The sequence below is a fragment of the Populus trichocarpa genome, chromosome 11 (assembly GCF_000002775.5).
Source record: "Populus trichocarpa isolate Nisqually-1 chromosome 11, P.trichocarpa_v4.1, whole genome shotgun sequence".
Taxonomy (NCBI): Eukaryota; Viridiplantae; Streptophyta; class Magnoliopsida; order Malpighiales; family Salicaceae; genus Populus; species Populus trichocarpa.
Window position 1 is genome coordinate 10,647,195 of NC_037295.2, and position 72,089 is coordinate 10,719,283.

General features: G+C 34.5%; 1 protein-coding gene across 1 annotated transcript; it reads right to left on the reverse strand.

Annotated features, from left to right (window-relative positions):
- Positions 1-32,399: 32,399 nt before the first annotated feature.
- Positions 32,400-43,472, reverse strand: LOC7483611 (fimbrin-1). Its single transcript, XM_002317287.4, has 15 exons — positions 43,286-43,472; positions 42,520-42,841; positions 42,223-42,393; positions 41,795-42,033; positions 41,524-41,695; positions 41,401-41,439; positions 41,015-41,083; positions 40,782-40,898; positions 40,131-40,342; positions 38,997-39,152; positions 38,583-38,782; positions 37,637-37,794; positions 37,454-37,550; positions 37,232-37,323; positions 32,400-32,927 (listed from the first exon to the last, which is right to left on the reverse strand). The coding sequence occupies exons 2-15, from the start codon at positions 42,604-42,606 to the stop codon at positions 32,661-32,663; spliced, it is 2,076 nt and encodes a 691-aa protein (XP_002317323.3). The 5' UTR covers positions 42,607-42,841; positions 43,286-43,472; the 3' UTR covers positions 32,400-32,660.
- Positions 43,473-72,089: the final 28,617 nt, after the last annotated feature.

Consider the following 72,089-nt stretch of genomic DNA (forward strand, 5'->3'; position numbering starts at 1 on the left):
CCCCCAATACACAGAATATGAAGTTTCAATTGATTCTAAGATGGGTTGCATATGGTTCACTAAGAGTAGTGTTTCTGCGACAGAATTGAACCTCAAATTAAAATCTCATGCAAATGATATCAAAATAAGCCTAAATTTTATATCTATGGCGATGTCATTCCCAATAGACAGAATATGAAGTTGAAATTGATTTTTAGGTGATTTGCTTATAGTTAACCAAGAGTTGTGTTTCTACGATAAAATTGAACCTCAAGTTAAAACCTCATGGAAACGATATCAAAATAAGCCCAAATTTTATATATGTTGCGATCTCACCCCCAACAGACAAAATATGAAGTTGCAATTGCTGCTGAGGTGATTTGCTTATAGTTCACTAAGAGTTGTTTTTCTACGGTAGAATTGAACTTCGAATTAAAACCTCAAGCTAATGATATCATAACAATACCAGGCTTTATATATGATAGAATTTAGTATATATAATTCAGATACCAAGAAAACAACAAATCTCAGTTTATATAGGTCGTTCTATTATATCTAGGTACGCAAACCCCTTGTGTGATAAGTTTGCGGCAGAATTGAACCTCCAATTAAAATCTCAAGAAACCGATATCGAAATAAGCCCCAATTTAATATATGGTGCGATCTCACCCCCAATACACAGAATATGAAGTTTCAATTGATTCTAAGATGGGTTGCATATGGTTCACTAAGAGTAGTGTTTCTGCGACAGAATTGAACCTCAAATTAAAATCTCATGCAAATGATATCAAAATAAGCCTAAATTTTATATCTATGGCGATGTCATTCCCAATAGACAGAATATGAAGTTGAAATTGATTTTTAGGTGATTTGCTTATAGTTAACCAAGAGTTGTGTTTCTACGATAAAATTGAACCTCAAGTTAAAACCTCATGGAAACGATATCAAAATAAGCCCAAATTTTATATATGTTGCGATCTCACCCCCAACAGACAAAATATGAAGTTGCAATTGCTGCTGAGGTGATTTGCTTATAGTTCACTAAGAGTTGTTTTTCTACGGTGGAATTGAACCTCGAATTAAAACCTCAACGAAACGATATCATAACAAGACCAGGCTTTATATACGATAGAATTTAATATATATAATTCAGATATCAAGAAAACATCAAATCTCAGTTTATATAGGTCGTTCTATTATATCTAGGTACGCAAACCCCTTGTATGATCAGTTTGCGGCAGAATTGAACCTCCAATTAAAACCTCGAGAAACAGATATCTAAATAAGCCCAAATTTAATATATGGTGTGATCTCACCCCCAATACTAGCTCCTCCACTTGATGTGTTTGAAGATGGCTGCGAATTTTGGAAATCCACCCTAGTTGGTCATTTTGTGGGGCAGAAATTACCGTATCCCGTGGTTAATTCTATTGCCAAAAGAATATGGAGCTCCTACGGTCTATCAGAAGTTTTGTCTTCGGATAATGGTTTCTTCATCTTGAATTTTGATTATGTCGATCATGCCACTAATGTGCTGGAAAGAGCCCCATGACACATGGCAAATAGGCCTTTGGTGCTTAAACGTTGGCAACCGAACATGCAATTTTTGAAAGATGATTTGGCCAGAGTTCCGATATGAGTTCGGCTGTATAATGTCCCTCTCGAGTATTGGACTGTTAAGGGGTTCAGCTGTGTAGTGAGTGCTATTGGAGTCCCCCTTCATGCGGATCATACGACGTTGTTGCGTAAAAAGCTTTGTTACGCAAGAGTCTGCGTTGAGATAGATGCTTCGAAGACGTTGGTTAAGGAATATGATCTTCGCTGTCCAAATGGGTTATTCATAACAATTTCAGCTGAGTACGAATGGATACCGTCGAAGTGCAGTAATTGCAATGTCTTTGGACACACCACAGCGCTATGTGCTACTAATAACATTGATAATCTTAAAGTGGTGGCAGAGGGTAAGAGGAATCTAGGAGCTATGAACTCTAAATCTGCGGATAACAAGCAGAATCAGTTTCAGTGGCAGGTAGTTGGTAAACAAAACAAGGGTTCTGTGAGTGGGGAGAATGCTCCCTTGACGTCTAAAGTGGGTAATTGTAATGAGAATGGTTGTTCAACATCTGGTATACATATGTCTGAGTGTAATATGATTGATCATGCGGCATCAGATGTGCGCAATGCTGCTTGTCATGAAGATGAAAATCCTTCCTCTCCTCTTGTCTTGAAGAGTTTTCGAGAAGACATGAAACAGGAGCAAGGGGCTGCAAGTACTGCTTTAGATCAAGATATGGACGCAATGGGAGGTGATACAGATGGGGAACAAATTGATAAGGAGTTAACGTCAACGATCCTGACAACCCCTCAAACCCTGAATTCCACCGAAAGGGAAACTGTTAATCAGTTAGCTATTAAGGCTAGAGACTCTCTAGAGAAAAAGAAAAAGGGTTCAAAAGCCTCTTCAAAGAAGAATAAGAAATCTGGCTCTTCTCCAGGAGGCACGTCAAGGTAATCTTTGTGTTGTTGTTTGTACTCCTCTCTATTTTCCTATGATTATTGGATGTTGGAATATTAGAGGTTTGAATGATCCTATAAAGCATTCAGAATTGCGTCGGCTCATCCATCAAGAGAGGATAACTCCTTTTGGTCTGGTTGAAACTCGAGTTAAAGACAAGAATAAAAATAATGTTTCTCAACTTCTTCTGCGTTCTTGGTCCTTCTTGTATAATTATGATTTCTCTTGTCGTGGGCGTATTTGGGTTTGTTGGAATGCTGATACGGTGAAGGTGGATGTTTTTGGAATGTCAGACCAGGCTATTCATGTTTCTGTCACTATATTAGCTACCAATATCAGTTTCAATACTTCAATTATTTTTGGAGACAATAATGCTTCCTTACGTGAGGCATTATGGTCTGATATAGTGAGTCGTAGTGATGGATGGGAGTCAACCCCGTGGATTCTTATGGGTGACTTTAATGCTATCCGCAACCAGTCGGACAGGTTAGGAGGGTCTACTACGTGGGCTGGTACTATGGACAGATTGGATACATGTATTCCAAAAGCGAAAGTAGATGATCTTCGGTATTCAGGTATGCATTATACTTGGTCGAACCAATGTCCTGAGAATCTGATTATGCGGAAACTAGATAGAGTGCTTGTCAATGAGAAGTGGAATCTGAACTTCCCATTATCGGAAGCGAGATTTTTGCCTTCGGGTATGTCAGACCATTCTCCTATGGTGGTAAAGGTTATTGGCAATGATCAGAACATAAAGAAACCATTCAGATTCTTCGATATGTGGATGGATTATGACGAGTTCATGCCCTTGGTGAAGAAGGTATGGGATCAGAATTCGGGGGGTTGTCCAATGTATCAGCTGTGTTGCAAACTAAGAAAGCTAAAGGAGGAATTGAAACTTTTCAATATGGCTCACTTCTCCAACATTTCAGATAGAGTTAAAGATGCAAAAAACGAAATGGATAAGGCTCAACAGGCTCTGCATACAGAGCATGAGAATCCAACTTTGTGCATGCAAGAAAGGGATGCTGTTCATAAATACGCTTCTACCATCAGGGCTGAAGAGAGTTTTTTCAAACAGAAGGCAAGGATACAATGGCTTAGCTTGGGGGATCAGAATACTAGCTACTTTCACAAATCAGTAAATGGAAGACAGAATAGAAATAAGCTTCTATCACTTACAAGGGAGGATGGAGAGGTTGTTGAAGGATACGAGGCAGTCAAATCAGAAGTAATTGCATACTTCCATCGTGTGTTAGGAGTGGATCAGATGCCTAGGGTTCTGAACGAGGAAGTGATGGAATCGGCAATTAACTTGAAACTGTCGTCAACGCAACAGCATGTACTCGCACAAGATGTAACAAGGGAGGAGATTAAGCATGCTATGTTTAGTTTGAAGAACAACAAAGCCCCTGGTCCGGATGGCTTTAACGCAGATTTCTTCAAAAGAATGTGGCACATAGTTGGGGAAGATGTAATCAACGCTGTTAGATCCTTCTTTCAGACTCGTAGAATGCTTAAAGAAATGAATGCTACATCCATTTCCCTTATTCCTATAGTTGCTAATCCTACAAGGTTGACAGATTTTCGTCCTATATCTTGCTGCAATACAGTGTACAAATGCATCGCTAAGATTCTAGCTGGGAGAATCAAAGTTGTTTTGCCATCCTTAGTTGGTCCATATCAGACTGCTTTTATCTCAGGACGGAGAATCAGTGATAACATTCTTTTGTCTCAGGAACTAATGAAAGGCTATCATAAATCTACGGGACCTGCTCGTTGTGCTATGAAAGTTGATCTGATGAAGGCTTATGACTCGGTGCGGTGGGATTTCGTTGACGCTATGTTAATAAAAATGGGATTCCCTAGAACAGTCATTGATTGGATCATGGTTTGTGTTACATCATGTCAATTCTCTATCAACGTCAATGGTGAGCTTGCAGGTTACTTTCAAGGGGGAAGAGGGCTGAGACAAGGGGATCCATTGTCCCCATATTTGTTTGTCCTATGTATGGAAATCCTTTCGGGGCTATTCTGCAAGATGAGTGCCAACCAAGAATTCAAGTTCCACTGGAGATGCAAGAAGGACAAAATTTCTCATCTTTGTTTTGCTGATGACTTGATGATTTTTAGCAACGGGGATGTAAACTCAATTCGTATGATCAGAACTGTGCTCACAAAGTTTCAAGATCTATCAGGTCTGTATCCAAATCCAAACAAAAGTGACATCTTCTTGAGCGGTGTGTTAAATGCTGAGAGGGAACAAATTATTCATATTCTTGGGTTTAGAGAGGGGGAGCTCCCTATGAAATATTTAGGAGTACCTCTTCTCTCGTCCAGACTAAAGGCTATTTATTGTAAGGGCCTCGTGGATCGAATCACCTCTAAAGTTCGACATTGGACTTGTAGAACACTCTCGTATGCAGGACGGGTACAACATATTAATTCAGTCTTATTTTCCATACAGGTCTATTGGGCATCTCTCTTTCTCTTACCTGGGCAAGTAATTAAAAATGTGGAGCAAATTATGAAATCCTTTCTTTGGTCAGGTTCAGATATGAGAACTACTGGGGCTAAAGTGGCTTGGGATCAGGTATGTCTTCCAAAAAAGGAGGGGGGGCTAGGAATAAAAAGGATAACAGAATGGAACAAGATTGCTTTGTTGAAACACATTTGGAACCTGTGCAATGACTCAGATGGCTCAATATGGTCTATTTGGATCATATCCAATCTGTTGCGAGGTAGGAATTTCTGGACAATCAAGACGCCACAGAATTGCTCTTGGGCTTGGGGAAAGATTCTAAAGCTCAGATCCTTAGCATGGCCGAAGATGAAGTACATCATAGGAGATGGAATGACAACCTCTCTATGGTTTGATAATTGGCATCCTCACAGCCCACTCGCGGATTCTTACGGGGAAAGATTCATCTATGATTCAGGTATGGCCAAGAACGCGAAGGTGAATGTGCTAATTCAGAACTCAGAATGGAAAACTCCTACTACCCAAGCTATTGGCTGGCACCCCATTATAGAAGCTATTCCTTCCAATTCTAATCCTAAGATGGGGCAAAAGGATGAGATAGTTTGGTTGGATTCGCCAAATCACGGATTCTCGGTCAAAGTAGCTTGGGAACAACTAAGACGTCATCGTCAGATGGTTGAATGACATGACATTGTGTGGTTCAAGAATGCTGTTCCAAGACATTCATTTCTTCTATGGATGGCTGTCCAACAGAAACTCACAACTCAAGATAAACTTCATCGGTTTGGTATACATGGTCCCAATAGATGCTCACTCTGTCTCCGCAACAATGAGGATCACAACCACTTGTTCTTTGAATGCTCCTATACTAAAGCGATCTGGTGGGATGTTTGTGACAGATGCGACATTCCAAGAATGACAAAAGGCTGGGATGAATGGATTCGATGGGCCACTGTATCTTGGCATGGCAAGAGTTTCGTCAATTTTTCTCGTAAACTGAGTTTCGCAGCTACAGTGTATCATATATGGCAAGAACGAAATGCAAGGATCTTTGCTGGACTGTCTAGAACTTCGAATTTGGTCTTTAATCAAATCGAATGTATCATTCGTGATAAGCTTGATTTGATGAGGAATGTCGTACCAACAAATGAAAACAAAAGGATCCAACGAGCTTGGAGCGTGAATACCATAGATTCTTAATTTGTTAGTTAGCTGGTTGTATTGGTTTCCCTAACGAATCTAGTGAGGTTTCGGTTTTATGGTCGGTGGCTAGCCTGTAGCCATCTGTTGTTTTATGTTTCTATTATCATTGTAAATCTGGGGTATGCCCCTTATAATGTTTGTATCTTCTTCTTTTAATACATACATCAACTTACCAAAAAAAAAAATACACAGAATATGAAGTTTCAATTGATTCTAAGATGGTTTGCATATGGTTCACTAAGAGTAGTGTTTCTACGACAGAATTGAACCTCAAATTAAAACCTCATGCAAACGATATCAAAATAAGCCCAAATTTTATATCTATTGCTATGTCATTCCCAATAGACAGAATATGAAGTTGCAATTGATTTTGAGGTGATTTTCTTATAGTTAACCAAGAGTTGTGTTTCTACGATACAATTGAACCTCAAGTTAAAACCTCATGGAAACGATATCAAAATAAGCCCAAATTTTATATATGCTGCGATCTCACCCCCAACAGACAGAATATGAAGTTGCAATTGCTGCTGAGGTGATTTGCTTATAGTTCACTAAGAGTTGTTTTTCTACGGTAGAATTGAACCTCGAATTAAAACCTCAAGCAAACGATATCATAACAAGACCAGGCTTTATATATGATAGAATTTAATATATATAATTCAGATACCAAGAAAACATCAAATCTCAGTTTATATAGGTCGTTCTATTATATCTAGGTACCAAAACCCCTTGTATGATCAGTTTGCAGCAGAATTGAACCTCAAATTAATACCTCATGCAAACGATATCAAAATAAGCCTAAAGTTTATATCTATGGCGATGTCATTCCCAATAGACAGAATATGAAGTTGAAATTGATTTTTAGGTGATTTGCTTATAGTTAACCAAGAGTTGTGTTTCTACGATAAAATTGAACCTCAAATTAAAACCTCATGCTAACCACATTAAAATAAGCCAAAATTTTATATATGTTGCGATCTCACCCCTAACAGACAAAATATGAAGTTGCAATTGCTGCTAAGTTGATTTGCTTATAGTTCACTAAGAGTTGTTTTTCTACGGTAGAATTGAACTTCGAATTAAAACCTTAAGCTAATGATATCATAACAAGACCAGGCTTTATATATGATAGAATTTAGTATATATAATTCAGATACCAAGAAAACATCAAATCTCAGTTTATATAGGTCGTTCTATTATATCTAGGTACGCAAACCCCTTGTATCATTAGTTTGCGGCAGAATTGAACCTCCAATTAAAACCTCAAGAAACAGATATCTAAATAAGTCCAAATTTAATATATGATGTGATCTCACCCCCAATACATATAATATGAAGTTTCAATTGATTCTAAGATGGTTTGCATATGTTTCACTAAGAGTAGTGTTTCTGCGACAGAATTGAACCTCAAATTAAAACCTCTTGCAAACGATATTAAAATAAGCCCAAATTTTATATCTATTGCTATGTCATTCCCAATAGACAGAATATGAAGTTGAAATTGATTTTGAGGTGATTTGCTTATAGTTAACCAATAGTTGTGTTTCTACGATACAATTGAACCTCAAGTTAAAACGTCATGGAAACGATATCGAAATAAGCCCAAATTTTATATATGTTGCGATCTCACCCCCAACAGACAGAATATGAAGTTGCAATTGCTGCTGAGGTGATTTGCTTATAATTCACTAAGAGTTGTTTTTCTACGGTAGAATTGAATCTCGAATTAAAACCTCAAGCAAACGATATCATAACAAGACCAGGCTTTATATATGATAGAATTTAATATATATATATAATTCAGAAATCAAGAAAACATCAAATCTCAGTTTATATAGGTCGTCCTATTATATCTAGGTACCAAAACCCCTTGTATGATCAGTTTGCGGCAGAATTGAACCTCAAATTAAAACCTCATGCAAACGATATCAAAAATAAGCCCAAATTTTATATCTATAGCGATGTCATTCCCAATAGACAGAATATGAAGTTGAAATTGATTTTTAGGTGATTTGCTTATAGTTAACCAAGAGTTGTGTTTCTACGATAAAATTGAACCTCAAATTAAAACCTCATGCAAACCACATCAAAATAAGCCTAAATTTTATATATGTGGCGATCTCACCCCCAATAGACAGAATATGAAGTTGCAATTGCTGCTGAGGTGATTTGCTTATAGTTCACTAAGAGTTGTTTTTCTACGGTAGAATTGAACCTCGAATTAAAACCTCAAGCAAACGATATCATAACAAGACCAGGCTTTATATGATAGAATTTAATATGTATAATTCAGATACCAAGAAAACATCAAATCTCAGTTTATATAGGTCATTCTATGTAGGTACGCAAACCCCTTGTATGATCAGTTTGCGGCAGAATTGAACCTCCAATTAAAACCTCAAGAAACCGATATCTAAATAAGCCCAAATTTAATATATGGTGCGATCTCACCCCCAATACACAGAATATGAAGTTTCAATTGATTCTAAGATGGTTTGCATATGGTTCACTAAGAGTAGTGTTTCTTCGACAGAATTGAACCTCAAATTAAAACCTCATGCAAACGATATCAAAATAAGCCCAAATTTTATATCTATGGCGATGTCATTCCCAATAGACAGAATATGAAGTTGAAATTGATTTTGAGGTGATTTGTTTATAGTTAACAAAGAGTTGTGTTTCTACGATAAAATTGAACCTCAAATTAAAACCTCATGTAAACGATATCAAAATAAGCCCAAATTTTATATATGTTGCGATCTCATCCCCGATAGACAGAATATGAAGTTGCAATTACTGCTGAGGTGATTTGCTTATAGTTCACTAAGAGTTGTTTTTCTACGGTAGAATTGAACCTCGAATTAAAACGTCAAGCAAACGATACCAATGGACATAATATAAAGTTTGAATTATTTATGAGGTGGTTTGCTTATTGTTCACCAAGAGTTGTGTTCTACAACAAAATTGAATCATCCTTCAAATTTCATCTAATCTCTCATATATATATATATATATATATATATATAGAGATAGTAACAAGATGAAATATTACTCTTTTTTTTGCTTAAATGACACGGGACATAAAGAACAAGAAGATGGGCGCAAACACTGAAAAAATTAAAGGAACTCTAAAAAAATGAAAATAACATAAGGATATGACCTTGTTTCGGAGCCTAGCTCTGATACCAATTGATGTGAACCTTGTGATCATGTGGTCACACAACCCACAATCAAGATTGAGATCTGATCTCGGAAAGCCGAAATAAGTCTGATAGGAGTGTGATACAATGAAAACCTGCCCCAAGACAACAATAAGATTGGAATGAAGTAGAATGACGCCACGAAGCCAATTAATCTTTGATAAGTCAAATTTAATTCGTTCAAGAATTGAAGAATGCAAAAATCACTCTTATACGTTAAAACTGAAAATTTCAAAAGTAATTAACAATGGCTCCCGAATCTTTGGTTACATGAGTTTAAATAGATCTTGAAAAATTAACCCTAATGGATCTACCCTTGTGGGATGAATTAACCCTCATACAAAACTAACCCAAAAACCCTAAATTGAAAAGCTCATAACCTAATCCAAACAAGCGTTGGATCCTAGCTTAAAACAAAGTTTTAATTAAGCCCAAAATGAAAGAAAATAATAAAATAACTAATCTCTCATTAAATTGCATCAACCCTTCTTTTCTTGTGTAACTAGGATGAATAAGGAATCCTTATAAGTAAAGGATTCTGGAACATTAATGAATCGTTTCCACTATTGGAAATTATGTTTCAGCTCATTAAAGATTTTTTACGAACAAGAAAATTCCCAAAACAAGCTGTTACATCCTTTTAGAAAAAGGATCCTTGCCATATAGGAAGTCCACAGGTCAAAATGAAGTAAATAACAAAATTCATACAACTTATTCTGACGTATATCGCAAGTTCTTTCTGACCTACGATTGACCTAAACATTTATCCAAAGATATAAAAATACCTCTTGAATCCTTTGGTAAAGTTTCAGCTCGATCCAATGGTTAGATTTGGAATTATGCTCAATAGCGTAAAATTGGATGGTAGAAAAGTTTACTCCAAAATCTGAATTAGGCTTCTATCAAGAGTTATTTCTTGTTGCAGCCATTGTCATGTACGCCTCACTTTCTTTTTGTGTTTTCAAAATGATGAAAAGAGACAGTTGAGTGGTATTAAGATCCCATCAAATGAGGCACCATCCTCTCCAAAGTCTTTGCAGTTCATGGAGACAAGTTGACAGAGCATCTCCCATGACCAACCTTTTACTCCACTGAAAATGCCTTTGGCAAAGACTATTTATTTTTACGTTTTAAAAGTGTTTTTGAAAAAAATTAGTTTTTTATATTTTTTTCTTTGCTTCAAATTAATATTTTTTTGGTGTTTTTAGATTATTTTGATGCGCTAATGTCAAAAATAATTTTTTAAAAATAATAATAAAAAATATTATTGTGATACATTTTTCAATAAAAAACACTTTGAAAAGCAATTGAACCACACTTCCATACACCTTCCATTACTGCAATTTTTTTTTTCCAGCCCCTTTAAGATTTCTCACCTTTCAACTCCACCAACCTAGACTTCTTAGGTTAGCTAGATAACTGTGTTCTTGGACTTTGTTGCTCAAATGCCAATGCTACTTCACCTTTCACGTCTAAGAATGTCTAAAAAAGGCTCATGCTAAATGCATCGTGATCTTTAAACACATGCTTTATAAATAGGATTAGAAAATTCTCAGGACGTCACTAGAGGACTTTCTCATCAAAAGTGTAAAATTCTACAAAAGTAATCTATACAAAACAGAGATATGAACCTGAGAGAAGGAAAAAAAAAGTATTCTAATTGAAAAGAATTCTCCTTTCTTTATATTTGTTAGCCTTTCTTTACAAGATGATGCTACACACACACACACACACACACACACACAGAAGTTTCAACTAATTTACAGCTGGTATAACTAATTTTAATCTGTTAGTAATAAACTCTAACTAACTACTAACTACTAACTACTAACTACTTTCTGATTAGCTATAAACTTTAACTCCAATTTATCAATCTCATTCTCTATATTCCAACATCCCCCCTCAAGATGAGAATGAATATTTATCATTCCCATCTTGCTAAGAAGATGATGAAAATTAAGACAACCGAGAGGTTTGGTGAGAATTTCAACCAATTGAAACCTGGAAGGTATATAGATGATTTTGATCAAACCCTCCTGTAATTTCTCCCTAACTAGATGAAAATTTATTTGTATATATTTAGTTCTTTCATGGTGTACTGGATTAGAAGTAATTTCTGAAGTAGGTTTGCTGTCAGCATATAACAATGTAGCTTGAGAATGTGTTACTTTGAAATCAGCCAACAAATAAACTAACCATTGAAGCTCACATGTGGTAGTTGTTAAAGCTCTATATTCAGCTTCTGCCGAGGACCTACTAACAGTAGGTTGCTTCTTTGATTTCCAAGATACTAGAGAATCCCCAAGGAAAACTGAAAAACCAGTGACACTCCTCCTAGTATCAATGCAACCACCCTAATCACTATCAGAATATGCTTTTAAATACAAATCAAAATCAGCTTTGAGAAATAAGCCTTGACTGGGGGTTGCCTTAAGATATCGAAGGACTTTCTCTACAGCTTGTAAGTGCATTGTATGAGGATTGGACATAAACTGGCTGAGAGCTTGGACTGTATATGATAAATTTGGTCGTGTGATTATGAGATAAATAAGTCTACCAATAAGTCTTCAATAGGATGTAGGATCAGATAATAAAGGACTAGGATCATTAGCAGTGAGTTTCAAATTTGATTCCATGGGATAGCTAACAGGTTTAGAACCAGAAAAACCACTGTCTTCTAACACATCCAAAGCATACTTTCATTGGCAAAGAACAATACCTTAGCAGATCTGGCTACTTCAATGCCTAGAAAGTATTTCAGCTCACCCAAATCTTTTATAGTAAAAGATAAGAAACCTTTTCACAGTAGCTATTTCTACAAGATCATTAGAAGCTATGATAACATCATCAACATATATTAACAATGCCATAAAGTTGGTTGATGTTTGTCTGATGAAAAGCCTAGAATCTGACTTTGCTTGACTGAATCCAAAATGCAGTAAAGATGAAGACAACTTGGAGAACCAATGTCTAGAAGCTTGTTTCAGACCATATAAGCTCTTTTTGAGTTTACAAACCCGAGAGTCATTTGGAGTGGAAAAACTTGGTGGTAATTGCATATAAACCTCCTCATTTAAGTCTCCATACAAGAATGCATTATTAACATCAAGTTGATGTAAATGTCATTGTCTAACAGCAGCAATAGTAAGAAGAACTCTAACTGTTGTCATCTTTGCAACAAGAGAATAGGTGTCAAAAAATTCAAGTCCCTTTTGTTGAGTATAGCCCTTAGCTACTAGTCTAACTTTGTACCTCTCAACACTCCCATTAGCCTTAAATTTCACTCGATATACCCATTTACAACCAATACCAGTTTTGTTTTGAGGCAAAATTACAAGATCCCAAGTTTGGTTTTTCTCAAGAGCTTGAATTTCATTAGTCATGGTAGTTTGCCAATGAGGAATTAAGCTAGCTTGTTTGTAAGACTTTGGTTCAAAAATAGATGAAATAACATAAGTAAACTTTATGTTTAAAGGATAATCTAGAATCAGACAAGAAGGAGAATATAAAATAGGGCTTACCAGAGAAAGAGCAGCTAGAAAAAGTTGTATTTGCTGAAGGAATCTGAGTAATATTACCACAATAATATTGCTGCAAGTAATTAGGTAAATGCTTAGTTCTTGCAGACCTTCTAAGATTAAGAGCATCATTATTTTCAAAAAGAGGAAGTTTAGGAACATAATTTACTGAAGGTAAATCTGTAGGACGAACAGAGTTTTGAGGAACTGATTTAGCTGGAATACAAGAGATGGGTTCATAGGTTTGAGGAAATCTAGAAACATAAAAAGAGTATGAATTGTATCTGGAATAGATGGAAATATAGATTCATGAAAAACTACATTTTGATAGACAAAAGTTTTGAGAGTTGATAAGTTAATAACTTTGTACCCTTTAATGCGTGGAGGATAACCAAGAAAAATACATTTTATGGCCCGTGGCTGAAATTTGCCTCGATTACTTGTGATTGTGCTAGCAAAACATAAACAACCAAAGACTTTGAAATAGTTATAGGTTGGTGGTTTTTGAAACAAAAGATGATATGGTGTTTGATTATTGAGAATAGATGAAGGAGTATGATTGATCAAATGAGTGGTTGTTAGAATACAATCTGTCCAGTAGGATAAAGAAAGTTTGGATTGAAACATGAGAGATCTAGCTACATTCAATAGGTGTTGATGTTTTCTCTCAACACTTCCATTTTGTTCAGGTGTTTCAACATATGATAATTAATGAATAATGCCATGCTTTTGATAAAAAGCAGGCATATTAAACTCTTGGTCATTTTCTGATCTAAGAGTTTGAATATTAGTGTTGAAATGAGTATGAACGTAGAAAAACTAGGTGAATCTAGTGTGATCATCAACAATGGTAAGAAAGAATCTATAACCAGAGTAGGAAGGAATAGAAAATGGTCTCTAAATATCAATGTGAACTAATTAAAAAGCTTTATTGGATTTACTAGTTGATAGAGAAAATGACAGCTTTTTTTGTTTAGCTAATGGACAAATCTCACAAACATAGTTGCGAGTAACCTTGATAGAAGAATCAAAACTACTTAGGAGATTAATTTTTGTAGTTGGAATATGACCTAAACGAAAATGTCAAAGATCAGAAGCAACAATACATGATTCAACTAATGAACTAGAAGGTAAGCCAATTAAACTAGGAAGCATTTCAGTATTTGCTTGAGCAAATGGTTTGTGAAGATGGTATAAGCCAGATTGAACTTCAGCAAGCCCAGTCATCCTCAATTTGCTTAGATCCTGCAAGATACATTTTGATTGAAGAAAAAAATAATCCAATAGAATTATCAGTAGTTAATCTTGAGAAAGAAACAAGATTGACATTGAAAAATGGAACATAAAGAGCATTGTGTAAAACAATATTAGGAGAAAATTTAACAGTTCTAGTAAAAACAATTGGAACCATTTGACCATTTGGTAAATGAACCTTGGAAGGTGTTTTAGGCAAAATGATTAATTCAAAAAGAATGGGACAACAGATCATATGATCTGTTGCTCTTGTATCAAGAATCCAAGTGAATTGATTCTTGATAAAGAAACAGTATGACAAGAAAAGAAAGTACCTGATGCAGATGCAACATTAGCATTAGTAGTAGAGGTTAAGTTTGAGTTGGAAATGCTATTTACAAGAGTGAGCAGATTTTGGATTTGCTCTTAAGACAAAACAATGTTGGGAGTGCTAGAATTTTGCTAAAAAACAATAGTATTGTTTGTAGTGGACAATCTTTAAAAATTCTTGGCAATAGTTGGTGTAGAAACAAATCTTTTTCCTCTTGGGCCCTTCCATTCAGGAGGATATCCAATTAACTGGAAGCATTTATCAACAAGATGTCCTGAATAACCACAATGAGAGCAGATGGCATCAAACTTTCCTTTCTGTTTAGTAAATCGATTGGCATATGTTGAACCTAGTCTGGAGGATTGATTCACAGATTGTTCAGTAACCATTACTATTAATAGAAATGTCAACTGTATTTGTCAAAGACCTCTGACTCTCTTCTTGTAAAAGTAAAGAAAAACTTTGCCCATAGATGGTAAATGAGATTGAAACAATAGTTGACTCCTGACTGTAGAATAAGAATCATGAAGACCTATAAGAAACTTCATGACATAATCTGATTGTTGTCGATCTATTAGATGCTTCAGAATATTACATAAACAATGATCAAGATTTCCATATTTGCAACTGGGAATAGGACAATAACTGATGTATTCATCCCACAAAGCCTTGAATTCATTGAAATATTCAGTGACAGATTTGGAGTTCAGAGAAAACCCTTTGTCCATCACTTCTAAGATATCTAATTCTTAGTTCTTCCCAAATATCAAAAGTTGTTGTGAAGTAAAGAAGACTACCATGGATATCCTTAGCAATTGAATTCATTAGCCAAGACATAATAAGATTATTAGATCTTAGCCAGGCAATATGAAAGGAATGATCAGTGGTGTTAAGCTGAGCCAGAGAACCATCAACAAAAGCAATTTTATTTTTCATTGTTAAAGCAATTGACATGGATCGACTCCATGCAATATAATTCTCACCAGTGAAGATCTCAGAGACCAGAAGAGCACTGGGATTGTCAGAGGGATGCAAGTAGTAGCAGTTGGATGAATCATCAGAAAGATTTTGAACAGAAGCATTGGATGAATCAATATGTGTCGCAGAAGCATTATCCTCAGAATGATCAAACATTGTGAAGCTAGAAAGATCAAGAAAAAAATGGAAAACAATGATTATGCTCTGATACCATGTAAAATTGTACAGAAGTAATTTGTATAAAACAGAGATATGAACCCGAGAGAAGGAAAAAATGTATTCTGATTGAAAAGAATTCTCCTTTCTTTTTATATTCGTTAGCCTTTCTTTATAAGATGATATATACAAAAGTTTCAACTAATCTACAACTGGTATAACTAACTTTAATCTATTAGTAACAAACTCTAACTACTAACCACTAACTACTAACTACTAACTACTTTCTGATTAGTTACAGACTTTAACTCCAATTTATCAATCTCATTATGTATATTCCAACAAAAAGATTGATAACTATCCTTCAATGGGCAGACAAAGCTGTGATCCCATCATTTTTCATTCCTTAATTGCTCTACTACAGGAGAGATTCAAACAGTTAGAAAAAGCAAATGAGATGAGACAGCAGAGGAAAATCTTAAAATTATTCTCCAAATCAGAGCATGTCCAGCCAACCACGGCCTGTGAGTCATCGAAGTTGTTTTTCCAAACTGGATCAATCCTTCCACCCAGGCATCCACTCCAAGCCTGTATCTCTCTCCAGCTAACCATGCAGAATGTTGTTACCTATTTTTTTACCCTACAAAAAAATTAAATTAAAATAGAAAAAAATCTAAAAAAATACAAGAAAATACACATGAAGAAACCCTAAAAGACTGCTCAAGTTAGTGGTGTAGGATCAAAACAACAAGTAAAAAGTTAGGAGATCAAAATGTACAAAATCGGTAAAATCAACAACTAAATTTTGATTAGTAAAAGGTCTCATTGGTGAAAATATTTTTATTTGGGTGTATAAGGACTCAATTGAAATTTTGGAAGGCTTAATTAAATTTATTGAGGACTTAATTGCAAGGAAAATCAACTTTTGGAGTCAATTTGGATGTTAATCGAAACAAATAGAAGTTTGTGGACTAAAATAGGACTTTGGAAAGTTTAATTGGTCAAATTAGAGGCTTAATTGAATAAAATTCAAAGTTTGATTAGCAATTATGAAGTTATTTGAACAATTCGTAAACTAAAGACCAACTTGTAAAAGGGGCGTGACTTTGGGGACTGAAATCGGTGAAATCAGGGGTCAAATCGAAGAAAATTAAAATTTTATTGATCAATTGAGGGTCCAATTAAACAAATCAAAAACCAAGGACTAAACTATAAAAGTTCAGAAGTTCAGAAGGAAATTACGGGTACAATTAAAAAAATTACAAGAATAGGGATTTAATTGAAGTCTGTTAGATCCCAAATTAAAAACCCTAATTTGTAGGGTTTAGCCAAAATAATGTCATTCAACTACTGTGCACCTTTTTCAGTAGTTTTGGCTGATCGAGTAGCCACTTTCAGGTGAGTGAATGTGGCGTTTCTGACCATCTTTGAGGCTGCAACAACCACCATTCAATTAAGAAACATCCCCTCTATAACCTTATTTCCATGAAATTAAATATTTACATCCCATTTATTCCAATGATCTCAACAACATCTTGTCCCTTATCAGCCATCACTGTATTTTCAGATTTCATGCTAATTGAGTTGACACTTTCAAATGAATGAATGTGGAGCTATACACCTTCAAATTAAGCAGGAATGGATCCAATCAAAAGATATACACCCCCTCTATAATTATCAAGTGATCTCAAGCGACGTTGATGTCGGTGTTGCTCCAGCGAAGCCACAAAAGTGGTCAACCCAGACAATCTTAACTGAAACACCCATCTACACAAAACCACCTAACTCTTTCGTGTGTTCACATTTAAAAACTCCAAGAGAATTCTTATCAAGGGTTTAAAACCCTTCTCTTAAGATCAAAAGATAAAAAATACTTCACCTTGGCATTTAAGTTTGTTACAAAACCACCTAAACCAAAATCATTGGTCCAAAGGTGAAACCAACCTAGTTTTGGTTTGTTGAATCCTAACAAACTTATTTAGAATCTCTAAATCCGCCTATAAAAGGAGAGGTAATAAGAGAAAAAAAAAGGAAGAAGAAAAAGGAGAAAAAGAAGTGAAAAAGAGATTTTTATTAAGGTTCAAGTGATTCAATCAAAGTCACGATCTCATAAAGTGATTGAGCTTGTTATTGCTGAGTTTGAAAAAGAGAAAGAAGGCAACATCGGAAATCCATTCTATTTGAAGATTTCAAGCTTGGAATGTACATTCTTACAAACCTTGAAAGTGGAGTCCATGAGAGGCCCTGCTAGATTAATTTTATTGTTTAAATGCCATGTTTTGAATGTGTTGACATGTTGCTGATTGCTTTAACATGTTATGTTTGCATCTAAGTTTGATTTGGAATTTTTACAAATAGGTTAACAAGGGTATGGTATTCTTCTATTAGTTCTTGCATGTTTTTGGGATGTTGGGTTTTATCTAGTTTTGTTAGAGGGTTTTAAAAGACATTTGAATCCAAATTGCATAAAAATATAGGTTGTTCTAGGTTGACAGTTTTGAAATTTGATTTTTTTTTCGCATGTTTACGATGATTTGTTGTTTTTATAGGTTTCTTTTATTTAAGTATGTTTGGTTATGATAATGTGGGTTGCTGAGGCCAAAAGAGTTTGGTTTGGAGGCTTAAAACATGTTTTCTAGGTTTAGCACCATTCTGGGTTTTTTCTGGGCAGTTGGGTTTGTGTTCATTTGATGAACATTATCTTAGGTGCTAGTTTTAAGTCTCGTTTGATTCGATTTTGGTTTCTACAAGTTTGTATACTATTATTAGTAAATAATCTAGGACTTTCGAGCATCAATAACACATGTTTTAGAGTTTTTATCTTAGAGTTTTATTTTGAACCGAAAACCATTTAGACAAAATTATAATATTTGAGTAATAATCGAAGTAAAATGACACTTGATTCTTAATTTATGCTTGATTGCGAACAAAACCCTTATTTTATTGTTTGAGATTTGGTCTGGTTTTAGAGTTGTGTTTGTTGGGTTCTTGATGAATGTTCTTCATGTTCTTTATTTTTCATGTGTTTGATCCGTTTTGATAAAGAATTTAAAGTTTTTTTTTTTTTTTTATGTTTTTCTTATGTTGGATCTATTTTGATCCTGGGTCTTTGTTTTGGTTTGTTTTCGAGTCAACTCGATTGGGTCAACCCAGTCAGGTCAACCTAGTCGGGTCAAAACCATGTCAGTCCTTAAGCCCTGTTTGGTTTGCTGTTATTTTTGTTATGATATTTGATTTAAAGATGTATTTGGCAAATACACTTTAAACTTGTTTTGGATAGTTTTTATTTCAAGAAATTCTTTTTTCCAAATGTCATCTTATAAAAATACAAAAACATATAATAAATAATATCCTTTTACTTGTTGCATACGACCAAGTCTCTCAAAAGTACAAAATCATATCTTATTTACAATAAAATAAAATACATAGGATGTTTCATTTTAGCATGTATTTTAGATTTAATAATCAATTTATTGAATCCATGAGAATTTTGTCAATATTCTAATAATTACCAAAATTTTAATTCATGAGAATTAATTATCAATATTCTAGTATAAATATTGAACCTACAAGTAAAGAGTTGACCATAAAATTCTCAAAATTATTTTAAATATTTACCAACTTTAATTGGAAGTATTTTTCACCACAAAACATGAGTTTTGAAAAACCCTTCTATCTTCTAAGATAGTGTAACCCTGTCAGGGAACCTACATGGATCATTTCTATAAAAATTCATTTGGGTAAACGAACCCATAATGAATTAAAAAAATCACATTTATTCACACGAATAAATCCTTATCTTAAGCTATAAACAGACCATCGGTTAGGAATCCGTCAAAACCTTTAAACAACATAATACAACTTACCTCAGGTAGAGAGTATTAGGGATGTTAATACCTTCTCCAACTACAATCAGTTCCTTTCCTTTAAAATCTTTGATAAAACCAATATACTCGGGTTTTCTAATAACCTTGAACCAAATAACTAGATAGCAACTCTCTTGAATCCCTCGATGCTGCTCGCCCACTTGCGACACAGAACAAGCATACTGATCTCCAGGTCAATGAGACTCCAACAGTGGTGAATTCATGCTCCACAGACAGTCATGAGCATAAAAAATAACTTCGATGAATCAGATGCAGTACCTCACTTCATCTGTGAAAGAGTTTTACAATGTTAGCCTCTCTATTGTCCCATTGTTCTGTTTCTCAAGTCATTTCCTGGAGCTATTAAAATTACTGGGATAGAGGAAAAAATGAAAACAAGATGTAAATTACTTTCTTCTTGGACTCTCGTTGTCCTCTTCATGTTCAGCAATTACATTGGAATCTGAAAGATTATGCTCTGGTCTCTTTTGGAATGAATCTTCATCATAATCACTACTATCAGATTCATCACTGCTCCCTTTTCTCTTCATAATCCTGGGAACAAGCGAGTTATTTCTTTGGTCTCTAATATCGCCTCACCATTATTAATCTGTTCAAACTGAACATCACTGACCTTTCTGGGATTTCCAGCTGATATCTGCACCAAGGATTTGTCAAGATTATGTTCAGTGAATGATATAATAGCTAATCAAAATAGAGTCTTTGTTGGCATCAATGCTGTTAAATTTGCAGAGAATACAAGCATATAAAATTACCTCATGCTACCATTTGTGGTTCCTCAAAACCAAGTTATGGCTACCGCAGTTACAGAAAATCTCTGTATCTCCAGTCTAAGTATAGCAAAACCCGTACCTCGTCAATCCAACAAATACCAAACACTGAAGTGAAATGCAAGAAAGCAATTTAACTACAGTTGAGAAACCATGAATTTGTTAATTTCATCCAATCTACAAGAAAAGTTGACATTACAGTGATCCGCTGACACTTGAATTGCTCTCTAAATAAGTTGGATTTCAATGTAACAACTAACAATTGTGAACTCCTGTCCAACATTGTTGAGTAACTTTCATATAGCAAGCAACTCTGATTGCAGCAGTAAGAGAAAGGTCATCTTTGGAGATTGTTAGTTCCATCTAATCTAAGCAAGATATAATAAATTGTTAGGTTTTCTTATTTTAATTCTGGATATCGATTTCGAACTTACTGACACACTTGTAAAACAAGAATATGACATTCAACAAGGGATAAGCCTGTTGTGAGAGAGGTACACTTGTAAAACAAGAATATGACATTCAACAAGGGATAAGCCTGTTGTAAGAGAGGTGACGTCAAGATTTTTTTGCTGTACTAGAGTATGGTTCACAGTGCATGATAGCTAACAAATTTGATCTGTTGAAAAGCTACAAAAGCAGAATTGCAGCCTGCAACTTTTAGACAATAAAAATGAGAAATTGATTTGTTACTTAATGCATACAACAAATAAGTTTATGAGCACTAGTTTATGCACTGGAGCTTCCACGGAAAAGACAAGCTGCATGGAATCCAAATTCTACCTCAAGTTTATATATTTGATGTTTTTCCTTTACTTCTTGTATGTCAAACTTGCCTTCAGTATGCACATCCTCGTCTTCTAGAGTTTCCTTTTCAAGAATCACTTTGATGGTCTCAACAGTTCTTGGGATATATCCAAACACCTCACATACAAAGCCCGAAACAGTCTTATACTGATGGCCCTGCAGAAAAGAAAGAGAAGATAAATAGAGATTCCGATTGAAGAATTTACGAACATTTGTTTGGAATGTACAATCTACTACTAGTATCATTTCAAATGGGCAACATGATGAAGAGAAAATGTAACCAATGGAGAAACTTATCAATTTATGCATAGAATCCTCATATAATGTAACCAATGGTATGCTGATGAACAAGTTGCTCAAATATTTTTTTTTAGATTAACATTGGTGTTCGGGCTAGTTTACATGTACTTGACTAATTCTACGAGCCCTGAAATACACCCGTTAAAATTTGCCCAATTTAAGTATATGAGATATGGGTGCTCAAAAAGACTTGTCCAATAAGCGGCCAAGATTGCCGTACAATAGAATCCATTTCCAAACAAATACGAAGCAGGTGAACATTCAGTAAACCAAGTAAACAGCAATAGCTACAGATTCCCACACTGTAATAGGTTGCATGCTAGGGCTCTTCTTCCTGAGAGTTAAACAGGCACTATTTATTTTCTATTTGAAAAATCATTCGAGCAATGACACATTTTTTGTTTATAGCACTAGCTTTTTTCATCCCATGAGCTCTTGGCCAATGCTCTACATGCCAGTTATCAATTCTAGAAATTCTACAAAATGTATAACGTAATACAATGGGAATCATTATTTAACAGACAATTATTTTGTTTTCTGTTTGGAAGATCATTCAAAAGCAGTGCTACTTTTGTACTATTTTTCTCATGACATGAGCAATTAGGCAATCTACATGCCAGTTATGATTGTGGGAATTCTAAAATATATGATCGATCATACAAAGGGAAATACATTCTTTTTCACAAAATAGAAAAAATTATGTCTACACTAACATGATTATTTTGAAAGCTAAATAACAAATCACACAGATGAATATTTTACTAATGAGTAGAAAATATTATACAAAAAAAAAAAATAAGAAAATTCATTTTATTGCTAGAAAATTGTGTAAAATAATCATTTTGAAATTTTTTTTCATAGAAAACACAAGTTTGTGAGAGAAAACTAAATGTTCCATTACCACTATGATAGTTGCAAGATAGCAATGCTAGTTACCGAGACTTTCAAAGTACCTTAAAAAAATAGTCACTAATAAACATCTCCAATCCAACAATGAAGGGAAAGAGATCAACAACAATAACAATTAACAAATGTCTGCCCTTCCATTTGTTAGCTGATAAAACTTTCAAATTACATGCAACAGTAAACCCCCACTTTTGGCCAGGGAAAGACTTTAAAATATGAGGCATATCCTAAACATATATTCGAGCATTCACCACGTATATCTTTATTTTATTATTATTCTTTTTTTTTTTTTATCATGTATCAAGACATCTGTCACGCATCAAGTTTTAGCAGGCAAGTTATAGTAGTGATAGAAGTATATGTGCTTCCATAGCATATCAGAAAGCATATATTTGAGACTTCAACATTACCATAAGCATGCATTCCTCATTCTCAAATCAACAAATAAAATATACCTCTGGCATTTTGATATTTAGATCTTCAGAGAGTTGATCAATAGATGTGTTTGCATCAACATCGTATATTCCCTCTGCTCGCATCACAATAAAGCCTGTTTTCTTCTCTATCTCTTCCTGCCATACAAGAGGCAGTCGTGCATCACTAAAATAAGGTATCAAATATCTTCCTTAACACCTGCTCCGAACATAAATGCATACACAAGTACTACTGGTATCTTCAGTTTCCAAAATTATATATATATCATTTCTTACTGTGCGGGTTCATGAGAATAATACCAATGTTATTATGAAGGATATTAATGGCTAATTGCAAGTGCATTATACTGGTAATTTATTCAGAACAGAACTGCATCAAATTTTATTTACTTATCATCATAATGTCTGATAATTTATTTCACATAGGAAATCTACCATTGATACAATTATTAAAATTATGTTTCAGTAACTGGAAATGCTAAATCTGTTGTGCAGATTACCAGTAGATACAGATGGATGTATAGTAAATCAATCCATAGAAGGGAAATACTCTCAACCTAGTACTGGTAGATTGATACATAACAAGGTGATGCTGATACCCGAAACCCATCCATTACTGTGGTACTTCATAAGAAAAAAAACTAAATCATCACAACCAAAGACGGATTTAATATGCATCACAAATTCCACAAGACATCTTAGGTTTACAGACAAGATGCATACAAGGTCCACTAGAACTATTATGTTGGGGCTCATATCAAAAGTTCCTAAATTTTCAATCATCACATTATCGTATTGGTGACTTTTCCTTATTTCTAGGCAGTCAAATTTTGAATAATATACAAAATCTGATGAAACAACCAGAAGACACTCGTTTACAAGGTATGCAGGTTGCTGTGTATCATCAACAAATCAAGATGAGAAAAATTTCTTCCAGGACTGTCATGATTTCAACATAAAATAAAAGAGAGACTTGGTTCTCATTTTATCTGCTGCTCAGTGCTACAGCTTGCATTTCATTTATTTATTTGTTTGATTGTGTATTTATTTTCTCTACTCTTCATAATCAGCAAACCAGGAAAAGAATGAATTTGGGTGTAATTCAACTATGAAAGGCTAAAAAGGGTCGCACGATTGTATATTGCAAACTACATAGAAAAGAAATGATCTAACATTTTTAGGCCTGATTAGAAGCCCTCAGTGACAGTAAGAGATTCAGGTTTTAGAACAAAGAACAGCCAATTGAGACAGAAGAAGATACATCAACTGAACTAACTCTTGTCTATCAGACATCTAAGTAAAATTACACAGCAGGGAAAATTATTAAAGCCTTTAGAATTATACAAATTTCAGTGGCCATTCCAACGTTAATGTAATGATAAATTGTGGATATCACAAGGAAATCTATCTATAAAAACATTGAAACACAACAACTGAGAAAAAGAAATTAACATCTCTATAGAAGGTTAAAAAAATGCATTTTTTTTTTCTTTACTGTCAGCTTACTTTTGAATCATTTTCATTGAAGATTTCACCTACAATCTCTTCAACAACATCTTCCAGGGTTACTTTCTTTTGAGTGAAATTTTCCTCCATTCATTAAAATATAATTTTTTTTAAAAAATAAAAAGGCATTAAAACCTAAAAAATAATAAGAAAAACCAAAATTTTGTAATGCAGTCATGACACTTCATCTCAATATATAGAGATATAGAAAACCAAAATTAGAGAGATATGTAAGACCAAAACTTGAATTATTTGGAATTTATGAAAGTTAATCGATGAGTAGAGAGAATTAAGGTAGAATATCATTGACAATTCATCAAGAAAGTAACGTATCAATTATAACCCCATTTGGTTTTTAACTTCTAATGATGATACAATGTCAGATGTTGCTCCCTTTAATTTTAAAATAAGATGATAACAGGGGCGTTTTTTTCTCAAATTATTGAAAGTTCCAGACCATTTAAAATTTAATGTAAATTATTTACTGTTTTTTTGTCTCATTCTCATAAAAGATTACATTTGTTGGCCCGTAACACATCTTTCTCTTTCAATTAGGAAGGATTATGTTGAGAAGGAATAAGTTTGTTAAAGTTTACTTTGGGCATGGTTTTAGTGTTGGTTTACAGGCATTGCTGTCACCGATTAGAGAGGATTATGTTGAGGAGATAATGAGGTTATTATAGAGGATATGGAGGACGTCGTCATAAATATGTTAATATTGAGGAAAAGCTCGTTATGATGTTATTAAATAGGATGACATGACTTAAAATAATCAATGAAAAGACTGAATATTATATTACGAAGAATTTAATGTCAAAGTGTGATTCTTAATATATTATTGGTTCACTTCAAAATATATTCAAGCATCCCTCGATTCTAAAACCTAATATTTATTCCTTGTGTAGAAATTTGCTCCATTATTTACTTTCGAATGATTTTTAATTAGGGTCAACGTTAAAAGTCTGTTTCAAATATTTGTTTATAGTTTTTACAACTATCAATTTACTTCAAAACATTTCAATTCGGTTTTACATCAAAACCCTTATTTGTTTTAATTTTTGTTGTGATTCACCATAATTAGTTTGTTAGGAATTCATATTTCTTTATTCGTGGTAGACCGTTTGCATTCATATTCACACTTTGATTTTGTATGTACGCTCTCATGTTTTCCATGCATATATTTTACACAGGAAATTAGTTGGATTCAACTTCAAGTAGATAATATTTCATAAATAATTGTATAAAATTTAGTTTTTTTTCTCATATATTTTGCCCCCGCCATGAGACATGATGTTATAAAGTTTGTATAAATATATCCGACATTGAGTAAATGAGATTTTTAGTTTTAATTACCAAATGTTTGCTCAACAAGATTCCTTGTAATCATTGTATAGATTTTTCTCTCTCATGATATGGAGTTTTACAATACATTGTTTTTTTTTTTTTTTATTATTATTCTAGCACTCATGTGATTGGCAGGATAATAAACATTTAATTTTTTTTAAAAAAAAAGAAGATCTAGGTAAGACATGAATCCAAAAGGCCTAATAAATTAACCTAACCACTCTAATAAATAGAATGAGCTTTTAAGTCCAATTTTGGGTTTCAAACGCCCAAATAAAAATAAATATGATTAATTAATTCTCAAGTTAACTCCAAATTTGCATTAAAGGCTAGGCTTGGAAATAAACACATTGAAATAAACAAACAATAATTGAAAAAAAATATAATTTATGAACATATAAATATAAACGTGTAAAGTAACTTTTCTTTTTAATGATGTTTTTATATTCTTTTTGACATGAGCACCTACTTACTTTATTTTTTATAAAATTAATGTATTTTTTAGGATTTTTAGTATTTTTTTAAAACCAAGCAACGACTTGTTTTTCAACTCTTTTTATTTAATAAAGATCCATATAATGATACATACATGCATATGTTATATTAATTTAATATATTAGTACATGTAAATTATTGTTAAAAATGTTTGAATTTATATAACATTGCTAGAAAATACACGTGTTGTACATTAATTATACATATTACATTACATTACAAAAAAACCTAAAAGGCATTAGTGAAACATTACGACTTAAGACTCAAAACATAAAATATCATGAATTGAAATAGTGAAATAATGTTTTTTTTCTTTAAAAAAAACTAACAAAGCTTGTTATTAGGGGTAAAATTATCTTTTCCAGAGAATTAACTAGTCATTAGCAAATTAATTGGGGGCAAATATATGTACATATTTTTCAACACAATGAAATGACTTTGCTGCCCTAAAAAGCAAAAATATATATAGCTTTTGTGGTGGGGTTTTTTTATCTTTTGATTTTTTTAGCACAGTTAAATGATTGATAGATTTAACCTTAAAAAAAATATATAAGGTAGGTTTTGAAATGATGTTTTTGTATTTTTCATATGGCTTTTTATAACATTCAGGTATCTTAGGAGTTCTTTAGTAATTTAAAATATTATTAAAAAGATATTGCTTACACGTGTGTTGCATATGTCAACGTGTGGGCGTTCCCGATGTCTTCGGGCGACATATGCAGCGTTGTTTGGCAACCAAAAAGCTCAACATCGCGTCCTCTGAAGTGTCTAGTTGTGACGTGAGTGATGGGGTGACACATGCGATGAGATTCCTGATGGTTCAATGATAGTTGACTTTTTTTCTTCTCCCTTTTCTTTTCTCTCTCCTCACCGTGGGACTCGCGTCGAACTTTTAAATTTTAATTATGTCCTTTCGTTTGTATTTATTTTAATTTTGATCATTATTATTTTTATTCATTTTGTCATAATCCATTTTTGGGTTATTCTCCAAATTCACGTTTTCTCCTTAAAAAATCAGAAAAACATATTCGGACTAAAATCTAAAAAATAATAATAGTGAGAAAAAAGGATGTCGAAGCGCCCAGAAAATGGCTAGAAATTGGTTGAGGAGGCTCAAAAATTTAAAGATTAAAATTTGACAGTATATTTTTTTACAGATAAAGAGCCTTGTTGACAAAAAAAATTTAATTTGAAGAAGAAAGGTCCAAAAACAAATAATAGACTCAATTAAATTTTATTGGAGGTTTAATTGAATTTATAAAGGGTTTGATTGCAAGAAATGTTTATTTTGAAGTCAATTTGGGCTTTAATAGAAAGAAATTAAAGTTTTGGGGTTAAATTAGAACTTTTTAAGAGTTGATTTGATCAAATCAGGAGCTTAATTGCATAAATATTGAAGTTTTAGGGCCAATTAGGGGCTTGATTGAAGAAATCCAAAACCAAGGACCAAAAGGGAAATAGGCGCTGAAATTTGGGGCTTGAATTGAAGTTCTTTAGGGGTGAAATTGAATAGAATTGAAAGTTTGAAGCCAATCAAGGGTGTAATTAGATATAAGTCACTAGTTGAAGGACTAAAGCGTAATTGGCAAAAAAGTTACTATTCATCTTCTTCTCCAGCGAGGCTGCCCGTGAGGTCTCCTTCCTAAGGTGTTTGACGCCTCGTTTCTTCCCCAAATTAAATGAAACTTGCATGAAAACGATTCCCTGACACCTAACTACACGCTAGTATAAACCGCTCGGGCTAATCGAGGCTGTAGAGGCAGTGACACCTCCCCAAAGTGGCCAACCCGACCAGCCATTTTTCCTGCACAAAACTGACAGTTCATCATTGCTACTTTGAGCCAATGGTTGGGATGCTTTCGGGTCAAACTAAGGGCTGAGATTTTGTACCAGAAGAGACAAAGTGTCCCTCTTCCACCGCCTATAAATATATTTGATCTTCATGCTCCATGGGTGGAGATAATTGGGTCCAAATTCGGTCGAAAACCAGCCTTCCTCCCCAAAAATTATCCTTTTTCTACCGTCTATCTCTTCACACTCTCTCTCTCCGCCGTCCTAGCCACCACTATCATCACCATCAGCTTTTCAGCCACCATCTCCACCACAGGAAGCCAACACAGCCACCGTCCAGCCACAACAACCGCCGGTCCACTCCCACTACAGATTTTCTTCTTCTTCTTTCTTCCTGCCGCAGCCACCATCAGCCGCCACCGCTTGCACCGGCCGAACCTCCTCGTCACAGCCAAGCTTCCACTGCAGGTCAGTCTCCTTCTGCTTCGCTTTCTTCTTCTTCTTCTTCGGTGGTCTCCACTGTTCACGTTGCATGTGAAAAATGGAGAGTAATCCACTGTTCATTTTTGTTTTTTTTTTTTTAATTTTAAAATTCCAAAAAAATCTTTCTAAATTTTTTTATGATTTTCTCTTGTATTTTTCTATCTATTTTGCGTAATATTGGTTTGTATTTTTATACCGTAAAGATACAAATCTAGTATTAAAATACCCGGTTATTGTCAAAACATTGTAAAAAACAAAATAACAAAATATTTTTTTTTGTTTTATAATATATATATATGTTTTAGCATTCATTTTGGCTTTAATAACCAGTTTATTAAAGTCACAAGAACTAGACCAATATTTCCAAAATTTCAAAAAAATTATTTTGTTTTCTTTTAATATCCGGAATTATGAATTTATACGTAAAATGTATTCTTGTTATTAAAAAAGTTTTTCTTTTACAGAAATTAGAATGATTAAGTTTTTTATCCTATAAGATAAGGACCTCCTTATTAAGGATGACTTTTCTTAAATCATAGACGGACAAACAATTAGAAATACAATAACATCTTAGATTTTTATCAGACAATTAAACAATGCAGTTTACCTTAGGTAAGGCGTATTTGGGGTGCTAATACCTTTCCTTTACGCAACCAGTCCTCGTACCCGATCTCTGAGACTAGTTAGGGTTTCTAGTGACTAAAATACTAGATGACGACTCCCATTCCCTCCTTCCACTGATAAAAGACAAGGAATCCTTATCTCCTCATATTTCTCATATTTGCCAGATAGATACCTAGATGAAGTGGAATATTTTTCGCGACGCCGCACACGTGCGACACATTTTATTGTTATTTATGTTGATTTTAATGTCTTTTCAATTTTTTTATTTTTTCATTAATCATTCTATTTCATTTAATTTTTGTATCCAATTTGATCCTTATTTTTTTTATTTCTATTTTCTTATCTTTTTCTTGATTTATTTTTTTCCAATTTTATCCCATAACATTTAATTTCATTTAATTTCTTATCCAATCTTGGCCTCATTCTTTTAATTGATATTTTTTTTTATCATTTTTCTTAATTTATTTTATTTTTTAATTTAGTCCCTAATTATTTTCTTTTATTTAGTTTTTATACCATATTTGATTCCCATTATTTTGGTTGCTATTTCTTTTGTTTTTTAATTTCTTATGATTGAAAATTTCTTCTCGGTCTCATGACTCAGATCACTAGTTTCGAATATTAGTCTGATTTAAGTTCGGTTTTTTAGGTCCTTTATTAAAACTTGATTTTTTTTCCTCAATTTTATTATTCAACATTGGATTATTGAGCCTTGAGCTTCGTTATTTATTCCACTTTCCTTAAGTGGGGTTATCTTGATCTTATATCCCAGGTAGCAGGTTAGTCAAGTTAACCCGGGTGGTTACCTCAGGTTTTCTTTCTCGATTTTTTTATGAAATTGATTGTTTTTCTTTCAATTTTATCATTTGACATTAAATTATTAGCCCTTGAGTTTTGTGATTTTTCTGCTTTTCTTTATGTGGGGGTTATCTTGGGTGCATGTTAGTTGAGTTAATTCAGGTTAACTCAAGTTTTTTTTAGTGTTTTTTAGTAACTTCGGTCTTTTATTATAGGCTTTTTTTTATAAAAAAATATTTTTTTTATCCTGATCTCATATTATGGGTGGTGGGTTAGTTAAATTAAACCAGGTTGACTCATTTTTTTCTTTGATATTTTTTTTAAATTGATTTTGTTTTTCAATTTCATCATTTGATATTAGATTATTAGACTTTGAGCTTTATGATTTTTTTCACTTTCTTTTATGTAGGGCTATCTTGATTTCTTTCATATTTGATGTCACGTGTAAGTTAAGTTAACTTGAGTTAATTCAAATTATCATCACTTGAACATCTTTTTTTAAAGTTAAGAAAAATTTGACCTGGCTCATGTTGTGGAATGAACCATGTATATTCTATATAAAAATGGAATGTCATGGAAAAAAGAGTTATTCTCTATGCATTCCAAATACCATTGTTGGATATTGCTATTTAAAAAAAAAAAAAACAAAATATCTCATAGATGTTACTTCTAAGCTTATTTTGGTCTTGTTTATCTTAACATGGTATTCATTTTTCGTGGGGAAGGAAAGCCACCTCTTTGATAGCAGAATCAGGATAAAGAAGAACGTGATGATTTAGCCACTCCATTAAGACTGAAGTTGAACATTAAAAAAAAAAAAAAATAGACACAAGGTTGTTAGATTAGTGAAACCCAATTAAATGATTCAAAATCTGCTATATGATTATGCATTAAAAAAAAACTAAGCAGTGTGGTAATTTTACTTTTGATATGACACTATTCACTCTCTTCCAAATTATTATGAATTGGAATAGTTATTTTTTTCTAAATTTTTAATTTGATCCTCAAATATTTTTTTTACACAATTGAACCCTTTTAAGCCCAAATTGATGCCCAATTGCTTTTGTTTTTGGAATAAAATATTGAATTAAAAGATATAGGACTAAAGTGAAACAAAAACAGGGAAAATAAATGGAAACTTCAAATTGCATTTAAAAAGTTCATTTTAGTCTCCTATTTTTTTTTAGTAAATTGGTGTCGGTCCCTTTAGTTGTTAGAAATTTAATTTTAATATCAAACTTTATTTTTCTCATTTTCAGTTTTTTTTCATGAGAGGAGAGAGAGGCTTGTTAGATTCCAACATAGAGAGAGAGAATCATCATTGATAGAAAATTCAACCACCAAAATGGTCGATACTAGTGTCATTGATCTCCATTTAATAAATGAGAGTTTTACCCAGATGATTTTTTTCCTTCTCCTAACTCGATGGGGCAGATATAACCACGAGAATATTTTTGAGTTTTGGTTGATTTTGTTTTTTTGAGCTGTTTTTTGAGGTCATGGATAGGTTAATCAAGCTATTTTGAGTTTTTTAGCGAAAAACCTGAGACCTTATTTTTTCAGCAACCTGTTGTCGGATTCTATAGAAAACAGATGACATGTCATTTGTGTATTTTTTTTTTTTAAAATGAACGACAAGTCCGCTCCTTTAAAAAATATATATATATATTGTTGGGCCTAGGCACACGAGCTAGGCTGGAAGTCCTTGCGCATGAGTTGTTTTTGTGAAGGCCCAAGCACATGCGCCTAGGCTCCTTTTTGTATTTTTCTGTTATTTTATATTTGGATAAAAAAAGCTAATAAAAAAATTATTGAACGTAATTGAGTCCATGAACCGGTTAATCTGTAGCATCTGACCAATTATTATCATTTTTTTCTTTAATACATTTCCCCTCAATTGTTTTCTAAAAAAATATACAATTTATTATATCATGATTGTTTTTTTTAAAAAAATATTTCATACAAAGAAATTCTCATGCGTTTTTTTTATTATATAATTAAATGAAAATAATCTATGAGATAAAAAACTTATTGGTTAGTTGACTCAAAATTCAATGACGTGCATAACTTTCATCGCATATTTGCTTGGTTGACTCAAAGTTCATTGATGTTTTTTTTTTTAATTGATTGCTATTTTTTACCAATTTTGTTTTACAACTTTGAGTTAATCAAGGATTGAACTTCTCAATTTTTTATTTTTAAAGATTACTCACTTTATTTTTACAAGTCAGCTCGAGTTAATCCAGGTGAATCCAAAGTGTTTTCTTGTTGATATTAAATAAAAATATTATTCAATTAATAATAAAAATCTATTTTTTTTTAAAAAAAACCATGTTATAACGTCTAAATTTATTCTTTTTGCGGCGTAGCTCTGTACAATAGGCACTATATTACTAGATTTTGTAGGAAAATCTTCTTGGCAATACATAAAAGCTGCTATATGCGTACCATCTCTTCAAAAGACCAAGTTCTACAAATGGTGCACATTAACACGTGAAAGTTGAATACTAAAATGGTAGTGGATTAACTTTGGAAACTCAAATCCTAAGAGTGTCAGGTCCAATATTAACAAGAAAGAAAATGACCTTTCTTCTATATATATATATATATATGGTGATTTTAATTAAATCCTATACTTGGTATGGAGTCTCAGTCCTTCTATCTCAAGAACCAAAAAAATAAAATTTTACGAGAATGAGTCAAAAGAATACATCTACGAATTACAGCCTACTTACGAATAATAATAAAAAAAGAACATGCACAGATGTTGACTAGGCACAGTATTTCGCAATTTACAAAATTTCTGCTCTTTTCCCTATTGTCTGCGCATTTGCTTCACTGTAAAGGAGATATGTTGACTAGCTGCACTTGTATATTCAGTTTCACCAAAGCTGTCTTGCAGGCTACAATTCATGTTTCACTCTACTGTAGGAGATTTCTCGTTCTCAAGCTGCGAGGAGACAGCAGTGTCAGAGTCATCATCATCAATATTCAAGTATGAGACTTCACCACCCAAGGAAGATATTTCATCTTCGCCACTGACAGATTGAGCTGGGGATGCATCAGGAGTAGCTGTACAAATCCCATTAGAAGGGGATGGAGATGATTCCACATCTTCCACTGCTTTTTGCAGGCTCCAGTACATTATGCTGGCAGCTAGGGTCAGAATCATCTTCTGGTTCACCTGCCACCAGGTCACAGTAGCAATGATCAAATTGAAAGACCTCGTTTCTTCATGTAAATAAATGAATTGGGTTCACAAATATGGCATAATATCAAAAACTAGTATGAATAACAGGAGAGCCAGTGGCATTTTCCTCATCACTGCTGGAGTGAATCATGATTCTGCAAGTTCAAGAAAGCAACGTAGGTAATTCTGTTCTTCCTCATGAAATAACAATATATGCCTCTGTTATGAGCAACCACATGGACAAGAAGTTTGCCGAAGGGCAAGTATATCAGAGGCGTGGCTGAAAAGTAGGAGCTTGAAGATGAGAGTTTGGCTCGCAATGCAATATGCTCCAGCTTGCAGATTTCATTTCAGTTTCTATTGTTATTTCCTATTTTTATGATTGTTAGTTTAGATAGTGCAGCAGTGATTCCTACTTTGTATGAGTTGGTTATTGAACAATTTCTTTAAATTGTAAGCTGGAATGATGAGAAATATAGTGAAAAATTTCAAATTTTTATTTGCATTGAGATCGTTGAGTTCTCTCTTAAACAAGCCGTTCACATATTTTCAAAATAGATCATAAAAAAAAAGATCTAGCAAGCATCATTCTTTAATAGTAGATTTCGTAGCCAATCACCTTGTAACTCGATTAAAGTTTTGGGACCGTAACAAATTGGTATCAGAGCAGTAAATTATGGGTGATTCCTTTAACCTACAGACACAATTTGAGACCTTCATGAAGATGTATGATTTTTACATTTTAACTTTAAATGGTGTTGATGCTGCATTGGGAGTCAATTGGCTTCAGACGCTGGGTCCCCATCCTATGGGATTTCAAAGAAAAAATTATGATGTTTAAACAGAATGGAAGAGTTATGGAATTGAAGGGAACTGAGAGCCCACATCCCACTCCAATTGCACAACTTCAAGCTGTAGAAATGGAGTCCCAATCAGATATGGACCTCAACAAACTTCTAGCTGAATTTGATTCTCTATTTCAAGAACCAGAGGGCCTTCCTCCTGCCAGATCTCATGACCATCACATCAATTTGGAGCTAGGAAGGAACACATCCCGTAGTGGTGCGACCATACCGGTACCCCCTTGCACAAAAAGACAAAATTGAAAGGCAGCGTAGAGATATGTTGGAGCGTGACATCATCAACCTAGTCAATCTCCCTATTTATCACCGGTCCTTCTTGTCACTAAAGCCGATCAACATATGGCGATTCTGTGTGGAATACAGAGCCCTAAATTCCAAGACCATCAAGGACAAACGGTGATTGATGAACTTTTAGAGGAATTGTACGACGCAAAATATTTCACAAAGCTCGATTTGCGCTCAGGGTACCATCAAATCAGAATGTACCCTAGAGACGTGGAGAAGACAACATTTCGCACCCACCACAACCACTTCAAGTTCTTGGTTATGCCTTTCGGTCTCACCAACGCACCTAGCACTTTCCAAGCTTTGATGAATGAGGTATTTTGGTCATACCTATGGAAATCCATTCTTGTTTTTTTATGATATTCTTGTCTATAGTCACTCCTAGGCAGATCATCTAACACACTTGCAGCTTGTCTTTGACATCTTTACTACTCATCAATTATTTCTCAAGAGATCTAAGTGCTTCATTGCTCAACACCAAGTCTTATACCTCGGCCATATTATATCAGAAGGGGTTGCAGTAGACAAAAGCAAAATTGCAGCCATGATTGATTGGCCAAAGCCGAGTACTGTGAAAGGCTTACGAGGTTTCTTGGGCCTCACCTGCTATTACCGGAAGTGTCCAAAATTATGGCACAATTGCAGGTCCTCTTACAACTATGTTACGCAAGGATTCATTCAAATGGACAGAGGATGCAGCTCAAGGATTTGAGCAATTAAAAATTTCTATGCCATGCACCCCTATTTTGGCACTACCCAACTTCACCACACTGTTCATTTTGGAATGTGATGCCTCAGATACAAGAATGAGAGCAGTGTTACAACAAGAAAGTCAACCAATTGCATATTTCATCAGACCTCTTTCATTCCGTTACAAAAGTCTTCTGGCTTATGAGAAGGAGCTCATTGGCTTAGCCAAAACAGTCAGACATTGGCAAGCATATTTGTGGGGGTGCCACTTCCTTGCCCGAACAGACCATTACAGCCTCAAGTTTTTATTGGAATAGTGCAAAAACACTGGCTATGTAAACTCATGGGTTTTAATTTTACAGTGGAATATCGCGCGGGCAAACAAAATAAAGTGGCAGATGCTTTATCCCTCCGCTTGGAGGACCAACCCAGTCTTGCTTAACTCTACATGCCCCACTTGCCTCTTTTTGATTCCATTTGCACTGAGATTCAAAATTCAGACCAATTGCAACTATTGAAGCAAAATATATAGCAAGGCAAAGCTATTGGGCTTTGAGAGTACAAGGATGGCTTGCTTTTCTTTAAGTGACGAGTTTATTTGCTACACCATTCTCCTCTTGTTCCATCCATTATCTCGGCTGTCCACACTAGTGGCCATGAGGGATATCATAAAACACTTCATCGTGTCGCCCAGGATTTCTATTGGCAAGGAATGAAGACTTCTATCCAAGCTTTTGTGCGGCAATGTCTTGTCTGTCAAAAACACAAGAATGAACACTTGCATCCTGCAGGGCTTCTCCAACCTTTGCCGGTTCCACTTCAGATCTAGTCGGATATCTCTATGGATTTCATTAAGGGCCTGCCTACCTCTCAAGGGAAGTCTGTTTTGGTGGTTGTGGTAAACTGTTTGTCAAAGTATGCACATCTCCTTCCCCTTGCTCATCCATATACTATTGTGAGTGTAGCCCACTTGTTCTTTGATAATATTTTCAAACTTCATGGCTTGCGTGAGACTATTGTGAGTAATCGTGATATAACGTTCACGAGTTTGTTTTGGACTGAATTGTTTCGGCTGAGTGGAACTAAATTGGCTTTCAGCTATGCTTATCACCCAGAAAGTGACGGACAAATAGAGATTGTCAATTGCACTATCGAGATGTGTCTGCGCTGCTTTACAAGTGACCGTCCTCGCCACTGGTTTCAATGACTGCCTTGGGTGGAGTACTGTTACAACACTAGCTACCACTCTTCTCTTAAAGCTACTCCCTTCGAAGTGGTGTATGGCCGCTCTCCTCCCACTATGTTGTCTTATTGTCCTGGCTTAGTTAAACTTGACGTCATGGATCAAGAATTAAAAACCAGAGACTTGGTGCTCCAAGACCTTCGCAACCGATTACTTTAGGCTCAAAATTCCATGAAGGCAAGGTACGATGCTAAACATTGTCTTGTTCAGTACCAACTAGGCGATCGGGTTCTATTTAAACTTCAGCCTCACTGCCAACTTAGCCTCTCTTCCAAAAGGTACACTAAACTCTCCCCACATTATTATGGCCCCTTTCCTATTTTAGCCAAAGTGGGTTCTATGGCTTACAAATTAGACCTTCCCTCCTCCAAACTACACCCTGTTTTTCATGTATCCTGCCTTAAACCTTTCCATGGCACTTCAGTTCCCATTGAACCCTCTTTGCATGTTCTTACACAAGGCGGAACTGACCCTCTACCGAAAACAATTCTTGATTCCCGTTCAGTTAACAATCAGCACCAGGTTTTAGTACATTGGGACGAGTTGTCTCCTACAGACTCTTCTTGGGAGGATGTTCACTCTCTTTGCAACCGCTTTCCTTCTTTTGCACTTGAGGACAAGTGCCGTATTAATGGGGGCGGTGATGTTAGGAGCAACCACGTGGACAAGAAGTTTGCCAAAGGGCAAGTATATCAGAGACGTGGCTGAAAAGTAGGAGCTTGAAGATGGGAGTTTGGCCAGCAATGCATTATGCTCCAGCTTGTAGATTTTATGCATATTTCATTTCAATTTCTATTGTTATTTCCTATTTTTATGATTGTTAGTTTAGATAGTGCAGTAGTGGTACCTACTTTGTAGGAGTTGGTTATTGAACTTTTTTTTTTATTGTAAGCTAGAATGTTGAGAAAGGCAGTGAAAATTTTCAGACTTTTATTTGCATTGAGGTCGTTGGGTTCTCTCTTAAACGAGCTCTTCCCTTATTTTCAAAATAGGTCATAAGGAAGAAGGTCTAGCAAACATCATTCTTTACAAGTAGATCTCACAACCAATCGTCCTGTAACTCGATCATAATTTTGGGACCGTAACAGACTCACAAATCTCAATAGGCTTGCCAAAGTTGCAAAGAGAGCGTGGGAAGCTTCCATCTAAAAGTTCTCTTACATATATCCAATAACAAATTTAAAAAGAAAGGAAAAAATTCATTGTAGCATGCATACCTCCATGATGTCTTCTGGCAACAGGAAAATTGAACAGCCTAGTTTCCGTGTCACACTGATAATGTATGTAGCATTCAATCTCTTCTCCTCATCTATATTTACAACAGAGGAAGGGAAGAAAAAGGGTGAGCACAAGAAAGTCTTGCTGAAATAACCCACAATAACAACTCATTTCTCATCTTCCCAAAAAGTAGCGGAACTTGCTAGGAGAACACATCATACCACTTTCACCCTTGGTGACGAGGTTCCAATTAACCACCCTTGGCTCGACAGCACGAAGAAGCTCAAGGAAGAATATTCCAGATGATAGGCTCTTATCCTGTAAAACTTCATAATGAATAACAGCACAAAGAAATAGTGGTGTGGGTGGGTGAAATGTCCAATAAAACAAAATCAGACTTTAACCTTAAAGTTCTCAATTTTGGAAGTTCTTCCTGTTTGTTTAATTTTATTGTTTGCCCATTTTAGAATATCTGCATCAGTTATCTCCTTCCCTTGGGAGTGGGATCTCAAGTTCTTGAGGAGTTGAAGCATGTTATATCTCATTAACTGCCATAAGAAAGCTGAAACAAATCTAATCAGATTTAAAAATGTTCACAGCACTGCACAAAGCCATTTAAGGATAGGGGATGGAGAGAAAAGGGGATTCTGACAGAAAAAGGGAACCTGGTGAACAAATTTGTGTCTAATAATGCCATAAAGATCAAAAGTGACTTACTATCAGGTCTATTTCACATGCATTATCCACCAAAGGGAGAGAAAAAAAAATAACAATAAAGCAGCCCCAATTGAGATGCATTATCTGCCAGAAGTAGACTGAAAAAAGAAAGTTCTGAATCCTAGGCAGTATAAAAGGACATGAACTATGCAACTACAATATCCAGGTCAATGTTGCTTTTAATTTCAATTTTGCATTTTTTAAAAAAACAGCAAACTAGAAACAAATGTTTAGAAGACATCGGAGACCAAGTTATGGTGGAAGGATGTCTTCAAAGACTCGTGTGCATTATAATCTGAATGTGGCAGAGCATATTGTAGAATATATGTGCCTCCTTCAATATGATTTTCAAAAGTGATAAAAAGAAAGAAGCAAGATCTTGCAACACAATCGACTAATTTACAAATCCCTTACCATCATTTTCAATTATTTGAAGATGATTTTGAAAATCACCAATGTTCATACAGTTCAAAGTATATCACCTCATCAAGCATTGCTTCCAGCATGTCATTTTCTAAAAGTAAAAGAAAATCCAGAAAGATCGAAAAACAAAAAGAAGCACATCACACAAGAGAAAATTTATAGATATTGTAACACCCAATGATTCAACAAGAACTAGATCATGGAAATTACCAAGTAAGAGCTTCTTATTTCCCTGTACAATATCATTTCCAGCTACATTGACAAGGGAAAATTTCAGTTGTCTACCAATCCGTACCACTTGATTGCAATTCTCTACCTTTCTGAATGGCATCTTGATTGGAGGCTTAGATGCATGCTTCCAGTTAACTGACCCAGGAGAAACCTTGTCAAGCACTTCCAATAGTATCCATCTGCAAACACAATTATTTCAAAATCAAGTTCGTGAATTGACAGCTTTGATGCCAGCATTAAACAATAATGGTGTATTGAACCAAAAAGAAAAATGTAAGATTTCAACTCCCACCAGTTGGCAATTTTCCTGAGCTCTTTTAATACTATATTCAACTAGTAATTGGACCAGTAACTTGCTGCATTATGGTGGTTGCTCAGAAAAAATGAACTCACCCATTTCTAACATCCTCAAATACATTGTTAACATATGTAACAATTCCAAGACTGTTAATCCATAGTCGAAAACATCTTTCTTCTCTAGAAGTTTGTACATCATCAGTCATCATCTCAGCAAAGGAAATCTTTTTGCTGTCTGTAGTCAGGCCATTCCTGCAAATGTTCCTCTCAATTACAAGATTAAAGACTGCTAGAAAAAGCCAGAGTTCTGATGTTATAGAATCTAAATTGCCAGTAAAACCATGTGCTAAAGGAAGAGATTCACTAAAGAGAAGAGATATCAGCAGAGGAGCTGATTATCAAAATCTGGAGAAGGAACGCAAGGCAAATCCAAGTTGATAACATAAGACTAATACAAGAAATTCATAATCAGTTGTCACTAAAACACTTCCATTAAATATCTTATAACAGAAACAGACTAGCTGATTGTTTTAAACAATGTGTAAACAGTACGAAAGTTACGCCAAACCAAGAGTTTGTATTTTATAATTCCCTGTTCAGCACAGGATAATGCTCGCATTTCCATAATCCTTTTTGAAACAAAAACTTCCTTCCAAACACATGTTCGCTGTAATTGGCCATAGAGCCATTCTATTCAAAGCGTTTTTGTTTAATCCAATCATTACAACTTCATGCCAAATTATTTCATATTGAAGTTATTGATACTTCTATATGGTGAACATACTAAAAACAGTGAAGAAAGGAGCTATTGAACTTTACTTCTGGAAGGCAGAACCCATTTCGTGTCAATATCATATGACCTATGCAGCATAACTCACAAACACAGCCCATCTTAATTTTCAAGGGAATCTTACAATGTTTAACTACCAAATAAAATGGAAGAGAGGTGCGTTCTCAAAAGGGTAAATTACAGAACCCTTGAGGTATTGCAAAGTTACAGGTGCTGTGAAAAGTATCCAAGTTTGACAAAAGCCTCCTCTGATTATCAATGGTTAACTAAAACTTGACTGAAACCCCCTTGCACAAGTTCAGTTGCTGCAGGGGAGAGGTCAGCTTTTAGGCCAGTTAACTAGTTTGTGTAAATCCAAACCTTGGGATGTTTTTTCAAACTACCCTTTACAAAATTTGCATCACAATAAAATAAATGTTACCATGATATTTGTTTCCCACCTTTGATGAAATATTTGTGCCACAAATGCAAGATTCAGATTTGGAGATCCTTCAACAATGTCTTCTGGTTTTAAATATCGTCTGCAATCCATCCGCTCTGCATGATCAAGAACCAGCTTAGCCCTTTCTTTAGGATCCTTGGTATCCAATGTAGATGGACTGCAGTGCTCTGGTGCAAGAACATTAAGCAGGTATGCATAAGCCTTTCCATCCTACACATGACAGAAAACATTATTACAAGTATATAAGGTATAATCAGACAATGAAAAAGGTAAATTAAATCAATCCTGGATATAAAGAGCATGGGTAGGGAAGAATAATAGTTAGGAGCTAAGTACATCTGCAATAGCACACAATAAAGATTTAACATGTTCTGAATAAGAAGATACTGTGAATCAAATCATTTTTTAACCATCCATACCTTTTCTAGATAAAAACAAAACAAAACCTATGATTTTTTAGTTTCCCATATGTTCATATATTGCAAACTTGTCATTAAGATTTTGAGCATAATCTAATTGGGCTATAAACTCAAACCCCAAGAACAAATGATGAGAAATGCGCATGTCAGCTTAATCAATGAATACATACACAGCTCCTTGCAACTTGCTTGGTCAAATGAAACTACATAAACAACTGAAATGACTATACCTTCAAATCAGAAGAAAAATTCAAAACAGGTTTCTCGTAGCCTGCTTTTTTCAGATGGAAATTCATCCATTTCAATAAGACCTTTTCAGGGGCCAATCCCATAAGCTCCTCAACATCCTGAAAGATACAATTTATCATACTGAAGCAATTATCCATGATCTTCAAAGCTTATAAATTTACAAAAAAAGATTTTGACCAAAATTTTGAAATAAATTAAATCAACATTTCATTACATTGTTGTCATCCACCAATTCCACAAGCTGAGGTGTCTTCTTAAGGCTAAGGTCTGCCAACAGTTGGATCTGATGTTACAGCACTCAGTATCAGAAGAGAAGACTATTAGAAAAGATAATGAAAAAACTCAATTACTACAGAGACAACAACAACCAAGCCTCAATCCCAAACTAGTTGTGATTGACTATATGGATCCTTTTGTACCATTCCACATGCAGTCATATACCAAATTCACATCACTATCAAGAGATTCTAAATTTTCAATTACAACAGAATGCTCAATGTATTATGGTTATTGTAGTAAACAAGCCCTCTTCTTGGTCTTTCACATCCATAAAGTACATATTCTCTGCAAAATTAATATACCAAAAATTCTAAGGCTCACCTTTATAATCTGAGAAATCAACCCAAGCAACAGATGAGGCTGCAAAATGAACAAACAAAATAAACCCCTTTAGACCACAACACATAAAATACCATGTGATAATCAAAACTAGCTAAAACTTACTCTTCCTTCCACCAAGTCCTGTGTGCCAATGTTGACCACCGTGCATCCAATAGCTTTTGCAGAATTGAGGCAAAGGGTATGGTTCTCATTTCTTTCCCATGGATTAAGAAATCGTTTCGTGTTGATGGCACGTTCATCTATTGTCCCTGGCACTGCAACATTGATGAGCTTACTGCATCACAAGCCACAAGATAAAATCAACACCACCACCAAATACTGGCTTTCATGGACATACAGAGCAGAGCAACTCAAGCAAACCAGGTTTAAATACCATAATAGCACTCCATCTTTTGCCAGATTGAATAAATCATTTGTAGCTGGATCTATTGGAAGAAACTGCTTCAGAAATGGGTCATCCCCGAGATAGCTATTTATGTGAGCAACATAAGATGCTTTCTCAGATTCACTAATTGTGTGAAGAAGAGTCGTAGTTGTGGCCTTGAGGAAAGATGAACTCTGCTTAGAAGCCCCTGATTTTGCAGTAGCTCGACCTTGTAAATTCAAGTATGCCTGCCAATTCCATGTAGTAGAATGAATATGTTGCCTCCTAATTTATTCCAACTTCTAGGCAGTATATGGGAATTCAAACTCCAATAGTACTAGCTTGAACAACTCTAATATGAATTTTACTTGATGAAGAATGGAAGAGAATGAGGATAGGACCAATAAAACCCAAAATTAGACACACAAAGAACTGACCTTGAGGAAGTCCTCAAATTCAATCTCATTGCTTAAGTCAGCATGCAACTCATCCAATATCCCAGTTATCTCCTCCACATTAAACATTGAATTAAAAGCTTCTAATTTGATCATCACAGGCGGCAAATCTCCAACAGTAACTTTGCCATTCTGATTCTTTATTGATATAAACTAGAGCGCACAAAGGAATTGAAAAATTAAGCTAGAATCATGAAAAGCATGCATAGCATCCTAATATGAAAGTAAAATTAAACAGAAACACATAGTTCAAACATGTAAGCAAAGAAGACAACTTACTTTTGACTTAAGGCTGCGAAGCTCAACCTGCATAAACTGACTTTGCAGCCATTGATCGGAGACATGAACACCCATGTAACTCGACATCTCTAAGAATTGCCAACGCAACAAACACTATCTATTCTCCAACAGATTCGTCAAAAAATGGTAAAAAAAAAAGGGCCTCAAGAGTATTTGGAACCAGAGTCCAAAAAGCAACAACAGAAACAAAGACTCAAATTCTGATCCTAATATATACAAATAGCAACAAGAACCCACTACCAGATAATCCTCGGAGATGATCTTAACTTGCCTGAATCGCAAAGACCCCACTTCTCTATCCCTGGAAAAGGAAAACCCAGAAATACTCACTTCAAATAAGGCTCAGTACATAGGAGCAAACAACAAAAGAAGGACCAAAATGATCCTCCATTCATTAATAACACCAAAAATTGAATCAGAACCCTCTTAATTATATAACATGCAAAACAAATGACAAGACATTAAAAAACACAAATGCCATATCCAATTAAAATTAAATATTGAAAAAAAACTAAATATAGAATCACAAAATCACAAGAAAATAAAGATAAAGCTAATAAACAAGGCAACAAAAACACTAAATATATATGTACCAATCCACCATCACAAAATAAATATATAAACAAGTGAAAACACAAAACAAAAAAAAAATGTAAATGATACACAACTAAACAAAATATTACGAGAAATGAAAAAGAACCCATGAAAGAAAACGTAAAATCAAAGAGAACCCAGAATTGCATACCTGTTGAAAATAACAGATTCACGTTCCAAGAAATCAAAATATTTATATTATATAATATTATAGAGATATAAATAGAGACAGAAGAGGGGGGAGAAGGAATCGATTTTTCTTCGTGGGAGAGCAAAGTGTACGTGTGAGAGAGAAGAAACGGTTTTTAGTTTTCTACCAAAGGGACAGACAAGAGCTAACTGGCCTTGAAACCGAGTTGTTTTGTTTGTTATATTGATAGTGGTTTTCCTACTCTCGACTGTATGGTAAATTCGTGTACTTGCTGTCTTTATTTGCCAAGTGGTGGACACGTATATCTTTTGTTTCTCTTTTTCTCTTTCCTTTTTTTTTTCTTTTTGGCTTTTTTCTTCTATTTTTGTTTTGATGTGAACTTCCCAGTTACCGGTAATAAATAATTTTTTTTCCCACTTTTATTGATAAGTATAATCCATAAATCTTATTATTTTTAATTAAATTTATTCTTAATCAATTCTTAGCACATCCCGCCATATTAGTATAATGTACTAGTATTTGAATTCAAAAAATTAGAAAATGGAAACAAATATTTAATAAAAAAATTAAATTAGTGGCATCACAAAAATTTTCCCGGCCCTGTTTATTTTTATTTTTAAAGTATTTTTGAAAAAATTTAAATTTTATTTTATTTTTTTATTTAAATTTAATATTTTTTGATATTTTCAAATTATTTTGATGCGTTGATGTCAAAAGTAATTTTAAAAAATAAAAAATATATTATTTTGATACATTAAAAAAAACACTTTGAAAAGCAACTGTAACTACACTCTCAACCACCCCCTTACTCTTTAATTCATAAAATCTAAAGATGGTTTTTTCTTAAAGATGGATCTTTCTTTACTTTTGCTCAAATTGCCTATTGTTACTTTTTGCAAAGAATTAAAGTAGATTAAGACATAGTATGATTTCTTGAAAAACAATGTATTTCAATTTTATATGTATCTCAACTTTTTCATTAATATTATTATGACATGTCCAAGCTAGTTTTAATATATTGAAATTAAATAAAAAAATTCATCCAATAAAAAATGAGCTATATTTTTAAATTTATAAAAAAAATTATTTTCCATGTCAAATTTATAACTTAATTCTTATCTTATATTTAAGAATGAATCACACCCTTTAACAATATAGCTAATTCTTAAGATTGTTTTAGATGTTATAATAAATTACAAGAATATTTTCGTCCAGCCAATATAAAATGGAAACATGTATTTTAATCATCAAGCTAACTCTAAGATTTTTACAGTGATATTACTAATATTGAAAACAATAAAAAATAAATAAAGAGAAAACATGGATACTTTTACAATTTTTACATTAGGATGTATGTCAGTTCTGGTAATAATCATCCATTGAATAATTTTTTTTTATTTGATTAAATTTTCAAAAAACAGTTCAATGTTCTCATTCGTTTCTTCTTCTACCATTTTTTTTTGTTTTAAAAAGTTGTTATTAAAATTTTGAAAAGACATCTAGTAGTTTCTCTCCACTCATACCAGAATTTTTTATTTTTTCTTCCAACCCATAACAGGACAAGCAGACATTATGCTATAAATGGATATCATTAATTATTTAACTCTGTTTGTTTACGTCAGTGTTTTTTTTTTAACATAATTTTTTATTTAATTTTTTTTTAAAATCTTTATATGATGTGTTAACATTAAAATAAAATTTAAAAAATAAAAAATATTATTTTAATATATTTTTAAATAAAAACACATTAAAGCTATAATACCAAACACCAAGTTAGTAAGTTAAGATTACAAAAACAAGGAGTTTTGTAATAAAATACAAAGTAAAGATGTACAATATGTAGTAGTTTTAATTTTCAATTGATAATTGATATTTTTTAAATATTTTTGTACCAATTTATAAGAATCTTGACTTGAAACATAAAAATTAAAAAAAAAAACCCAAAAATAAAAAAAATAAGAACAACAATACCAAAAAAGCAATTGATGTGGTAAATAGCACACAAAATAGGTGGAAGATTTGCTACTCAATCACAGGGCGAAAGAAGTAATTTGCTTATAAAACAAGCAGTATTGTATTAAAATTAAATTAAATTAAATAAATAAAAAAACTAAGTGGCATTTGAAAAACACTGTGACATGTGAGTGAATCTACTGTAGATTCAAGCAGTGTTTTTCGTTGGTCTTCCTTCATTCTTGTCGTTCATAGCATTAATTGTTGTTGTTGTGGCTTGCTTCTCGACGTTGTTGCTTGGCGAGAGGCTTTAATCAGTTCTGTTTGGTGTAGTCTCTAGGGTGCCTCGGTGTCCAAAGCCTATGTCTGCGAGTAGATTTGGCTGTGTGGTGGGGTGCTCTTTGGTGGGGTTGGGTTGGGATTAGCCAGCTTGTTTGAGAAAAATTGCAAATTGGGTGGATCTAATGGGTCTCATCCAAGGTTATTAAAATTGCATTTTGACTCGTAAAATCGTTCGATTTTGAGTCAAAACATGCTTTGCGTGCTAAATCGTTTGAAAAAATTGAAAATGGGTGAAATCGGGTGAAATCATTAAAATCGGGTGAAATCGTGAAAATCGCGATTTCAGGGCCGATTTCACGATTTTAACAAAACGCATACACTGAAGCAAAATGTTCCCCCCATGCTCCAGCTGTCCGGCGCCTATTGGCTGTGCAAATGCACAGTCACGCAGTCTTCACTCACTGCAGAACATGTGGATTTTGTCTGCATACCATAAAGAAGTGGAGGTCAGAAATCGAGGGCTGCAGAGATTAAAGTCAAGGCAATAATATTAAATTCGAATTTAATTCAGATTTTTTCCCCATATCTTTTACTTTTCTTTGTTATGTTATTTTAGCTATTCATTCACCTTAAATTACTTATGTTTTTTTTATGGTATGATAGCAAATAGAAAAGATTTTATAAATATAAATTAGATATAAAAATAGTAGCGGGATAATTTAAAAAATTATACTTATTATGATGGGTTGATTCACGAAAATCATAATTAGAAGCTTAACTCGTGTCAGATTTTAATTTATACAAATAAAAACACTGATTTTAATAAATTTGATTACTTCGACTATATTTTTAATCATTTATTTAACCCGATCAAATTTGATCAAAACTCAATTAAGTTAAATCAAATATTTTTTTAAAAAAATAAAATTGTGTTATTTCAATCAAATAATAACCCCAGCTCCTAAAATATACTAAAGCAACATAAATCATTGACTTACACAATTAAATAAACATTTTTCCATCCCATAAGATGCTTGAACTATGTATAAATTTTTATTTGAAGCATATATTTTAAGGTGCTTGAACTATGTATGAATTTTTATTTGAAACATGTATTTTCAGGTGCTTGAACTATGTATGAATTTTTATTTGAAGCATGAATTTTTTGTTAATGTATTTTAAAATTCCTTACGATTTTACGATCCGTTTTTACGATCCGAGTTTGTATTGCATTTTCCGTGCCGTGTCAAAATCGCGATTTTAACAACCTTGGTCTCATCCTTATTTGGTTTGTGGATGGACCATCATTGTACATTTAAATGCACATCCCACTTGTGGTGTGGTTAGAGGGTTATGCTTGTTAAGTGATCAGGCTTTGGTTTCATGGATTAGACATGTGGTTTGTTATGGGATGAGTTGGTTTAGCTCTCTGTTTCCTCTTCTCTCTTGCCCAAATTCTGGTTTTGTTGGGATGTTGCCAGGTGAGGGTTATTTTCATTTTTGGTTTGGTTGGCTTTCCAATTCCTGGTTCATTGGTTTTTCCCGTCATTTATTTGCATGCAGTGATTGGGATATTTGTGGTTTGGGTTATTGGGTTGGTGTCTTTTCCAAATAATTTTCTATACTACATTTGGAAATGATTGGAGTCTTTTGTTTAGAAAGTATATGGCATTTTTCTTTGGCTTTCCTCTTATTTGTCATTTGCAGCTTTCCTTTTTGTCATTGGTATTTTTACTACGTTATTGGCTTCCTCTAGGCAATTATTATGGTGAATGGCTTTGTTTGACTATCTGTTGTTTTATTTGTTTCATGTTGTGTTAATGCTTTGCTCTTTGTTTTTTTTTTCTATCAGCTTGGGCTCTATCAAGGGTCTTTCTTACCGTCTCTAGAGATGGGGCTTTGCTTTGTTGGTTGTTTGGCAGCCTTTTTTCGACAGGTTGCCTTGCTTTCTCCTATGTTTGTTATTGAATTTTTGGTCAATGTTTGGCTGCTTTCTTCAAATTCATTTCACACAGTGCGAGGGCGAGCTATTTTATATGTTTCACATTTGTAGAGGATAGAGCAACCCTAGATAAGTTAATCATGTGTGATTGGTTAGGGTAAGAAATCATGATTCATTTGATGAACAAATCAGGTTTATCTAGCACAATATGACAATAGATGTGCAAAAAAACCTTTAACCTTAATGATTTTTATTTTTTTTACTTTCCATCATTATTCTCTTGATTGTTGGAATTATTAGATGATGCCTTTTTGTGTAACTAGTATATAGGAACCCATTTCTTTATTTTATTTGAATATATTTAATGCTATAAAATTAGATTTTACTTAATTAACTTATATGATTTAGATAAGTTACTTATGATCATATAAGATTAAAAGCAGTAGTTAGGCAAAACATATATGATATGTTTAGACAGAGATTTGTCACCTAACTGATGTAGGAGTCACACATAAGGATGTGTTGATAAGTTATGTTATTTACCTAATTTAATTTATTTTGATTTGTTGAGTTATTTATGATCATATAAATTATATGGGATCATAGTCCACTAGGAAATCTAAGCAAGATTTCCTGAATTAATAATGAGGGCTATTAAATTACAGGAAAATAATGGGAGACCAAATTATTATTAAAGATCTTATTTAAATTTGGTTATAAATACTTATGCATGAAACCAATACTCGTTATCTTTTATATTAATAGGTTGATAAATTACCATGAGTAAAATAAATATATTTTTATATAGCATACTTGATGCTAATAAATTAACTAAACCAAACTTTTTGGACTGATATCAAAATATGAGAATTGTTCTCAAACAAGAAAAAAAGAATATGTTCTTGAAAATTCAATCCCTCCTGTTCTTAATAAGGACAATGATAATAAAGTTAGGACTAAATATCATTCTCATATTGATGACGACGAATAAGCTACATGTATGATATTAGCTAGCACGTTACTTGAACTTCAAACATAGCATGAGAATATGGATGCCAATATAATAATTATGTATTTCAAATAGTTGTTTGATGTGGCTAGTAAGATTGAGAGGTATAAGACCTCTAAGAAATTGTTCCGCTGTAAGATGACCGAGACTTTCTCAGCGAACACCTATATGTTAAGAATCATTAGCTATTTTAAGAAATTGGGACAATAGGATTTTGTCATGAATCATGAGTTAAACGTTGACTTAGTCTTGCATTCAAAGCATATAAGCCTACTGGGGCATCAAGAATGACAGAGAACTTGTCATCATTGTAGCAACGAAGGCCACTAAAGGAGAAACAATAAAGACTATTGATTAGTACTTAAAAGTGTATTTTTATCAAGGTTTTATATCATCATATTGCACTTAAAGTATCATTAAATTCCCTAATTTAAGCATGTTTTATAATAGCAAGTACGAGAATATAAGATATCTTTAATTTATGGTAAATGATCATTTCAAATGCAGACATGTTTCACAATTCAAAGGATTGATTGATTTGTTTAACTATTAAAATTGAGAAGACAAAGAGAGGGCTAAGCTTAAAGAAGAGATGCTGGTTCAATTCAAACTAGAACACCATTCGGTTATTGGATCATAACTGGAGCTGTAGAACTTGAAATAGGTCTAGTTTATATGGATGGAAAGCTAAGAAATATGCCTCAAACTTTCATGTGGAGTCCAAGATTCAAAACGGTCGTTGTCAAGTTCAAATTGTAACAACAAAAGAGAAGTTGGAATCTGTCCTGCAGCCTAGACACTGTTCAGTGTTCAGCCCATATCTCAAGTTCTAGAAGTCAAAATGAGCTCATTCTTATTTTGTTGGAAAGCTGAGATAAATGCTCAGAACTTTCATGAAGACTATTTGTTCAAATTATGATATTAGCAATGACGTTTTGTTCATACAAGAAGATAATGGTTGTCACCAAGTCAAGAGGTGGCCACCCACTCAATAATTAGTCATCAAATCAATAGTTCTGAATTTTAGCCTATAAAAGGAGGCATTTATCATACATTTAGACATCTTGGTGTTCAGATCAATATCACTCTCTCTCTTTGTATTTTGTAATCTTCAATTTTTATTTTATGTTATATTAATATTTTGTTTATGCTTTTCATTTCCTTTACTATACTTAGTTAACTTATATCATGTTTATGTTCATATATTGTTTATTTATGTTTTTCTTCTTCATGATGTTTAGCTAAGTTAATTTTGTCAAGGTGAAAAGGGTACACTAATGATGTAAGAATAAGTATAATATAAACTCAAGATGGACTTTAATGTTTGATACTAACATGTTTTGTATTTGTTATCTTACTCATTCTTAATACCTTACTTGTTAAATGGTTAATCTAGATTTGTATTATACAACCCTTGGTACAACAAATACTTGACACTTTCATAGCCTACTGTATGGTATAACCGACACTTGTGCTATGAAAGAAACTTGATTTGTTGTTAACATAAGTTATCACCATGAATACCTGACCATATTTACAAGTATTGACATTACTCAAATAAGATAATTAATATAATCATGTTAATAATTTATAATCTGATTGGAACCTCCTTTGTATATGGTTTCCAGTTAAGTAATAAAAGAAGTTTATATTATACTTATTTGAAATACCATTAGTGGATCCTCTAACCTTGACAATTGTTTTATCTTTGTTTAATCCTTATATCATTATCTCATCTCAAAAGTTCTCTTCAACTCCTTTCCATTTATTATTTGTAATTTTATATAATTGACCTCCCTATGGTTCGATTCCGGTCTTGCCGGGTTATTTATTACTTCGACACTTCTGCACTTGGGATAAGACATCAATCTTTTGATCGTGTCAAGTTTTTGGCGCCGTTACCGTGGAGGTAAATTCCTGTATAAATTATAATATTTATTTTATTTTTTCTTTTCACTTTTCTTGTATCTAACTTTTGTTTGTTTTGTTTTGTTTTCTTCTTCCTTTTATTCTCTCCCTACACGTGCATGAGAGTTTGGTCACGTACATTAAATGGTAGACTTTCTAGGAAATCCTCATCATTTTCAGAAAACATGGCCGAAGAGGATAATCAGTCGCTTCATAATGAGAATAATGAGAATAATCGAGTTAGAACATTGAGAGACCACATGAATCCTACAAGAACAAGTGCACCATCATGTATAATTTTCCTTCCTGATGCATCTCACTTCAATTTTAAGCCAAGCATTATTCAACTTTTACCTATTTTTCATGGCTTAGAACTAGAAAATCCATACTTGCATTTGAGAGAATTTGAAAAAGTTTGTAACACTTATTATAACTTAAATTGTAGCATGAACACCATCAGATTAAAGCTTTTTCCTTTTTCATTAAAAGATAAAGCTAAAACATGGCTACAAAATCTTAGGTCGGGATTCATTTGTGCTTGGGATGAAATGCAACAACAGTTTTTAAAGAAGTTTTTCTCTTCTCATAGAACAAACTCTTTCAAAAGACAAATCACCACATTCACTTAAAAGCTAGAAGAAACATTTTACCAGTGTTGGGATAGGTATAAAGACTTGCTTAATACATGTCCTCATCATGGTTTTGAAACATGGAGATTGGTTTCACACTTTTATGAAGGGTTAACACCTAAAGATAGGTAAATGGTGGAATTGATGTGCAATGAAACTTTTGAAGATGAAGACCTTGATGAAGCAATGGAGTACCTAGAGTTGTTAGCTGAAAATACTCAAAATTAGGACACTACAGGTGCTCGTGAGGCACCAGGTAAAACTCAACCTCATACATCTAGTGGAGGTATGTACAACCTTAAGGAAGATCATGACCTCCAAGCCAAATTTGCATCTTTAGCTAGAAAAGTCAAGGCACTAGAATTGAAAAGGAGTGGTCAATTGCAATCTGTTCAAGAAATTGTATATCAAATTTGTGAAACTAATGAACACTCAACAAATGATTGTTCAACTTTGCCTTCTTTCAAGGAATGTTTCCCTGAACAAGCCAATGCTTTAAACAGTTTCTAAAGGCCAAATCAGAATCCATACTCACAAACGTATAACCCTGGTTAGAGAAATCACCCAAATTTCAGTTGGAAGAGTGGTAACAATAATGCACAAACTTCACAACCACCATTTCAAGCACACCATAATTTTCAAAATTCTCATGGATTTGTACCTCCTTATGCTCCCCCTCCTAGAAGAAATCTTGAGGAAATATTGCATGCATTCATTGAAAAGCAAGAGACAATCAACACTCAAAATGCTCAAACTATGGCAGATTTGAAAGATATTCTTGCAAAGTTCACATATGCTCTCAGTTTTCAAGAGAAAGGTAAGTTTTCATTTCATGCTTTATTGGAGAACATAAAATTGAAAAAGCTTTACTTGATCTTGGAGTTAGTGTGAATTTACTTCCATATTTGGTTTTTCAAAGTCTCAATCTAGGTGAGTTAAAACTAACTTTTGTAACTCTTTTACTTGTTGATAGATCTGTAAAAGTGCCTAGAGGAATAGTTGAAGATGTGTTAGTACAAGTTGATAAATTCATTTATCATGTGGATTTTATTGTCTTGGATACACAACCTATTGAAGCATGTAATTTAATTCCTGTTATTTTAGGACGTCCATTTCTTGCAACTTCTAATGCATTGATTAACTGTAGGAATGGAGTGATGAAGTTATCTTTTGGAAACATGACATTGGAGATGAATGTTTTTAACATTTGCAAGCAACTTAGAGATGATAATGATTTATAGCAAAGTAGACTTTATTGAAAAATTAGTTTTTGATCAATTTAAAACTACCAGTGAAATTGAGTTTAATGAATCTGAAGATTTGCAAATAGTTTATTTTCAGGAAGAATCAAAGGCAAATAGTTGGAGACCAAAAATTGAGGAATTGCCACCACGATCAATTGAGTTCATACCTTCAAGTGTTCAACCACCAAAACCTGATTTGAAGCCGTTACCATTCAATCTCAAATACTTATTTTTGAGAGAAAATGAAACTTTTCCGGTAATAATCTCTTCCAAACTTATGCATATCAAGAAGGTAAGTTATTACAAACTCTAAAAATGCACAAAAATGCATTAGGATATGGACCACAACTAACATAAAAGGAATTAGTCCTTTGATTTGCACACATAGGATTTATTTGGAGGAAAAATTGTTAAATCTTCTAGAGAAATGCAATGAAGGCTTAATGAAAGAAGTAGTGAGGAATGAAGTCATTAAGCTTCTAGATTGTAAACCCCCGATTATAATTTTTCTAGGTTATTAAAATATGAGAAATTTAACCAATAGTAAAATGGGTTAAATTAAAGTAAAGAAACCTAAATCCAGATAAAAATAGTAAAATTAATGAAATGAAAAGTGAATATAGTACTAAATTGTTGAAAAGAAAAATATTTGTAAGGACAAAATGAATATGTAAGACCAAGGTCAATATTCAAATAACAGAAGGTTGAGAGTTTTATGTATACATGATAAAAATGGGTGGGGATAAATGTGCAATTAACAAGATGATAGAACTATAAATATCATTCTATTTTCTCTCTTGGAGTGACTTGTAAGAGCAAGAGAGAGTTTAGAGAGAGGTGTTGCGATGTCGCGGTCGCACAAATTAATTACCCTAGCTTCAAACACAATACACAAGATAGTATAGAGCAAGCAAGGGGTCGATCCCACGAGGAAGATTCAAGTCAGATTTTTATGCTAGATGATAGGCAATTTGGGGGGGTTTGGACGTTATCTAGGCTAAAGCAAAAGAAAACAGAAAACTATCAAACTAAATTTAATAAAATCAGAAAATTATCAAGAGAACAAACCTTGGTCACAAGCACACATCCACCTACAGAAATCAGAACTGATCATGGAAACGAAACATCAATTTATATTCTGAATATTTATCTCTTCTTAACATTGGTTAGTTAACGGATCCGCCGTATAACTAGCCCTAACCATCAAACAACCACAGTGTCCGCACTAGTAATTTAATTCAATGGCAGCCTTAAGAACTAGATAAGTTGATTAATCAAGAAAACATAACTGTCCGCAGTCTATGTTTGATTTGATTGAATGTTCTCCCTAAGATTAATAACGTAGATCCGCCACAATTATTAAACTCAGTTGCTTCACAAGTTCATATACCACAACTCCGGTTTTGATATCAAACTTAGCAATAAATTGTCTACAATAATAACTTAGAGTCCGCTCTAGCAATTAAAATAAACAATCATAGGAAAAATAAGCATAGGAGAACAAACATATTCATCATATAAACTGAAAAGAAAAGGTAAAATAAATCTCACAGTTCTTGAAATCCGAAGGTTTCCGTGTCCTTGCAACCAAGAAAAAGTGTTTAGCCTTGCATGTTTGTTGAACAACTAATCAAAAAGAAGGAAGAATGCATAATTTAGGGTTTCTTAGAGGAAGGGGGCGTTTTTCTCTTCTTGGCTGGCTGCCCCCCTTCTTTTCTCTCATTCTTTTTATATCCTAGGAAACCCTAGGTCTCTATTTTACAAAATAGTCCTCCATTAAGTAGATTGTTTACATTTAAGTACTTCAATAACTATTTTCCTAAAAAAGGAGAAATAGCCTTGCATGAAATCTTCAAGCTTTGACTTAGAGGAGCTAAATTGCTGAAATACAAACTTGGATATCGGTTTAGATGCTTCGGAACGTAATTTGGACTCGTTTCTTCACGAAACCTGTTTGCTGGCAGAATTTAGTTGTCATCTTTGAAAAATCATATCTCCCTCATATGACATCAGTTTTAGCTGAAATTTGGAGCGTTTATAGACCTTTGAGACATGAATCCAAAAAAATTTAGTTTGCATCAATTGGACTTTTGTAGCTCCAGATATTCAAGTTGGAATGGCCGAAGGTCAACACTGGCAGATTGCGAGATTTGACTTTGAAGGCTGCGATTTCCATGCTCTTCCTTATTTTATTTTCTTGCCTTAGATTTCCAGAAAGGTATGGATGTTAGCTTTTTAATGCCACTGGAATCACTTCATTTCAACCTCTAGAGCTCACGCTCTGCACAAAACATCGACTAAAGGTCAAATCTGCCAATTTCTCCAATTTACTCCTTTTTGCATCTTTCATCCAAAAGTGCCTTCAAAACATAAAACAAAGAATATCAATGCATTTTATATATAAAACATAGGCAAAACACTAGTTAAATATGGGTGAAACTATCGAATAATATGGTTGCATCAAATACCCCCACACTTAGCTCTTGCGCGTCCTCGAGAAAGGATAGGTAAAATCAAATTGAAGTTAAATTAAGTGAAATCACTATGACTAATCTTCTAATCTCCCATCAATATCCAAGAATATATGCATTATAAACAAGAACACAATTAAGAAGGATAAAGAGTATAAATTTTCATGAATTTATTTACATGCAAACTTCAAAATTCAATTAATCGTCGAGATTTAAATGAAATCTATGCCATGCCAAAGTGATAGGTCCTCTCATTGATATACACTCCAACACTCACGTGTTTAGGGCTTATGTGTTTAAATCTGTCAAATTCAATCAATGAATATGTTCTACCATAAGCTTGCTCTTCAATCTCATCTCCATTAATAACATATTACAAACAATGCATGAATCAAAAGGTCTTATTTTCTGGTTGTAATGGGGCTAAGGTAAAGGTGAGGTAAAAGAGAGTAAAAGAAAAGGTTCAAACCAAAGAAAGTAGAGCATTCTGAAAAATGATATTACAAACAAGATATTCCATCAAAACACATAAATTTTTCATCTTTAATCACCAATGCTTAACTTCTTTTGATTTCAAGCTTTTTCAATATAAAATCTTAAGAACATAAAGGAACACTTTTTTCTTTTTCTTTTTCTTTTTTTTTCTTTTTTTTTTCTTTCCTTTTTTTTTTTTACCTTTGGCAACTTTGCCCATCTTTTCATCAAACATCACTTCTTCTTTCTTTTCATATAATTTCCAACCATAATTCCATGAGATATCATAAGTATACGCTTTACTAATCCTTGGCCAGGGGAAAAAGAAAACATATAAAAAGTTAAGGCTTATACATGGATAAAGCAAAGAAAAGATAAACAAGCTCAAAAGGGGCTCACTAAGGATAATATGCTTTAGGTTGGCTTTTTGGCTCAAGTGGTTAAAATTCCTAATGCCTTTATCATCTTCATGTATGTATGTAATATGAATGTAATCTCAACAAGATATGAAGCAAGTTCTAAAGATACATATCATTGAAAGAAGGCACAATCAAAGAATATAATGTTGAAGGCTCAAAAGCTTGCATTGGTATAACACTATAAAGTCAACATGACATATTCTCAAAGTCAATCCCTAAACCAATTAAACCTTAAAACTTGCATGCACACTCCTTCATTCGATTTATATCTTCATCTATCTCAACTAATTCTCATACATAATACTCATATTCTCAAAAACCAATGGGAGTTCAAAAGATCAAACATAATTTTTTTTTATTTTGAAAAATAACAAAGAAAACCAAAATTAGAGAACCAACATTCTCCCAATACCCCCACACTTAAAACACAACATTGTCCTTAATGTTGAAATAAAAGAAAAGGAATATTGGAGAATGACAAAAATAAAGTAAAATGCGAAAAATAAAAGATAAGGGAAAAAGAAAGCAAATCTGTTTTTTTTTTGTGTGCTGGGTTGCCTCCCAGTAAGCACTTTTGTTTTATGTCATTGGCTCGACATGTTGCATGCTCATTCTTCATAGATTGGTTCAGCTAACTCCGCAGAAGCGGTGAGTTCTGTCGTCCAACCTTCATAGAAAGGTTTCAAGCGATGCCCATTGACCTTGAGTACTTTGTTGGTTTCTAAACTTGTAATTTCAACTGCACCATAAGAAAAAACATTAGAAACAACAAATGGTCCAATCCAACGAGAGCGTAACTTTCCAGGAAAAAGTTTCAAACGCGAATGATAAAGAAGGACTTTGTCTCCAACATTAAACTCTTTTCTTGTAATCATTCGGTCATGGAGACTCTTAGTCTTTTCTTTATAAATCCTTGCATTCTCGTAAGCATCATTTCGAATCTCTTCCAACTCTTGCAATTGCAACTTTCTTGCAATCCCAGCAGCATCATAATCCATGTTACATTTTTTAATGGCCCAAAAAGCTTTGTGTTCAAGCTCCACCGGTAGATGACATGCTTTTCCATAAATCATCCTATAAGGTGACATTCCTATAGGTGATTTGTAAGCAGTCCGATAAGCCCAAAGTGCATCACCATGTCGTAGACTCCAATCTCGCCGGTTAGGTTGCACTGTCTTCTCCAAAATGGACTTGATTTCTTGATTTGAAATTTTAGCTTGGCCATTCGTTTGAGGATGGTATGCTGTGGAAGTTCAATAAGTCACATGATATTTGCGTAACAATGCTTCCATTGAACGATTGCAAAAATGAGTGCCACGATCACTAATGATAGCTTTAGGAATTCCAAACCTGTCAAATATGTGAGTCCTGACAAAATCTAAAACAACCTTAGCATCGTTAGTTCGTGTGGCTTTCACCTCAATCCATTTGGACACATAATCAACAGCAAGAAGGATATAAAGATTGTCAAAAGAAGAAGGAAATGGACCCATAAAATCAATACCCCAAACATCAAAAATTTCACTCACAAGAATATTCGTTAAAGGCATTTGATTCTTATGTGTGATATTACCTGTTTTTTTGGCATTTTTCACATGATTTGCAAAAATGATATGCATCCTTAAAAATAGAAGGCCAATAAAAACCACTTTCAAGTACCTTGTGGGCCGTTCTTTTTGCTCCAAAATGCCCACCACAAGAATGAGAATGACAAAAGGTAAGAATGGAATGAAATTCATCTTGTGGTACACATCTCCTAACTACTTGATCCACACAAAATTTCCACAGATAAGGAGTATCCCAAAAATAATATTTAGCATCAGCTCGTAACTTGTCTTTTTGGGATGTAGACAAACCTAGAGGGAATTCTTTGGTGACTAAATAGTTCACCAAATCAGCATACCATGGTCTTGTAGAGGAATGTAACACATACAACTGCTCATCGGGGAATGTCTCTCGTATTGTTTCGGTTTGTATATCCTCAGTCCTCAGTCGGCTCAAGTGATCAGCCACATGATTTTCGGCACCTTTTTTGTCTTTGATCTCAAGATCAAATTCTTGGAAAAGCAAGATCCACCTAATCAATCTTGGTTTGGACTCCTTTTTCTTCAAAAGATACCTTAAAGCTGCATGATCAGTAAAAACAATGACTTTTGTACCAAGTAGATATGACCTAAATTTTTCAAGAGCAAACACCACTGCAAAAAGTTCCTTTTCAGTTGTATGGTAATTGCATTGTGCTCCGTCCAACATGCGGGAAGCATAGGCGATAACATGCAAATTCTTCCCTATTCTTTGCCTAAGGACAGCCCCTACCGCATAGTCACTTGCATCACACATTATCTCAAAAGGCTCATCCCAATTTGGTGGTTGGATGATAGGGGCAGATGTGACACGCCTCTTAAGCTCATCATGGGCATCTTTACATGCTTGATCAAACACAAAATCCACTTCTTTGGCTAATAGTTTGCACAAGGGTGCTGTAATCTTAAAGAAATCTTTGATAAAGCGTTGATAGAAACCTGCATAGCCAAGAAAAGAACGAATTTCCCTCACGCAGGAGGGGTAAGGCAATGCTGAAATAACATCTATTTTAGCTTTATCAACCTCTAATCCACGTGAAGACACAACATGCCCAAGAACTATTCCTTGTTCTACCATAAAATAACACTTTTCATAGTTGAAGACAAGGTTAGTTTCAATGCACCTTTTCAAGATCAAAGATAAATTTTCTAGACATTTATCAAAAGAATCACCATACACCGTGAAATCATCCATGAAAACCTCAATTATTCTTTCAACATAGTCAGAAAAAATACTCATCATGCATCTTTGAAAAGTTGCAGGTGCATTACAGAGACCAAATGGCATTCTCCTATATGCATATGTACCAAATGGACATGTAAATGTAGTCTTTTCTTGATCCTCAGGATTAATAACAATCTGATTGTATCCACTATATCCATCAAGAAAGCAATAAAAAGACTTACCTGCTAGGCGTTCAAGCATTTGATCCATGAATGGTAATGGGAAATGATCTTTGCGTGTAGCAAGATTTAGCTTTCTATAATCAACACACATTCTCCATCCACTCGAGATGCGAGTATGAATGAGCTCATCATTTTTGTTTTTCACCAACGTGATTCCGGTCTTTTTAGGCACCACATGGATTGGCGCAACCCATTTACTGTCCGTGATGGGATAAATGACTCCTGCATCTAACAGTTTTAAAATTTCAGCTTTCACTACCTCCATCATAGGCGGGTTCAACCTCCTTTGCGTTTCCCTTGTTGGTTTCGTATTTTCCTCCAGTAGTATGTGATGCATACACATTGAGGGACTAATGCCCTTGATGTCGGCTAAAGTCCATCCAATGGCCGTCTTGTGATCACACAACAACTTCACAAGTTTTTCCTCTTGCGTACTTGTCAAACCTTTTGCTATGATAACGGGAAGTGTATTGTTGTCGCCAATGAATACATACTTCAAATTATCGGGCAAAGGTTTCAATTCTAACTCGGGGGCCTGTAAAATAGACGACAAAAGCTTTTTATGTGAAAGTACTAAATCAACAAAGACATTACCATGAGGAATGGTTTGCAAAGTTTGCAAAGCTAATGCTGATTTGTGCACGTTTTGGGGAACACATATGTGCCTTTCCATCTCGTCTATCTTGGTAAAATCATAGCCATAGCTCAAAGCTACGCTTAATCCGTCCTCACGATCAAAATCAAAAACTTGTTGCACACACTTATCAACCTGGTCATAACATGTGATAGAATAAACATTACTATAAGGATATTTCATTGCATCATGAAAATTAAATTCAATCTTTTCATCTCCTACCTCCATAGACAAAGTATCCTTACCACAATCAATCTTTGTATTGGCAGTTTTCAAAAATGGTCTCCCAAATAATATAGGAGTGTTGTTTGATGAATCACAAGAATCATGTTCCATATCAAGAATATAAAAGTCGCATGGAATAACCAAACTATCAATCTTGACTAGGACATCTTCTATCACACCAAGTGGGTAAACAAAACTACGATCTGCAAGTTGTATTACAATGCTAGTTTTATTCAAAGGTTCAAGACTAAGAGAATCATAAACATGTTTAGGCATAACACTAATGGATGCACCTAAATCGCACAAGGCCCTTTTGAAACTAGCATTACCAATAACACATGAGATAGTAAACGCACCTGGGTCCTTTTGCTTCAAAGGCATATTCTTTAGAACAACAGCAGATACAACTTCACCCATACTTACCGTTTCGTGACCTTTTAGTTTGAAAGCTCTCTTGGTAGTACACAACTCCTTCAAGAATTTGGCATACTTCGAAATTTGCTTGATAGCATCAAGCAAATGAATGTTGAGTTCCACTTTCTTGAAAACCTCTAAAATCTCTTTTTCTTTGTCCTCTTTTTTTGACCTAGAAGAATTCACAGGAAAGGGTGGAATTAGTTGAAAACTGGAATTCATTGAGTTAGGACTTACCTTCGGAGTAATGGTCATTGTTTCAGTTTGGGAAAGAGGAGGATGTTTCTTCTTTCTACTCAATTCGGTTTCTATCTCTTCTTCTTTCTCAATCTCAATTTGTTTCGACCTTTGCTCTTCAAGTTCTTTCCCACTTCGCAGCATGATCGCACTAACATTCTCTTTTGGATTCAAAGCTACTTGCCCCATTTGCTTTTCCAAGTTGTGAATACTTGACCTTGTTTCCTGTTGAAAAGACATGACATTTTGTTGTAAGGTCACAGTGTTAGAAGCCAAAGTTTTCATCATCTCACGAAGATCATCAGTGGATGACGACCCCATAACATTGGAGTTTGTGAATGGAGGAGGGGGTTGTCTTGCTTGATAATTCTGTTGGGATTGAAATCCATGGGGATGGAACTGTCGTCCTTGATTGCTTTGTTGAGGTGGGTTCCCATAGCGTAAGTTGGGATGATCTCTCCATCCAGGATTGTACGTGTTGGAAAAGGGATCATATTTACGCTGGGGTTGTCCATTGAATGCTCCATCAACTGTATTAGCCTGTTCAATGTAATCTTCTTGCATTGTTGGGCACATATCTGAGGCATGTCCTTGTAAGGAACATATGCTACAAACTTTTACATGCTACAAACTTTTACCTGCTGTACATTTCCACAAGCTAAAGAACGCACAAGAGAAGTAAGATCATTAACTTTATTTTCAAGGTTAGAAACACTTACCTCATTTACTCGTTTGTTTGAGAAATCTCCACGAGTGCCAAACTGTTTCGAGTTGGCTGCCATGTTTGAGATCAATTGGCGTGCAGCCTCGGGTGTCTTATCTACTAATGCCCCTCCACTTGCAGCATCAATGATACTACGGTCAGGAGGCATCAATCCTTCATAGAAATATTGAATGAGCAGCTGATCAGGTATTTGATGATGAGGACATTGAATGCAGAGTTGCTTAAATCTTTCCCAATATTCGGAGAGTGTCTCTCCATGAGATTGCTGAATCCCACATATTTATTTCCTTATGTTGGCAACTCGAGATGCTGGGAAATACTTCTCAAGGAAAATCTTCTTCATGGCATTCCAAGTTCCAATAGATCCTGGGAGAATAGAGAAAAGCCATGTCTTTGCTGCCCCTTTTAAAGAGAAAGGGAAAGCTTTCAACTTAACCTGTTCTTCGTCAACTCCATTCGGTTTCATGCCAATGCAAACCATATGGAACTCCTTGAGATGAGTATGAGGATCTTCTCCTGCAAGACCATTGAATGTTGGTAGCAAATGTATAAAACCAGATTTGAGCTCAAAGTTTACATTATTGTCGATGTTTATGCACAGTGGCTGATTTTCCACGTTAGGAGCAGCAAGCTCCTTGAGTGTTTGTTGTCGTGCAACAGCCATGGTGTTGAGGCGAGCTTCCTTTCGTAACCTGCGTAAAGTGTTTTCTATTTCGAGATCCAACTGCACTTGAATTTGATTAGTAGAACGGGTTACAGGCATAAATCTTCAAGAAAACTCAAAATAAACCAATCACACAAGAGATTGAAAACAATGCAAATTGTACGAAAATCCTACGGTAGAAAACTAAAACTGCCTAAAAACCCTAGAAAACAGTGGAATTTGGCCTCGACAAGGTGAGGCTAGTGGTTTATCACTAGTCCTGTTCAGAACATCGTTTCACTTTAGGAAACAAAAGGCCGATACCTAATTCCACCAAAAAATCTGTTTTGAACAGTACCGCTGCCGTAAGTGAACAGTATTGCCGCAAGCAAAAATTCTATCTTTTTTTTTTTTAGAAAAAATAAATAACAATCACAGCAAATAAAAATAACAGCACAAGAATCAACTAAAATTACTTCCCCGGCAACGACGCCAAAATTTGTTGCGATGTCGCGGTCGCACAAATTAATTACCCTAGCTTAAAACACACAAGATAGTATAGAGCAAGCAAGGGGTCGATTCCACGAGGAAGGTTTAGTTCAGATTTTTATGCTATACGTTATGTAATTGGGGGGGTTTGATTTGCAATGATCTTAAACTATGGTAGAAATTAAACTAACAAACAAAATCAATTAAAACTGAAATATATCGAGAAAACAAACCTTGGTTGCAAGCACACATCCACCTACAGAAATCAGAACCGGTCCTTGAAACGAAACTTCAGCTTATATTCTGAATTTTTATCTTTTCTTAACATTGGTTAATTAACGGATCCGCCGTATAACTAACCCTAACCAACAAATAATCACAGTGTCCGCACTAATGATTTAATCCAATGGCAGCCTTAAGATCTAGATAAATTCATTAATCTTAACAACCAAGTTGTCAGCTTGTGTTGCTTTGATCGAATGTTCTCCCTAAGTTTAATAACGTAGTTCCGCTACAATTATCAAGCTTAGTTGCTTCACAAGTTTATATACCACAACTCCGGTTTTGATATCAAACTTAGCAATAGATTGTTCACAATAATAACTTAGAGTCCGCTTTTAGCAATTAAGATAAACAATCATAGGAAATATGCATAGGAAAACAAACATACTCATTCATAATACAAACTGAAAATAAATGGAAGAATAAATCTCACAGTTCTTGAAATCTGAAGGTGTTTGCATCCTTGCAACCAAGAAAACGAGCTTAGCCTTGCATAACTATTGAACAACTACTCCTAAAGATGAAAGAATACATGATTTCTGATTTGTAGAGGGGAGAGTTTGTGTTTCTTCTCTTATGGCTACCACCCTTCTTTCTTTGATTCTACTGCACTCCCTCTCCCTCTCTCTTGGCTCTCTTAATATCATGAACTTAGCTGCCTATTTATACACAAATTGTAAGTAAGAAAAATCAAAGTTCAAGTGTGAACATCAAGAGATGGTGGTAGTGTGAAGGCAGCTGGTGGCTGGTGGCTGGTTTGAGGTTGGTGGCTTGAGGTTGGTGGCTGCCTTCCTTGACCTTCTGGATTGATTTACTTGAGGATCTAAATTGCTGAAATTAAAACTTGGATGTCGGTTTTGATGCTTCGGGATGTAATTTGGATTCGTTTCTTCACGAAACCTGTTTGCCGGCAGAATTCAGTTGTCATCTTTGAAAAATCATATCTCCCTCATATGACATCGTTTTTGGCTGAAATTTGGAGCGTTTGTAGGAATGTGAGTCAGAAATACAAAACAATTGAGTTTGCATCAATTGGATATTTACAGCTCCAGATATTGAATTTTGAATGGACAAAGGTCAACAGTGGCAGAATGCGAGTTTTGACTTTGAAGGATGTGATTTCCATGCTCTTTGTATTTTTATTTTTCTTGACTTAGATTTCCAGAAAGGTATGGATGTTATCTTTCTAATGCCACTGGAATCACTTCATTTCAACCTCTAGAGCTCACGCTCTGCACAAAACATCGACTGAGGGTCAAATCTGCCAATTACCTCCAATTTACTTCTTTTTGCATCTTTCATCTAAAGGTGCCTTCAAAACATAAAACAAAGAATATCAAGACATTTTATACATAAAACAATAGGAAAAACACTAGTTAAATGTGAGTGAAACTATCGAATAATATGGTTACATCAGTAACAGTCCAACGGTTGTTGATGAGCAATTTTAACTGTCTTCGAGGAAGAACTAGGTTCTCCTCCCAGCAAAGAACTTGTAGCCTCGTGTCTTGGCTTTCCATCGAGAACAATCGCACTTGAAATGGACTTCTATAAATCTAGATATAGTTAAAAATTTGAGGAGAGGTCGGACAGTCACATTTCAATATCAAGACAGTAATAGTTGGACACTAACAGTCCAATGTTTGTTGATGAGAAATTTTGACTGTCTTAGAGGCAGAACTGCGTTCTCCTTCCTTAAGAGAACTTGTAGCCTCGTGTCTTAGCTTTCCATCAAGACCAATCGCGATTGAAATGGAGTTCTATAACTCTAGATATAGTTAAAACTCTAAGGAGAGGTCGGACAGTAACAGTTCAATATCAAGACAGTAACAGTTGGACAGTAACAGTCCAATGGTTGTTGATGAGCCATTTTAACCGTCTTTGATGAAGAACTGGGTTCTCCTTCCTAAAAAGAACTTGTAGCCTCGTGTCTTAGCTTTCAATCGAGACCAATCGCGCTTGAAATGGAGTTCTATAACTCTAGATATAGTTAAAACTCTTAGGAGAGGTCGGACAGTAATAGTTCAATATCAAGACAGTAAAAGTTGGACAGTAAAAGTCCAACGGTTGTTGATGAGCAATTTTAATAATATTAGAGGCAGAAAGTGGTTCTCCCTCATTAAGAGAACTTGTAGCCTCTTGTGTTTACTTTCCATCGAGACCAATCACGCTTGTAATGGAGTTATATAACTCTAGATATAGTTAGAAGTCTTAGGAGAGGTCGGACAGTAACAGTTCAATATCAAGACAGTAAAAGTTGGACAGTAACAGTCCAACGGTTGTTGATGAGCAATTTTAATAATATTAGAGGCAGAAAGTGGTTCTCCTTCATTACGAGAACTTGTAGCCTCTTGTGTTTACTTTCCATCGAGACCAATCATGCTTGTAATGGAGTTATATAACTCTAGATATAGTTTGAAGTCTTAGGAGAGGTCGGACAGTAACAGTTCAATATCAAGACAGTAAAAGTTGCACAGTAACAGTCCAATGGTTGTTGATGAGCAATTTTAAAAATCTTAGAGGCAGAAATTGGTTCTCCTTCATTAAGAGAACTTGTAGCCTCTTGTTTTTACTTTCCATCGAGACCAATCATGCTTGTAATGGAGTTATATAACTCTAGATATAGTTAGAATTCTTAGGAGAGGTCGGACAGTAACAGTTCAATATCAAGACAGTAACAGTTGCACAGTAACAATCCAATGGTTATTGATGAGCAATTTTAATAATCTTAGAGGCAGAACTGGGTTCTCCTTCCTTAAGAGAACTTGTAGCCTCGTGTCTTAGCTTTCAATCGAGACCAATCGCGCTTGAAATGGAGTTCTATAACTCCAGATATAGTTAAAACTCTTAGGAGAGGTCGGACAGTAAAAGTTCAATATCAAGACAGTAAAAGTTGGACAGTAACAGTCCAACGGTTGTTGATGAGCAATTTTAACTGTCTTCGAGGCAGAAAGTGGTTCTCCTTCATTAAGAGAACTTGTAGCCTCTTGTGTTTACTTTCCATCGAGACCAATCATGCTTGTAATGGAGTTATATAACTCTAGATATAGTTAGAAGTCTTAGGAGAGGTCGGACAGTAACAGTTCAATATCAAGACAGTAAAAGTTGGACAGTAACAGTCCAACGGTTGTTGATGAGCAATTTTAATAATCTTAGAGGCAGAAATTGGTTCTCCTTCATTAAGAGAACTTGTAGCCTCTTGTTTTTACTTTCCTTCGAGACCAATCATGCTTGTAATGGAGTTATATAACTCTAGATATAGTTAGAATTCTGAGGAGAGGTCGGACAGTAACAGTTCAATATCAAGACAGTAACAGTTGCACAGTAACAGTCCAATGGTTATTGATGAGCAATTTTAATAATCTTAAAGGCAGAACTGGGTTCTGCTTCCTTAAGAGAACTTGTAGCCTCGTGCCTTAGCTTTCCATGGAGACCAATCCCACTTGCAATAGAGTTCTATAACTCTAGATATAATTACAATTCTGAGAAGAGGTCGGACATTAACAGTTCAATATCAAGACAGTAACAGGTGCACAGTAACAGTCCAATATTTGTTCATGAGCAATTTTAACTGTCTTAGAGGTAGTAATGGGTTCTGCTTCCTTAAGAGAACTCATAGCCACGTCTCTTAGCTTTCGAACGAGACCAATCGCGCTTGAAATGGAGTTCTATAACTCCAGATATAGTTAAAATTCTTAGGAGAGGTCGGACAGTAAAAATTCAATATCAAGACAGTAAAAGTTGGACAGTAACAGTCCAACGGTTGTTGATGAGCAATTTTAACTGTCTTCGAGGCAGAAAGTGGTTCTCCTTCATTAAGAGAACTTGTAGCCTCTTGTGTTTACTTTCCATCGAGACCAATCATGCTTGTAATGGAGTTATATAACTCTAGATATAGTTAGAAGTCTTAGGAGAGGTCGGACAGTAACAGTTCAATATCAAGACAGTAAAAGTTGGACAATAACAGTCTAACGGTTGTTGATGAGCAATTTTAATAATCTTAGAGGCAGAAATTGGTTCTCCTTCATTAAGAGAACTTGTAGCCTCTTGTGTTTACTTTCCTTCAAGACCAATCATGCTTGTAATGGAGTTATATAACTCTAGATATAGTTAGAATTCTGAAGAGAGGTCGGACAGTAACAGTTCAATATCAAGACAGTAACAGTTGCACAGTAACAGTCCAATGGTTATTGATGAGCAATTTTAATAATCTTAAAGGCAGAACTGGGTTCTCCTTCCTTAAGAGAACTTGTAGCCTCGTGCCTTAGCTTTCCATGGAGACCAATCCCACTTGCAATAGAGTTCTATAACTCTAGATATAATTACAATTCTGAGAAGAGGTCGGACATTAACAGTTCAATATCAAGACAGTAACAGGTGCACAGTAACAGTCCAATATTTGTTCATGAGCAATTTTAACTGTCTTAGAGGTAGTAATGGGTTCTGCTTCCTTAAGAGAACTCATAGCCACGTCTCTTAGCTTTCGAACGAGACCAATCGCGCTTGAAATGGAGTTCTATAACTCCAGATATAGTTAAAATTCTTAGGAGAGGTCGGATAGTAAAAATTCAATATCAAGACAGTAAAAGTTGGACAGTAACAGTCCAATGGTTGTTGATGAGCAATTTTAACTGTCTTCGAGGCAGAAAGTGGTTCTCCTTCATTAAGAGAACTTGTAGCCTCTTGTGTTTACTTTCCATCGAGACCAATCATGCTTGTAATGGAGTTATATAACTCTAGATATAGTTAGAAGTCTTAGGAGAGGTCGGACAGTAACAGTTCAATATCAAGACAGTAAAAGTTGGACAATAACAGTCTAACGGTTGTTGATGAGCAATTTTAATAATCTTAGAGGCAGAAATTGGTTCTCCTTCATTAAGAGAACTTATAGCCTCTTGTTTTTACTTTCCTTCGAGACCAATCATGCTTGTAATGGAGTTATATAACTCTAGGTATAGTTAGAATTCTGAGGAGAGGTCGGACAGTAACAGTTCAATATCAAGACAGTAACAGTTGCACAGTAACAGTCCAATGGTTATTGATGAGCAATTTTAATAATCTTAGAGGCAGAACTGGGTTCTCCTTCCTTAAGAGAACTTGTAGCCTCGTGTCTTAGCTTTCCATGGAGACCAATCCCACTTGCAATAGAGTTCTATAACTCTAGATATAATTACAATTCTGAGAAGAGGTCGGACATTAACAGTTCAATATCAAGACAGTAACAGCTGGACAGTAAGAGTCCAATATTTGTTCATGAGCAATTTTAACTGTCTTAGAGGTAGTAATGGGTTCTGCTTCCTTAAGAGAACTCATAGCCACGTCTCTTAGCTTTCGAACGAGACCAATCGCGCTTGAAATGGAGTTCTATAACTCTAGATAAAGTTAAAACTCTCAAGAGAGGTCAGACAGTAACATTTCAATATCAAGACAGTAACAGCTGGACAGTAACAATCCAATGGTTGTTGATGAGCAATTCAATTATCTTAGAGGCAGAACTAGGTTTTCCTTCCTTAAGAGAACTTGTAGCCTCATGTCTTAGCTTTCCAGCGAGACCAATCACGATTGAAATGAAGTTCTATAACTCTAGGTATAGTTAAAACTCTTAGGAGAGGCCGGACAGTAACAGTTCAATATCAAGACAGTAAAAGTTGGACAGTAACAGTCCAACGATTGTTGATGAGTAATTTTAACTGTCTTAGAGGCAGAAATTGGTTCTCCTTCATTAAGAGAACTTGTAGCCTCTTGTTTTTACTTTCCATCGAGTCCAATCATGCTTGTAATGGAGTTATATAACTCTAGATATAGTTAGAATTCTTAGGAGAGGTCGGACAGTAACAGTTCAATATCAAGACAGTAACAGTTGCACAGTAACAATCCAATGGTTATTGATGAGCAATTTTAATAATCTTAGAGGCAGAACTGGGTTCTCCTTCCTTAAGAGAACTTGTAGCCTCGTGTCTTAGCTTTCCATCGAAACCAATCATGCTTGAAATGGAGTTCTATAACTCTAGATATTGTTACAACTCTGAGGAGAGGTCGGACATGAGAGTTTGGTCACGTACATTAAGTGGTAGACTTTATAGGGTATCCTCATTATTTTAAGAAAATATGGCCGAAGAAGATAATCAATCGCTTCATAATGAGAATAATGAGAATAATTGTGTGAGAACACTTAGAGACCACATGAATCCCACAAGAACAAGTGCACCCTCATGCATAGTTTTTCCTCCTGATGCATCTCAATTTAATTTTAAGCCAAACATTATTTAACTTTTACCTTCTTTTCATGGCTTAGATTTAGAAAATTCATACTTGCATTTAAAAGAATTTAAGGAGGTCTGTAACACCTATAATGACTCAAATTGTAGCATGAACACCATCAGATTAAAGCTTTTTTCTTTTTCATTAAAAGATAAAGCTAAAACATGGTTACAAAATTTGAGACCAGGATCTATTCGTGCTTAGGATGAAATGCAACAACAATTTTTAAAGAAGTTTTTTCTGTCTCACAGAACAAACTCTTTTAAAAGAAAAATTATTACTTTCACTCAAAAACCAGGAGAAACATTTTACCAATGTTGGGATAGATATCGAGACTTGCTTAATACTTGCCCTCATCATGGTTTTGAAACATGGAGATTGGTTTCACATTTTTATGAAGGGTTAACACCTAGAGATAGGCAAATGGTTGAATTGATGTGCAATGAAACTTTTAAAGATAAAGACCCTAATGAAGCAATGGAGTACCTAGACTTGCTAGCTGAAAATGCTCAAAATTAGGACATTACAGGCACTTATGAGGCACCAAGTAAAACCCAACCTCATACATCTAGTGGAGATATGTACAACCTTAGGGAAGATCATGACCTCTAAGCCAAGTTTGCATCTTTAGCTAGAAAAGTCGACGCACTAGAATTGAAAAAGAGTGGTCAATTAAAATCTGTTCAAGACACTGTGTGTCAAATCTGTGAAACCGATGAACATTCAACCAATGACTGTCCAACTTTACCTTCTTTTAAGGAATGTCTCCATGAACAAGCCCATGCTTTAACAGCTTCCAAAGGCCCAATCATAACCCATACTCGCACACATACAACCCTGGTTGGAGAAATCACGCAAATTTCAATTGGAAGAGTGATAACAATAATACACAAACTTCACAGCCATTACTTCAAGCACACCATAATTTCCAAAATTCTCATGGATATGCACCTCCTTATGCTCCCCCTTCTAGAAGAAATCTTGAGGAAACATTGCATGCATTCATTGAAAAGCAGGAGACAATCAACACTCAACTTGCTTAAAGCATGACAGATTTTAAAGATACTCTTGCAAAGTTCACATATGCTCTCAGTTTTCAAGAGAAAGGTAAGTTTCCATCTCAACCACAGCAAAATCCCAAGGGGCAATACAATGCAAATACAAGTAGTTCTGGAAGCCAACACATGGATCAAGCCAAATCAGTCATCACTCTTCGCAGTGGTAAGGTTATTGAAAAACCCATTCTTGAACCTTGTGAGAAAGATGATGAGTTAATCTCTGAGAGTAAGGAAGGGGTTGAATATGAACATTGCAAAGAAAAGATTGATTCCCCGCCAGAACTTCCATTTCCTCATGCCATGACCAAACAAAGAAAAGTCAATCATAACTCTGAAATCTTTGAAACTTTCAAGCAGGTAAGGATCAATATACCTTAGTTGGATGCTATTAAACAAGTACCTTCTTATGCTAAATTTTTGACAGATCTGTGCACTGTGAAGAGAAAACTGAATGTGAAAAAGAAAGCCTTTTTAGCTGAACAAGTAAGTGCCATTCTTCAGAACAATAATGCTTTGAAATATAAAGACCCTGGTTGTCCTACAATTTCTTGCTTTATTGGAGAACATAAAATTGAAAGAGCTTTACTTGATCTTGGAGCTAGTGTGAATTTACTTCCATATTCAGTCTTTCAGAGTCTCAATCTAGATGAGTTAAAACCAACTTCTGTAACTCTCTTACTTGCTGATAGATCTGTAAAAATGCCTAGAGGAATAGTTGAAGATGTGTTAGTACAAGTCGATAAATTCATTTATCCTGTGGATTTTATTGTCTTGGACACACAACCTGTTGAAGCATGTAATTTATTTCCTGTTATTTTAGGACGTCCGTTTCTTACAACTTCTAATGCATTGATTAATTGTAGGAATGGACTGATGAAGCTATCTTTTGGAAACATGACATTGGAGATTAATATTTTCAACATTTGCAAGCAACCTGGAGATGATAATGATTTACAGGAAGTGGACTTTATTGAAAAATTAATTCATGATCAATTTCAAACCACTTCTAGTGAAACTGAGATTGATGAATTTGATGATTTGCAAATGGTTTATTTTTAGGAAGAATCAAAGGCAAATAGTTGGATACCAAAAATTAAGGAATTGCCACCCCGATCAATTGAGTCCATACCTTCAAGTGTTCAACCACCAAAACCTGATTTGAAGCCATTACCATTCAATCTCAAATACTCATTTTTGGGAGAAAATGAAACTTTTCTGGTAATAATCTCTTCCAAACTTAATACACATGAAGAAGGTAAGTTATTACAAACTCTGAAAATGCACAAAAATGCATTAGGATGGACCATAGCTGACATAAAAAAAATTAGTCCTTTGATTTGCACATAAAGGATTTATTTGGAGGAAAATGCTAAATCTTCTACAGAAATGCAACGAAGGCTTAATCCTAATATGAAAGAAGTAGTGAAAAATAAAGTCATTAAGCTTCTCGATAATGGAATCATTTATCCTATTTCTGACAGCAAATGGGTAAGTCCTACCCACGTTGTACCCAAGAAGTCTGGAGTCACTGTGATAACAAATGAGAAAAATGAGTTAATTCTAACTAGGACTATTACTGGTTGGCGCATGTGCATTGACTATAGGAAACTTAATTCAACGACTAGAAAAGATCATTTTCCTTTACCTTTCATGGATCAAATCCTAGAAAGAGTTGCAGGTCATGAATTTTATTGTTTTCTAGATGGCTATTCAGGTTACAACCAAATTGAAATTGCATTGGAAGATCAAGAGAAGACTATTTTGACATGTCTATTTGGTACTTTTGCATATCGAAGGATGCCTTTTGGATTATGTAATGCACTAGCCACGTTTCAAAGATGCATGCTCAGTATATTTAGTGATATGATTGAATGTTTTCTTGAAATTTTTATGGATGATTTTTCTGTTTTTGGCGATTCATTTGATGATTGTTTGACTAACTTAGAAAAGGTTTTGAGCAGATGTGAAGAGAAGAATCTTGTACTGAATTGGAAAAAATGTCACTTTATGGTAACAAACAGCATTGTACTTGGTCACATTGTTTCATCGAAAGGAATTGAGGTTGACAAATCTAAAAATCATCCAAGAAGCCCAGTTCTACGACTGACGCTGACATCTTCTGCGCACATATACTACTGTTGACTGAGAAATCGTTGATGAAAAATGAGTCCCTACTGTCCCAAAAATCATCCTCGAAACACAGTTCTATGGCTGTCACTGAAATCTTCATTGTACATAGACTACTGTTGTCTCAAAAACCGTTGATGAGAACTAGGACCCTGGGACGCAAAAATCATCAAAGAAGCCAAGTTCTACGGCTGACGCTGACATCTTGTGTGCACATAGACTACTGCTGACTAAGAAACCGTTGACGAAAACTGAGTCCCTGCTGTCCCAAAAATCATCCTCGAAATCCAGTTCTACGGCTATCGCTAATGTAAATAGACTAATGCTGGCTCAGAAACCTTTGGTGAAAACTGGGACCCTGGGACCCAAAAATCATCCAAGAAGCCCAG

What these genes read in the sequence shown, in the direction of transcription:
- LOC7483611 (XM_002317287.4), bottom strand. Translation starts at nt 42,606, where the DNA reads ATGTCGAGTTACATGGGTGTTCATGTCTCCGATCAATGGCTGCAAAGT. An exon ending in TTCGCAGCCTTAAGTCAAAA is followed by an intron (nt 42,394 to 42,519) that starts GTAAGTTGTCTT and finishes TGTGCGCTCTAG; the next exon opens with TTTATATCAATAAAGAATCA. An exon ending in TGCCAGAAGACATCATGGAG is followed by an intron (nt 32,928 to 37,231) that starts GTATGCATGCTA and finishes ACCTGGTGGCAG; the next exon opens with GTGAACCAGAAGATGATTCT.